Source organism: Magnolia sinica, chromosome 3, assembly GCF_029962835.1.
Source record: "Magnolia sinica isolate HGM2019 chromosome 3, MsV1, whole genome shotgun sequence".
Lineage (NCBI taxonomy): Eukaryota > Viridiplantae > Streptophyta > Magnoliopsida > Magnoliales > Magnoliaceae > Magnolia > Magnolia sinica.
The window spans coordinates 88127413-88199501 of record NC_080575.1 but is presented as its reverse complement, the minus strand read 5'-3'; the positions used below and the strand labels follow the sequence as shown (position 1 = coordinate 88199501).

General features: G+C 39.8%; 2 protein-coding genes, 1 long non-coding RNA gene and 1 pseudogene across 5 annotated transcripts; 3 read left to right on the top strand and 1 right to left on the bottom strand.

Moving 5' to 3' along the window:
- The first annotated feature begins 22674 nt into the window (after window positions 1–22674).
- LOC131238618 (glutathione S-transferase U7-like) lies at window positions 22675–23055 on the top strand (annotated as a pseudogene).
- Window positions 23056–26522: 3467 nt separating this feature from the next.
- LOC131238617 (uncharacterized) lies at window positions 26523–28626 on the top strand. The gene is made up of 2 exons (XM_058236261.1): window positions 26523–27000; window positions 27865–28626. Exons 1-2 carry the CDS (start codon window positions 26639–26641, stop codon window positions 27989–27991), a joined length of 489 nt encoding a protein of 162 aa, XP_058092244.1. The 5' UTR covers window positions 26523–26638; the 3' UTR covers window positions 27992–28626.
- Window positions 28627–30756: 2130 nt separating this feature from the next.
- Window positions 30757–69285, bottom strand: LOC131240158 (uncharacterized GPI-anchored protein At1g61900-like). 3 transcript variants are annotated; one of them, XR_009168641.1, is made up of 10 exons: window positions 69136–69285; window positions 60786–60911; window positions 59177–60031; window positions 56940–57185; window positions 56797–56811; window positions 56531–56671; window positions 56277–56324; window positions 42745–42837; window positions 39339–40451; window positions 30757–31113 (listed from the first exon to the last, which is right to left on the bottom strand). XR_009168641.1 is itself a non-coding variant. In XM_058238233.1 (9 exons), exons 2-8 carry the CDS (start codon window positions 60817–60819, stop codon window positions 42767–42769), a joined length of 1410 nt encoding a protein of 469 aa, XP_058094216.1. In that variant the 5' UTR covers window positions 60820–60911; window positions 69136–69285; the 3' UTR covers window positions 30757–31113; window positions 42745–42766. The 3 variants fall into 3 exon arrangements, 2 of the variants coding, with proteins under 2 accessions (XP_058094216.1, XP_058094215.1); XM_058238233.1 differs by lacking the exon at window positions 39339–40451; XM_058238232.1 differs by lacking the exons at window positions 30757–31113; window positions 39339–40451 and having other exon boundaries at window positions 42607–42837.
- On the top strand, window positions 41702–42065 carry LOC131240160 (uncharacterized). Its single transcript, XR_009168642.1, has 2 exons — window positions 41702–41840; window positions 41874–42065. It is a non-coding gene; the product is annotated as an uncharacterized LOC131240160 (long non-coding RNA).
- Window positions 69286–72089: the final 2804 nt, after the last annotated feature.

Sequence of the window (72089 nt, the reverse complement as noted above, 5' to 3'; positions counted from 1 at the left end):
GAGTCGCCAACCTAACTAATGCGATGCGATGCGGTCGTGTTAGCCAAGTTATTAGTTAGGTTCATTCATTCAGCAGATTGGAAAATCTGGTACACCCCATCTATTAATGCCCTAAACTGATTGCGAGACCAAGACCCCCCAATGCGTGAAGCCGAGGCCCCGCGGTCCGTGATCCCGTCGGGTTTCTCATCCCCGACTTCAAGCACATGAGGAGTGCCAAGAGAAAGGGATCGCTCGCGGTCACTACGGGGAGGCGCGGTACCCCAGCGTAGGCCGACAGCTCGGACACAGTGTCCCATTCCACCATGCCCGGCTCACGAGGCTGTGGACCGATTTCAAGTGGGTTGTTGTTGGGCTACAATGGTTGTGGGGAATCCCAGGTTCCATACAAATGTGAGCAAACAGGGTTAATAATCGTGGTTGGCCAGACAGTAGACTAGTCCGCACGAGTCTAGGCAAGCGTATGGCGGAACGACATCGGGTGCAAGCAACCCACGTAGTCTAACTATAGTCGCCCACACACACTCGCCCAAATCCGTGGGTTTAGCCTCAAGGCAGTCCTACCAACGAGACCACCTTAGCTTTCCTTATTTCCTTGGCCAACCCCAGGGTTTGAATGGTGGTCCATAACATGTCAACAGACAGGGGTATCAACAGGCAAGATCGTCATGTTCTCATACCTCAATCATATAATCCAGATTCACCTAATAAGCAAGCTAACAATTTATGAGCAATGGTGCATGTGTGTTGGGTGTGTTGGTGGGGAAGTTGCTCACTTCCTACAACTCATGGAAACAAATTACACATGTGGTAAATAGGGCATACATACTATAGGGCATCAATCATATAAGCAATCCAACAAGTCATCAACAAGCGGTCATCAAATTTCAACAAGTCATGTAAGAAGCACGAATAGCATCATGTGAGGAAATCAAATAAAACATACAATTCCATACCATTAAAATAGGCATAAATCCCTAGGTTTTCTCTACACTCTCTAAATGCATCATCCAAACAATCATAATCATTAAACTCATATTGAAATTGGTGCTAGGCCACCTAGGAGTAATAGTCCGCACCTATGGCTCGTTGGAGACTCGGAAAACGCCCTAGTAAAGAGGGCTTTCAGGTAGATCGGTCGGAATCCCTAAATCAAGCTATTGCATGTTAGCATTTCAACCCAAATCCACATTACTACATGAATTTCAAGAAGGATGGGTGGAAAACTCACCTAGGCAACCCACGGATGGTTGTTGAGGCTAAGGAAAGGAGTTTTCTCCTTGCAAGAGTGGTAAAGAGTTGGAAGGGTTGGCTTTCTTGGGGCCCACCTTGATCTAGGGTCCACCTTGGATCTCCTCCTTCTCTCTCTCTTCTCCTCTTTACTCTCCCTTACTCCCTTTCTCTCTTGGTAGTTGTAGCAAATGGAAGAGGGAGTTATGAGGGATAGGGTTTATTCCCTAGACTTGGGCCCTTTGGCCTTAAGTTCCCTCATATTCCCAAAATAGCCTACATGGTTTCTTTGTTTGAGTTGGAGCGACCCTGACACTCCTTTGGCCACCAAATTTGGTGGGTAGGTGCCCTGCGGCCCGGTTAGGGCCCGCGTAAAATTTGGGAACAAACGGATGGACGGTTGAGGAGTTTGAGTCAACGGCTTTGATCTTTAAACGGCCCTGTAGGGTCCATTTTAGTGATTTGAGTAATTCTGGTGGTCCTCAGGCTATGAAATTTCTAGGATGGGTGCTTCATGGCCCGATGAAGGGCCACGCAAAATTTAGGGACGATCGGACCAGGGGTTTGATTGCACGGGTCCGATTTGCGATCGACGGTGACCGGCCCACGATCGGGTCCCAGAGTTGGTGGACAGGTGTAGGAAATTCCACTAGGCCTCCACGGTAAATATGGAAGAGATCCGATAGTCGGATAACCTGAATTCTTGGTTCCATGTGCAAGCGCCAGATTCGGTCCTGGCATGGTGGGGTGCATTTAGTCAGTGCCAGATCCCACTTCTAGGTGTCTGCCGGGTCCGCAGTCCGCGATGGACCACAAGCCCAGTGAGCTCTATGGTTCCCTAAATTATTAGATTTTTCTGACCTTTCGGCGTCGCGGTATAGCCCGTACGGGCTGTTGCTCAGTGTAAATGGTCATCCAGCTTGGCGGCCCGTACTTGACCTTGGCAAGGCCCGTCTGGTTTATTCAAACGGGCTAATTCTAGGTTAATTAGTTTATGGTATCCCTGCCACGAGTGTTTTAATCGTTCGGTCCCGCGGAAAATCCTACGTGGGCGCCTCAGGACACTGTACCAATTGGACGGGACGTTACACGAGCTGAGGCCAGCTCGACTTGGTTCGAGTCGATGTACACCCCTATTCCTACTATACTTCATGGTTTTTCCAATGTCGTTGTTCTCCTAACCTTTCGAAGCCCTTTTCATGTTGGGTACAACTCTTACAACTCAAAGGATCAAAAGTTATATGTCAATTACATCTTACTATTTATAATAAAAATGAAAATAAAAATGATTTTTTACCATTGATTCGATGGAATCTCTCAAATTGGCAACCAGAAATATTCCAACTATAATAGTAAGTATGAAACTTGTTTCTGGTATCCAAAAATCATCTAATAATATGTCCAAAATCCCATCCTAGTTTTTGAGATACCATTATTTTAAGGTTTTGATGGTCTAAATCATCCATCTTTACCATGAAAGTGTGTGCAACCGACTCTACATCACGTTAAATGCAGTATGTAATGATATGGCCCAATCCGAACAAGTAGGATTTTTCGGCTTGGGGTGAGCAGAGGATCCAGATTCAAGTGGATTAGGTCTTGCCTAGGTAACAACTAAGGTATTCCTTCCGATGTGGTGGCATGCATACCATTGGATTGACGATGCCTTTTATAGAAGGTTCGATTAGGTCCTTGAGTTATAAAGCTTGATAAGCAACTCTGACAGCATTTGTACGTAACGAAAGAGTGCCACATTCTATGTAAGTTGTAACATGTCATCCGCTTCCGTTTCAAACGTACCTTGCTTGGGCCTTTCTCTAACAGGAGCATGTCGCAATCAAATCAGCCTGGAATGCATGGCGACCCTGCCACCATGGTGTCTGAAGTGGCAGGAGTCTGTACGGCCCAATGTGATTTACATGTTTTTTCATTAAGTGAATTTCTGACAAAGCATTTGGCGGGAAGTTAGTGCGTTCGGAGCGTAGCTGGGGTCCACCGAAATGTTTACGAGAAATCTACCCTGTTCATCCGTTTTTCAGGATATAAACCCAAAGCTGAGCTAGATTCAATACTCGTGAGGATGGAACGTGTGAGGATTGAACGTGTGGAGTTGAAATATTCATGAGGCAGGGAAGTTTTGAATCAGACTAACATTTATGTTTTCTGTGTTAGAATATATGGTGAATTAAATAGATTATATAAAAAATAAAAAATAAAAAATTGACAACCAAAAAAGAAAATAAAATTTGAGAAAGAAGACTTATTAAACTGAGTCGAGGCGTGATGTGAGTCACTCGGCTTAAAATCGAATTTGCTCCCCTTGGACAGCGTCTCAAGTGCAATAGGTTTCCAGAACAATCGACCTCCAGAATATAAGTGAAAGTACCCTAATTTGTCAATTAGCGTGAGCATTGAGTCAGCAAGACAAAAGAGTCCCATAGGAAGATCATTTAAGCATCTGCCTCAAAAGGATGTGTGTCTGAACTCGCCAAGGTAAACCTTAACCTCACATCCCATGTCCCAAAACACTAGGTATATAAAAACCCTTAAAATTGAATAGAACATTCTAAGGTTTTAGGTAAGAAAACTAATTTGCAAAATTAGAAAATCTTTAAGTTTTCTACCTTTGTCAATTTATCGATACATGGCTCGATGAAATCGAACCCTATTATCGATGGCCTCGAAGCTCACTCGATATTATCGAATTGAGGACTTTGGATGTCCAGCAACCACAAACAACTCTGGACTGAATTATCGATAAATCGATGGACTGTTCGATATCATCGAATTTTGAATCTCGAGTTGACTCGATAAAATTGACATTTGGTCAGTGTCCAAAATACTACTAAGGCAAATCATGTAATTCTCGATATATCGAAAGGCTCCTTGATATCCTCGAAATTCAAATCTCGATGATATCGGTAGACCTTCGATGATATCAGATTGAGACACAAATCTATCCAACAAGTTTTCAAGTTAATCTTTCTTAGATCGAGGATCACTCGATAAAATCGATATTCAAATATCGATCATATTGAGACTAGGTCGATGTCATCGAAATAGGATATAAACTGTCAAACAAGCTTATAAGAAAATTCCTTGGAATTATCGATGAATCAACACTGTCATCGATATCATCGACATTCAAATTCTGATGATATCGAGTGATGCTCGATCATATCTTATCCTTGTTAAGCTTCAAAGGCAGTGCTCTCACATTTTCAAATGTCGAGGAATCGAACCCAGTGTTGATGAAATCGATGAGTGTTCGATTTCCTCGACCAGATGGTAAAAAGTTTCAAAAACGTTTGACAGGTTGAGTTCGTACCATCGAGCGGACAGTCGATGCTATCGAGAGTATATGCTCGATGATATCGACCCTGCTCGATGATATCAAACTCTATCAAAAATATGACCATTTTATATCCGTTGAAACCTTTTGCCTATTTAATGAGAGCTTGCCTTTGGTTGTTGGTAGAGAAAACAGAGAGTGCTTTTGAGTGTTTAAACCCATATCATATACCCTAAGCCTTTTCTCTCATGGAAGTTCATCCTTCAATCCACCCTCACCATTGACATGCAATAGAGTGGATTGGGGAATGAACTTCCACATTCAAGGATCCTACAGCTACCATCTTAATGGCAAATCATTAAGCTGGGATGCGTTGAATGCATAGATGATTGGAATCGCTCTGTATCCTTTATAAGAAAACATTTAATAGAGTAGGATTTCATCATAACCTTGACCCAACCCGTTGCCTTACATTGGTACATCATCTGAGTTGCAGTTCAAGGGAGCTGAAGATTCTTCGTCATCAAAGGAGGAGATCTTCATCAACGTGCTTAATAGGGCTCATCTACTTATCTGTAAGTCATTAGAATCCAGAGAACCCTTGTGATCATTCCTTTTGTAGGATTGGTTCTAAGGTGCTTCTCACCGCTTTCAAGTCCTCATAGGAGACCTCCGACGAGAGTGTACGTGGTGGGTGCTTTGTGTTGACCCTTGCTCTGTGAAGAGCATAAACTTAGGTCCTTGTGTAGGTCCTTGACCTGTGTGGTCTAAAACCTGGGTGTTGTGTGTTAACCCTTGCTCATGGGAGCATAAACTGGTAAATTCCGTGTGTGGATCCTTGGCCTATGTAGCCTAAAAGTTAGGTGTTGTGTGTTGACCCTTGCTTCTATGTGGGGGCATAAACTTGTGTCATGTAGACACGTTATAGTCAACCTAGAGTAGGTTGTACTGGTTTGAGGTGAACCTAATTTGAAACCTCCGATTTGAGGTGAACCTGATGTGAAACCTCCGTTAGTGAGATCCAGTATACTCAAGGGTTGAGTGCGTCCGCTGGGAGTGGACTAGACAAGTAGTCGAACCACTATAAAAACAACTGTGTTTGAGATTTCCATTTACTTCTACTGCATGTGTGATTTCTCTGAATGTTCTCATATCCCCTGCATACATGATTATTTGGAACTGAGTAGAATCACATCTCACACACAGTCACATCTATCATGAACTATGTTGTGCATCTTGTTTATCTTTTGAATAGTTTTGTGATTGGATCCTCTATTTGTCTTGGTAGAGTCATTTTGAAGAAATCCTGATACTTGCATATTTACTCAGGATTAGGTTGACAGGTTTAAAATTCATCATAAAAACTTAAAAAGTCCTATTCACCCCCCTCTAGGACATCTTGGCATATTCTCACTTCAATTAAAGCGGTCATTACTGCAATTTCAATTGGTATCAAAGAAGGTCTCTCTTAAGGGCTTCACTGCCTAGAGAGTGATCTTGACTGAAGTTGGAATCATGTCCAAAAGTGTATTAGAGGGTGAGAAATATCTGAACAATTGCCTAGTGATCCATACTGCTGTGAAAGTGGGCAATAGTTCAAAATGGTATCTTGAAAGTGGGTGCTCCAGACACATGACTGGTGACCACACTCACTTTTGTGAGTACTCGGACTTTGATGGTGGATCAGTCAGATTTGGGGATGGTAGCTCCGCCAGAATTATCGAATAAGGAATGATAGTTGTACCAGGTCTTCTAAAAATCAAAAATGTTCTCTGTGTAGAAGGTCTAAAACATAATCTCCTTAGTATCTCCCAAATCTGTGAAAAAGAACATTTGGTCACCTTTTTAAAGGATGTATTTAGAATCTTAGATCATACAGAAAAATCTATCATAAAAGGTTTACACACAAGTGATAATTGCTATGTTATCAAAAGTACGAATGAGAGTATATTATCCACAAAATGTAATATGACTGTAAAGAGTGAATCCAAATTGTGGCACTAAAGGTTGGGACATGTTCACTACCGAAATTTAGCCAAGTTAAGTTCAAAAAATTTAGTTAAAGGACTTCCCAAGATTAGAAAAGAAGAAAAAGTTGTATGTGGTGATTGTCTAAAAGGTAAACAGATAAAAGTCGGTAATAAAAAGACAACCCCCATAACAACAACAAAACCTTTGGATCTATTACATATGGACCTAGTCAGTCCCACTAAAGTAGAAAGTCATGGCAAGAAAAGATACTTCCTGGTAGTAGTAGATGATTACACCAAATTTACTTGGGTCATATTTCTTCGGAAAAAATCTGATGCGTTTGATGAATTTATAATTTTGGCAAAGTAACTTCAAAATGAAAGAGGATATTGTATAAATCGCATCAGGAGTGATCATGGTGGCAAATTTGAAAATGAGCGATTTGAAAGGTACTGTGATGAGAAAGGAATCTGTCATGAATTCTCAGTGCCAAAAACCCCACAGCAAAATGGAGTTATTGATAGGAAAAATCGAGTATTGTAGGAAATGGGGTTAGTTATGTTAAATGGAAAAGATATGGCGAAAAGTTTCTGGGCTAAAGCTGTCAACACCGCCTGCTACATCATAAATATAGTATATCTTAAAGCAGGTTTGAACAAAACTCCATACGAACTATGGTATCGAAAGCAACCCAGTATGAAATACTTTCGTGTATTTGGAAGTAAATGTTATATCTTGAGAGACAGAGATCTCCTAGGGAAATTTGAGTCTAAAAGTGACGATGGTATCTTTCTAGGGTATGCCTCGAATAGTCGTGCTTATAAAGTGTACAATCTAAGGACCCTCACTATTCAAGAATCAGTCAATGTGGTGATCGATGACCAGTCCCATGAAGAAGACAGCCCCTTGAATGAATTAGAAGAAAATGTAGATTCATGCATTCTAGATAAATCAGATAATAAATCTCCATCATCTAATGAATCACAACCGTCATCCAACATACCCATCATTAAGGATCACCCTCGAGAGCAAATCATTGGAGATCCTAATTATGGTATAAGAACTCGACGGCAGATAGAAAATATCTATAGTCATTTCTGCTTTACCTCAAAGATTCAACCCAAGAATATTGTGGAAGCTCTTCAAGATGAACATTGGCTAAATGTTATGCAAGAAGAACTTCAACAATTCCAAAGAAATGAGGTATGGCAATTGGTTTCCAAACCACTCAATACAAATGTCATTGGAACCAAATGGGTCTTCAAGAACAAATCCGATGAATCTGGTGATGTGATCAAAAATAAAGCAAGGCTATTAGCTCAAGGGTATTCACAGATAGAAGGCATTGATCTTGATGAAACATTTGCTCCTGTAGCTCGTCTAAAGTCTATCTGCGTTGAAATTTAAACTATTTCAAATGGATGTAAAAAGTGCATTTCTTAATGGGGATGTTGATGAAGAAGTTTATGTAGAACAACCTAAGGGATTTTTAGATCCTAAGTATCTTCATCATGTCTATCGCCCGAACAAAGCATTTTATGGTCTCAAACAAGAACCACGTGCTTAGTATGAACGATTGACGAAATTCCTTTTGGATCATAAATTCTGCAGGGGAAGTGTAGATAGAACACTTTTCACTCAAAAGACAAAGGATTCATTGCTCATTGCACAGATCTATGTGGATGATGTAGTCTTTGGTTCAACATGTGAAGATACTGCATACAAATTTGCCGATCTCATGAAATCAGAATTTGAAATGAGTATGGTTGGCGAATTGAACTTCTTTTTAGGCTTATAAGTGAAGCAATTAAATGATGGAATCTTCATATGTCAGACCAAATATGCAAATGACTTGGTGAAAAGATTTGGGCTCAAATCTGGTCGTACTTATCATACTCCTATGAGCACCACACTCAAACTCTCCAAAGATGTTAATGGTAAAAGTATGGATCAACATCTCTATCGAAGTATGATAGGAAGCCTACTATATCTCACAGCCAGTCGTCCAGATATATCTTTCAGTGTGGGAGTGTGTGCTCGGTATTAGGCAGATCCTAAGGAATCCCACCTAACGGCTGTTAAGAGAATCATCAAATACAATTTAGGGTGTTGTCTAGAAGATGTTCTAGGGTGTTTTGTCACGTAATTGACAAAGGGGGAGATTGAAAGTACCCTAGTTTATCAATTAGCGTGAGCGTTGAGTCAGCAAGACAAATGAGCCCCATAGGAAGATCGTTCAAGCGTCTGCCTCAACAGGATGTGTGCTCGAACTCGCCACTGGTAAACCTTAGCATCATATCCCATGTTCCAAAACACCAGGTATATAAAAACCCATAAAATTGAATAGAACATCCTAGGGTTTTAGGTGAGAAAACTAATTTGCAAAATTGAAAAATCTTTAAGTTTTCTACCTTTGTTGATTTATCGATACATGGCTCGATGAAATCGAACCCTGTTATCGATGTCCTCGAAGCTCACTCGACATTATCGAATTAAGGACTTCAGATGTCTAGCAACCACAAAGAACTCTGGACTGAATTATCGATGAATCGATGGATTGTTCGATATCATCGAATTTTGAATCTTGAGTCCATCGAGTCGACTCGATAAAATCGACATCTGGTCAGTGTTTCCAAAATACTACTAAGGCAAATCATGTAATTCTCGATATATTGAAGGGCTCCTCGATATCCTCGAAATTCAAATCTCGATGATATCGATAGACCTTCGATGATATCGAATTGAGACACAAATCTATCCAGCAAGGTTTCAGGTTAATCTTTCTCGGATTGAGGATCACTCGATAAAATCGATATTCAAATATTGATCATATCGAGACTAGGTCGATGTCATCGAAATAGGATATAAACTATCCAGCAAGCTTATAGAAAAATTTCTTGGAATTATCGATAAATCGACACTATTATCGACATTCAAATTCTGATGATATCGAGTGATGCTTGATCATATCTTTTACCTATTAAGTTTCAAAGGCAGTGCTCTCACATTTTCAAATGTCAAGGAATCGAACCCAGTGTCGATGAAATCGGAGTTCGAAATCCGATGACATCGATGAGTGTTCGATTTCCTCGACCAGTTGGCAAAAAGTTTCAAAAGTGTTTAACAGGTTGAGTTCGTACCATCGAGCGGACAGTCGATGCTATCGAGAGTATACACTCGATGATATCGACCCTGCTCAATGATATCAGTGTTAAAAATATGACCGTTTTATATCCGTTGAAAAATTTTTCCTATTTAATGAGAGCTTGCCTTTGATTGTTGGTAGAGAAAACAAAGAGTGCTTTTAAGTGTTTAAACCCAAATCATATACCTTAAGCCTTTTCTATCATGGGAGTTCATCCTCCAATCCACCCTCACCATTGACATTCAATAGAGTGGATTGGGGAATGAACTTCCGCATTCAAGGATCCTACAACTACCATCTTAATGGCAAATCATTAAGTTAAGATGCCTTGAATGCATAGATAATTGGAATCGCTCTGTCTCCTTTATAGGAAAATATTTAATAGAGTAGGATTCCATCATAACCTTGACCCAACCTGTTGTCTTACATTGGTATATCATCTGAGTTGCGGTTCAAGGGAGCTGAAGATTCTTCGTTATTAAAGGAGGAGATCTTCATCAACGTGCTTAATGGGGCTCATCTACTTATCTGTAAGTTATTAGAATTCAGAGAACCCTTGTGATCATTCCTTTTGTAGGATTAGGTTTAAGGTGCTTCTCACTGCTTTTAAGTCCTCATAGGAAGCCTCTGACGGGAGTATACGTGGTGGGTGCTTTGTGTTGACCCTTACTCTGTGAAGAGCATAAACTTAGGTCCTTGACCTTTGTAGTCTAAAACCTGGGTGCTGTGTGTTGACCCTTGCTCATGGGAGCATAAACTGGTACATTCCGTGTGTGGATCCTTGGCCTGTGTGGCCTAAAAGTCAGGTGCTGTGTGTTGACCCTTGCTCCTGTGTGGGACATAAACTTATGTCGTGTAGATACGTTAGAGTCAGCTTAGAGTAGGTTGTACTGGTTTGAGGTGAACCTGATTTGAAACCTCCGGTTTGAGGTGAACCTGATGTGAAACCTCCGTTAGTGAGATCCGATACACTCAAGGGTTGAGTGCATCCGCCGGAAGTGGAGTAGACAAGTAGTTGAACCACTATAAAAACAACTATGCATGAGATTACCATTTACTTCTACTGCATGTGTGATTTCTCTGAATGTTCTCATATCCCTTACATACATGATTATTTGGAACTGAGTAGAATCACATCTCACACATAGTCACATCGATCATGAACTATGTTGTGCATCTTGTTTATCTTTTGAATAGTTTTGTGATTGAATCCTCTATTTGGCTTGGAAGCCATTAAAGTCATTTTGAAGAAATCCTGATACTTGCATATTTACTCAGGAGTAGGTTGACAGGTTTAAAATTCATCATAAAAACTTAAAAAGTCTGATTCACCTCCCTCTAGGACATCTTGGCATACTCCCACTTCAACTAAAGCAGTCATTACCGCAATTTCAACAAGGACTATGACCCAGTTCCAACAGTGCACTCACTGAACCACTTGCAGTTTAACTCGAAAGTGTTGAGTTAACTTAACGATGAACTCAACAAAATTTCTTAAACCAAAACCAGAATAAAAAAGAGAGTTTTTAGAAGAGGAGAATAAAATGATTTTCGTACTTTGAAAACTAGAACAGAAGTCCTTATATAGACTCCGAATTGGTGCATAAGCACCCTTTAGAAAGGGTTAGGTCCGTTAGGTTTAAACCCAACAGGTGCGGCCAACCGGAATAGACACATCTCTCTGGTTTAAAACGAAAAGGTACAAGTGTGAGTACACTCTCGCAAATAAAGTCCCGCAAGTACCCATACACACACACCCATGCGAGTGTACTCGCATCGCACCCGCACCGGCGCCTATGCCCAGCCCAGCCCGTCCTGTTACGTCACAGACAAGGACACAGACTCGGCACGGCTCGACTCGGCTCAGCTCAGCGGCGCGTGTGTGGTTAATAGTATAGCCCCCCACATGACTAAATTCATATGCCTCCTAAATGAGATTCAAGACCTAAGAGAAAAAGCCTATCTTATATACAAGAAGATTTTCTTTGAAAAATTCGATGTGAGACAAAACCCACAACCTAAAAGCACTAAAATTTTAAATGTGGAGGGAAACCGAAAAAATTGAAAATCAAATTTTAATATTTATTTTAAAACAAAATGCAACAATCCCCCACATGTTTCAAAATAAAAAATCTTTCGAGTTAAAGTGGAATAGTTGTGCAATAATGCTAGTGTCATCATAGATTTGAACCGACATTAGAGTGAGCAAGACAGGTTTACAGGAATCAGGTGACACCATAGTCTTGAACCTGAATCCTTTTAATATAAATCGCAAGTACATGCCACTCACACAACTCTTCCTTTGCAAGTGATTCTATGGTTCGGTGCGTTTCAGCCATACACCATTACTTGAATTTCATGAGTACTTTAGAAAATTCACCTAGATTCTCATAGGAAGCAGCTTCCACCTCCACACCCATATAGGTGAATTTCATCAAGTGTATGCATCAACTGTATACACCACCAAATATATGGTTATGGATCCATTAAAAGTTTTACTGCTCGCACTGTACACCATATAAGGGGCCTATATAACTTAGTGCAATCGTATACCTCGTGTCTTGTTATGTACCCATTGAACCTAACTCATGGGATCTCCACTTATATAGGTTGGATTGCCGACATTGTCGGCTCATATATTAGGCTCAGCCTCATTCCCTTCGATATATCACTAACTAATCTTTTAGATACTCCTTTGGTTAGAGGATCTGCTAAATTCTTTTCTGACCTCACATAGTCAATAAATATGACTCCGTCATGCAACATGTGTTTCACTATGTTGTGTCTGAGTCTAATATGTCTGCTCTTTCCATTATATATTTTACTCTTTGTTTTTGTTATACCTGCTTAATAATCAGAATGAATAGACACGGTCGATATAGGCTTTGGCCACAATAGTATATCAGCTAAGATATTTTTAAGTCATTCAACTTTTGATCCAGTCTTTTCTAAGGTAATAAACTCAGATTCCATAATTGATCGAGCGATATATGTCTGCTTGATAGGCTTCCAAGAGATTGCTCCTCCACTCAAAGTGAAAACATATCCGCTAGTGGATTTTGTCTCATCTGAATCACTAATCCAGTTAGCATCACTGTATCCTTTTAATACAGTGGGATAACCATTATAATGTAAACCATAGGCCATATTGTCTTTTAGGTATTTCAAAATCCTATACAAAGCATTCCAATGCTCTTTTCTAGGGTTATGTATGTATCTACTTAACTTTCCTACTGTAAAAGCTATATCTGGTCTAGTGTAGTTTGTTAGATACATGAGGCTACCAATTATTCTGAAATACTTTAATTGAGACATACTACTTCTTGTACTCTTCATGAGAGTCACACTGTAATTATAAGGAGTAGTAACAGGTAAACAGTTAAAATAATTAAACTTTCTCAGTAACTTTTCAACGTAATGAAATTGTGATAATACAATAATATCATCTTCCCTGATTATTTCAATACCTAAAATTACACCAGCTACTCTTAAGTCTTTCATGTCAAATTTAGACGACAAGAATTTCTTAGTTACAATAACTAATTTAATATTAGTTTAAAAAATAAGCATGTTATCAACATAAAAGCATATAATAACATAATTATTTTTAGAAATTTTACTATATATACATCTATTTACATCATTTATAAGATAACCATTTAATTTTAAAACACCATCAAATTTTTCATGCCATTGTTTAAGAGCCCGTTTTAAACCATATAATGATTTAATTAATATACATACTTTATTTTCTTTACCTGATATCTTATAACCCTCAAGTTGTTGCATATATATTTCTTCTTCTAAATTTCCATTTAGGAAAGTTATCTTAACGTCCATCTGGTGTACCACCAATTTATATATGAAGGTTATCGCTATTAAGACCCTAATAATTGTAATCCTAGTCATAAGAGAATATGCATCAAAATAATCTATTTCTTCATTTTGCTTAAAGCCTTTCGCTACCAACTTAGCCTTAAACTTATCAATAGTTTCATCTAATTTTAGTTTTTTTCTAAACACCCATTTACAGCCTATTGGTTTGTTTTCAAATGGTAGGTTTACAAATTCCTAAGTGTTATTAGATATAATAGATTCCAACTCATCATTTATTACTTCCTTCTAAAAGGTTACATCTTGAGAGTTAATTACTTCCGTATAAGTTGTAGGATCATCTTCAATTAAGAAGATGAAAAAACCATCTCCTATGTTAGTTTCTCTTCTAACCCTAGTATTTTTTCTTAGTTGTATATCTCTTCTACTACTTTCTTGTAAGCACTTTACATCCTCTATAATTGTATTAGGATCTAGAATATTATCTTTAATCTTTAAAAGTAGAAACTTGTAGGCTGCGCTGTTTTGTGAGTAACTTATAAATACACAGTCGGTCATTTTAGGGCCTAACTTTCTTTTCTTAATTTCAGATAATCCTACTTTAAAAAGATACCCCCACACTTTAATGTATTTATAACTAGGAATATGATTTTTCCAAAGTTCATAAGATATTTATTCAGAAGATTTAGAAGGAATTCTATTTAGGATATAACAAACAGATAAAATTGCTTCTCCCCACATATTTGAAGGTAAGCCTGAATATTTAATATATTATTCATCATCTCTTTAATAGTTCTATTTTTACGTTCTATTATTTCATTCTATTTTAGTGTATAAGGAGCTGTAGTTTCATGAATTATTCCACTCTTTTCACATAATTCTCTAAATTGAGAAGATTCATATTCACTTCCTTTATCTGTTCTAAGGCTTTTAATTTTTATATTTAAGTAATTTTCAACTTCAATTTTATACTTAGAAAAAGCATCTAAAGCTTCATCTTTGTTCCTTAATAGATAGACTTTAGTGAACCTATAGTAGTCATCTACAAAAGTTATATAATATCTTTTTCACCTATAAACATGTGATTTCTAAAATCACCTAAGCCACTATATATCAACTCTAATTGAACAGAGGATCATTCTATTCGTTTAAAGGGTTTTCTAATGAATTTTGATTCTGCGCATGTTTCACATTTATCGAATTCTTCATTAAATATACTAGGTAATAAACCTACTCTTTTCATTTTCTTCAAATATATTACATTCATATGACCTAATCTACTATGCCATAGATAAAAGGGTTCAACAATATAAACAGAACCAGATGTCTTCTTATTATTATCATTGGATACATTTACAATGAATAGACCATCACTACAGTATCCCTTACCAACAACAGTTTCATTCTTAGTCATTACAAGTTTATCTGAATCAAATACTAACTTGACTCCAGCCTTATTAAGGAGCGAACCAGAGACCAAGTTTCTTCTAATGTCAGGCATATGTAGGATATCATTTAATAGCAGAGTCTTTCTAAAAGTAAGTTTTAGAAGTACTTTCCCTTTTCCTACAACTAGAGATGTTCTAGCATTACCCATGAACACCTGTTCATCATCTCCTGATACTTGGTAGGAGGTGAACATACTACAATCTTTACACACGTACCTAGTTGCACCAGTGTCTAGTACCCACTCTAAGTTGTTTATATAGAAGACTTTTAACACCACAGCTACTACCACATCAGATTCATTGCATGTTTCTTTAAGATTAACATGCAGCTTATCTTTGTTTTTCTTAAGCCTGCAAGTTTTAATGTAATGCCCAGGCTTTTAACAGTTATAGCAATTTCCTTTTTTCTTTAATTAATTGTTTGCATTCTTCTTTTTAGGCCTGTATTCATTTGGATAATGTCCAGGCTTGCCACAGTTATGACATTTGCCATTTTTCTTATTATTTTTCTGACTTGATTTCACAAGATTCGCCTTTGAATCTATCTGATTTCCATTTTCTTTTTGGTCCCTGATTTTATTGGTCCCCTCTATTCATATGTGTCCGATAATAGTTTCTAAAGAAACACCGTTCTTTTTATGTTTCATTCTATTCTTCTATTCTTTCCAAGAGGGCGGTAGCTTTTCTACCAGCGCTCCTAATAGAAACGCTTCATCCAACTTAATTCCTTCAGTCGACAGTTCACAAACTAGATTTTAAAAATCATGAATCTGATTAGTGACAGGTTTATCATCTGTCATTTCATAATGAAGAAAATTAGTGATTACATGTTTCTTAGTGCCTACATCTTCTAAAATGTACTTCTTTTCCAAAGCAGTCTATATGTCTTTAGCAGACTCGTAAGAATCATACACGTCATATAGTTCATTGTACAAAGAGTTTAGAATATAATTTTTATAATTATTTCATCTGCTACTTCAATTTGATTTGCAGGATCTATAGTAAATGATTCAGACAGAATGTATGAAACTTAAGGGTAGTCAGTGCGAATATCAGTTTCTGTTTCCACCATTTAAAGCATTGTCCAGTGAATGATTCGATTTTAGCTAACTCAGCAGAAGCATTTACTGTTACGGTAGCCATAGTCTATGTAATTCAACAATTTCGATTTCAAGATTGTTTGAATATATATTAAATTAAATAGACTATATAAAAACAATCGAGAACCAAACAAGAAGATAAAATTTGAAAATGAAGGCTTATTGAATTGAGTCGAGGTGTGACGTGAGTCACTCGGCTTGAAATCGAATTTGCTTCCCTTGGATAGCATCCCAAGTGCAATAGGTTTCTAGAGCAATCAACCTCTAGGATACAACAACTATGACCAAGTCCCAGCAGTGCACTCACTATACGCGGGCTGAACCACTTGCAGTTTAACCCAAAAGTGCTGAATTAACTCGACGATAAACTCAGCAAAATTTCTTAAACCGGAACCAGAATAACAAAGAGAGTTTTTAGAAAAGGAGAATAAAATAATTTTCGTACTTTAGAAACTAGAACAAGAGTCCTTATATAGACTCCGAAGTGGTGCATAAGCACCCTTTAAAAAGGTTTAAGTCCGTTGGGGTTTAAACACAACAAGTGCGACCAACCGGAACGGACACATCTCTCCAGTTTAAAATGAAAAGGTGCAAGTGCGAGTACACTCCCGCAAATAAAGTCCCGCGAGTACCCATACACATACACCCATGCGAGTACACTCACACCGCACCCGCACCCGCGCCCATGCCTAGCCCAGCCCGTCCTGTCCCGTCCCATCGCGTCGCACACGCGCACACGCACACAGACTCGGACTTGGACTCAGCTCAATGCATGCGCACGCGTTTGTGGTCAATGGCATAGATTAAAGCTATTAGCATAGAACCAACCCCCCCCCCCCCCAAACAGGACTATTCAGGGCTCAAGCCTTAAGGTAAAAAGTGTATTTTATATACAAGAAGATTTTCTTTGGAAAATTTAATATGAGACAAAACCCACAACCTAAAAGCACCAAAATTTCAAATGTGGAGGGAAACCGAAAAATTTAAAAATCAAATTTTAATGTTTATTTTGAAACAAAATACAACATTCAATTCCTCCAAGTAGGAATAAAGTTATGAATGGTATATATGGCATGTAAACATCACCATCAACCCTAAGGAGGTTTCAATGGTAGGAATTTCCATACCCACCTTTTCCTTTAGTACAACCCACTTGAGTCTTGGATCCAGCTCACTTTTGGTCTCATGCCCTAAAATGATCACATAAAATGGATGAAAGGGGTGGATTTCTTACAAATATCACAGTAAGCCCCACCTAAGATTACAGCAGCAAGGAATCCACACCGTCCACCCAATTGCCAACTCATTTTATGTTGTGAACCCAAAATTGAAGATCAAGGACCCGCAATGATGTTTATCTGTGATCCAACATATTTATAAGGTCACGCAGACCTGAATGAAGGGAAAAACAAATATCAACAGATACATGAATGAAGGGAGAAACAAATAGCCTTGTCTAAAACTTTTGTTGTCCCAAGACTCTTTCTTGTGGTGTGGTCCACTTGAGCTTTAGATATGCTTTAATTTCGAGCTCATGGCCTAAAATGAGCAAGCAAAAAATGAGAGGGGAAAATGGTGGACAGCAGTGATAAATCACATGTATCATAGTAGGCCCCACAAAGTCCTACCACCAAGGGGTGATAGGGTTATCATGCAATTCCGTCCGATTAAATTCCAACACATTTTCAACACCACCGAGTTGTGGTGTTGGGTTCACCATGCAATCCTAAAGTCCCACGGATCAGGAGTAGAGGTGGGCATTGAGTCGAGTCGGACCGGATTGGGTCCAACTCGACTTGATCCAAATTTTTCAAATGACTAACCCGAACTAGATCCGATCCAGGACTGAGTCGAGGTTAGCTAACTTGATCTGATCCGATGCCCTGCTAGTCTGACATGAACCGAGTCTGACTCGGTCAGGGAAACCAAGTTGGATCAGGTTGGGTGCGATTCGGATATGTGATGGTTCAGATCATAATAAAATAATCCTGTGGGCTTCTAGTGGGCAGTGGCACACGATTAAATCTTTAACTCACGACAGACAAAAAAGAAACTCAGAATGGAGTGGTGGCAGAAAACTAAATGACCCTTTTAACCCCTGATAAGGCGAACAGTCACAGTACAAGGGTACAGTAGTCATTTAAAGGAGAAATACGGAAGGTTAAGAGATGTAAAAGAGTCAAGGGAGATAAAGCCAGATTTCAAGAGAAAATTACGAAGGAAGTGATAAGGTGAGCAACGTGTGAAGAAAAGTTATCTTTGGATGACTCTAAATAAGGAGAGAGAGAGAAAGAGAGAGAGAGGAGAAGCAGGTGTTTTTGTTGCAAGGTCAATGTCATAAGTTTTTGGATTTGTACAATTTCTTATTTCAGTTAATAACATGAACCGATAGTTAATAAGGAGAGATAGAGAGAGAGAGAGAGAGAGAGAGGAGAAGCAGGCATTTCTGAGTGATGTCAGTTTATCTTGGAAGTCGGACTGGAATCCTCTGCCACAACCAATTTCTAGCCCAGCATGTTGTGTTTGTTACATCCAATCCGTCCATCAGGTGAGATCTTGGACACTTGGCCATGGAACAAAAAATCAGCCAGATATTCTTATAGGTACCCGACCGGATCAAATCAGATCAGTACAGATCAAATCCAATCGGATCGGTCCGGATTGACCACTGATCCAAACTCGATCCCATGTACGGTCAGATCTAAGTGGGCCTACTCGATCTGACCCAATCCTGGCCTTCAGTTCAAATCGGATCGGGTCGAATCCGTTGGATCTAGTCGAATTCTGCCCAATTCTAATCAGAACCTAGCTAAAAACTGATAGTCCGGTAAGGGGCCGGCTTTGTCGAGCCCAACATGATGTATGTGCTTTATCCACGCTATTCATCCATCTTGAAAAATAATTTTAGATGATGAACCTAAAAAAAAAAAAAATTAGATTGAATGCTTAAGTGGACCATACCATAGGAAACAAGAAACAATGAGGATTGAGTCACAACCGCTCTCTTGAAGGCCACACAAGTTTTAAATCAAACTGATATTTATGTTTTCTCTTTATGTAAGACTATGTGACCTTATGAACATGTTGGATGGCAAATAAACATCATAGTAAGCCCTAGGAAGGTTTTAACAGTGTTGGTCATTGTCACCATTGCTTCCTATGGTGCAGGCCACTCAGGCCTTCAATCTACCCCCTTTCTGGGTTCATGTCCTAAAATTATTTTTCAAAATTGATAGACAGCTTGGATAAAACACATGTAACATGGTGACCCCAAGAGTCCTTGAAACGACCGTCAATCCAATTCTCAAGTCGACCACACTAAATTATATGTAGTATCATTTGATAGGTCACACTGTCTTCTGGCTCAGATGATTATTTCCACATCAATAGGCTACAAAAATCTCTCTCCGATAACCGTCCTAAAATTCTATAAATAGGAGAAAGATCAAAGAGCTTCAAGTCATCTCCAACCCAACACATATCAAATCAAATTTATAGTACTGCAACATTACTTATCTTTTTTATCTTATCTTAGCATAGTTTATCCTATACTAGGAAAACATATTTACGCTACCATGCTAGACTGATTTTTAGCATAAGAATAGCATAATCTTATCTGTCTATGCTGTTATGCTAAATTTGATAGTGTAATTCCCTTCATCTATGTCTAAGTCACTAGTAGGGCTGTACACGAGTCAAGCTAGCTCGGAAAGCTCGCTCGACTCAGCTCGATTCAGCTCGGATTGACTCGGCTTCAAAGGCCGACTCAAGGCGCGTGTCAAGCTTGTTTACTAAAGCTTGAGTTGAGTTCAAGCCAAGTTCGACCATGGTGTATTTCAACTCGACTTGAACTCGAACTCGACTCAACTCGAAGCTCGAGCTCGACTCAGCTCGAGTAATATATTTTAATAATATATTTTATATATATATATATATATATATATATATATATATATATATATATATATAAGTTTTTTTTAAAAAAAGAAGTTAAAACTTAAAAGTTTTTACTAAAAAACTCTACCCGACCCTACCCATCCCCATTCTATCTTTTTCTTTCCCTTACCCTACTGAGGTAAACTCGACTCGACTCGAACCACTAGCTTGACTTGAACTCGACTCGAAAGCTTTGGCAAACAAGCCAAGCTTCAATGTTGAGCTCAAGGGTGAGCTCGAGTTCGAGCTCAAACTCGAGTATACCATGGACGAGTCAAGCCGAGCTTGGCTCACCTCGACTCAACTCGCCTCGATGTACAGCCCTAGTCACTAGATTAAGGAAGACTATATTTAGGGCCTCTTCATCTACGCTTCAGACATTGGATCATGAAGGGATATTACTGTAAGTTATTATTTTCATTTCAATTTGATATAATTGAGTTCCTTATACAAAATTGCACAAATCAGGTTATCTTTGCTATCATGGTGACTAAAAAAAAAAATCCTTTCAACCGAAAGTTAAAAAAAAAACTCATTAGAAGGATGAACCCTCCTCTTTACGAATCCTCTGATTTCATTTATTGGTGGCTGAATAGACGATCGAACTGCCTCACTTCTCGGTCGTAGATGACCACTCGCGGTTTCTCTGCCTATCTCGACACTTGGGGTCATTGGCATTTATTTTGAATCAAGCTATAAAAAGCTCTGGCATGCTCAACACCATACACTCATGGGTTTTGCCCAAAAGCTAGCTAGATGAGCATTCCCAGGCTAACGTGCATTCACACATCCATGCATTTAAATAAGATTGCATCGTGTATTGTTTTATATGTTTTCTTGTTTAAAACTATGCTTAACTAATGCGTTGGTCTGTAATTTTGAGAAAAATTCACACTGAGCTGACCATTCATGCTTTGAATATACAACCGTATATATCATGTAGGAATAACATTAGATAATGGAGTGTACAAAGCAAACCCTGATCCCGACCCCACTACCGAGGGAGATGAGCTTTTCGAGGAGAAGCCCCATCGAGATGTGACTGAGATCTATGAGCTCAACCATTAGTTTATTAGTATATTTCCCTTCAGTAGTTGTTATGACATTTGATATTTTGGATTTGTACCAAGTCTCGAGCTAAGTAGACTAGTATTTTTGGGTGTTTTGATACTTGATGATATATCATGACTAGCTTTATCTCTCGTATTTTTTATGGCCACTGACTCGTATTAAACGTACAATTCATTTCCCCATGTTAATGCTCAGGTTTTCGTAAACAGAATGCTATACCTGGGCTACGAAAATCGGGTGTTACATTGATAACCACCCATTTCTGCACGTGGCCGTCGTAAGCATTGTCGAGCTCAACCTTCTGAAGCTTAGCATCCCGAGGTTGAAGGTCAATCACGCGATGTCCTTGTACTAGTAGTTTGCAAGTTGAACCACGACTGCCAATCAATGAGGTGGAAGTCGAAACTCGACAACCACTAAGGAATCAAGGCCGCCCCACGACATAAAGGGGGCAAATTGATGGAATCTCAGAGTCTATAACCAGGAGACCACACCGAGTTCTATTCAACCAATGCAACCGCAAGGTTGATTTGAGTCACCAACATCGTAAACCAAATCTAACGGCTGAACGCCAAAGACCATATGGCTGGATAACTCGCCAACAATTATATCAGCTATCATGAACGATGCCACATGCTCGACAATTTGGTAATTAATATAGAGTCAGAGCACAAGTCCTGAGGGATCGGCCTAGTGACTGTCTTAGAATGGTCAAACCGATCAACGCATGGAAAAACAAATGGACTAGAGTGGTCCACCCAAAGTTTCTCATGCAATCCTTTAGAATAACTCACTCTAAAAAAATGTTGTTAGCAACAACAACAAGCAACTTCCAGCCTTCAAAGCTCATGTGATGATAATAATAATAATAATGATAATAATAACTCGAAAGAGATTGTGACCTGCTATGAGTACAACATCATCCAAACCTACGGTGAAACAACATCTAACAAAAGTCACGACCAAGCTTCAAACGTAAGGACAAGTTTAGAAGACTTATGACAGAAATTAAGGACGATCCCGCATCCGAAGATTTCTCAAGCAATGAAGAGCTCTTGGAATACAAAGTTCTCTTAATCAAAGAACTAATGGCAAGTGATATGCTCTTGGCTGATAACACAGACAATGAATGGAGGTTGACAAGGCTCAAACCTATTGATTCAACAATAAATAAGAAGCAAAACGATGAAAAATTTGCTACTTCTAAGTCAAAGAAGACCATCATAACCTTTGGCACCTTATCACCAATTACGGTTGATTGCAATATGGTGTTCACGCTTCCCTTATTCTTCCAAGCCAAACCTAACCAGCCTAATAGCATATAGGAAAATGTGGAAGAATATGGAGCTAGAGTAGGTAGGTAGAATGATACACCACTGAAAACTATTAAGAACAAACATGTTCCTCTCATTGTAGTGGAGCCGGATAAAGATTTGGAAAGAGTGGTTTTAACGAAGCTCACTCATAAAATGACTCAGCATTTGAAGAAATGGGCTGGACGAGATAGAGCCTTGCTTGTGTAACTTAAGATCCTCTGAGAACACTAGAGCCTTGTTCGTATCTAATTCCTCTATAAATTGCACCATCTTCTAGGGGGGAAAGAGCACACTAAAATTACATCATTTTTTGAGTTAGTGCAAAAGAGCAATGGCTAAGGGAGCACCGAAGGTATTTGCTAACTGGGTGAGCCGTTTTAGTCTAAGAGTAGAGCTAGCTCTCAAGCTCAAAGGCATTGAGTACGAGTACACTGAAGAAGATCTCTCCAACAAGAGCCCATTGCTTCTACAATACAACCCTGTGCACAAGAAGGTTCCGGTGCTCTTGCACAGCGGAAAACCGATCGCTGAGTCAGTTGTGATCCTTGAATACATTGATGTAATATGGAAGGAGAATCCAATATCTCTGGAAACCCTTACGAGAGAGCGACGGCACGGTTTTGGGCCAAGTTCATCGATGAGAAGGTAAGCAGGATTCAACACCAATACCGGTAGTTTGTTGCTGGTGAATGTTGGCAGCGTCAGATCATTTCTAGACACTCATAAGGTTCTCCAACAACCAAGCTTCCCTGCTAGTGTCCTGAGTATTTCTGATTTTTGTTTTCAGAGAAATGATCACTTACAATGTTGTATGTGAACTTTCTTGTGCAAGACTAATTTATTTCCAACTTATGTGGTAATTTGTGAAATGTTGAACACACCTTAAAAATCACTTGAAGAATCGGATCAATACAATCATTATGTGGACAGTACCAGTGAAATAAATCAGACCATTGGCTATGTGTTGATTTGGACGGTGGGTTTTTAAACCCACCTCACACATACTCACGCACTCACACCACAATAGGATTTCACCACTATGGGTATTGGAACTCATAACCTCGTGTTGAAACTTTTGTAAGTCTACCACAGAGGCATGAGTAAGGACCCAAGAATCCATGATCTAAAAATAAGTTATATATATATATATATATATATAATGTATAATATATATATATATATATATATATATATATATATATATATATATATAATGTATAGTATATAATTGGTGAGTCTTAACCCCATGGCCGCATATTTGCCGCCTCAATATTCAAACACTCAACCTAATGCTATATGATACCATATCAACTAATTACTTGCTCTAAAAGCTCGAGCCAAATCTTTATGTTGGAGACAAACTGTTGCATGGCTTGGGTGTTCTATAGTAGTAAGTAGACGTGAAAGTTCACATACAATGTCCAATGTTAATAACTTTTTATATCTAGGTTTTGTTTGAATTAGATTATGGATTTGATAAATTGGCCAGCTTGTCACTGATTTTGCATTGAATTTAGATTTGGCAAATTTCAAATTCCGTTGTCCAGGAACTAAGCTACAAATGCTGCCTGGATTTCGAAGCCTTTCTGGTATGTCACGATATTCATTGTAATGGAATAACTTTTCTTCTTACTTTTAAGATTCTCCGTGTATTTTCAAAGTCTTAGTTATTTGGGGAATTTAGATTTGCCCCAAATCCATGATTCTAAGGGTTGTGGATTTGGGATTTGTGAAATCCACATATTTGACAAACACTTAAAAAAGAAAAAGAAAGAGACAAAAAAAAAAAAAGAAGAAGAAGAAGAAGAAGAAGATTAAATCTATGGATTTCACAGATCCCTGCCTCAAATCCTACCTCAAACAACCCCTTGGAAGTTAGGAAAACAAACAGAGGATAATGATTCAATGTTTGAATGCACCTTATTATGCAACAACTTAGAATAATGGTACGTTAACAGAGTTCTTGATTGAAATATTCCATCTCATCCAGCCCAATCTTCGGTTAACACCTTACCCAAATCACATAATGGATCAATTTTATCATGCACTTATAAGCCATTTCTTCTATAGAGTGATTTGGTTACGTATAAGCTATCAAACTTCGTCCAAAGTTCTGTGGTGGACTTTTGATCAAGGACATTATAAAGAACATCATCCATCAAACATAATTGGACTGAGGTTTTCACCATCTTATCCAATTCTTCCAACTTTTCGTCGTTCATATAAGTGAGACGTTTCGCTACACCAAGGAGTGCATGTTGCAGCACTTGTTGAACTAAAAGGCATCTCATCTTCACTTTTCATAATTTAAAGTTGTTTTTTCTGATAAACTTCTTTGTTTAATACTTCACATTTAATCTTTTAATTATATTTCCAATCCAAACTCAAATCTCAACGTATAACTCTAATACCACTTGTTGAAGGACTGCGGAAGCAAATCTCGAATTTAGATCACACGATAATAACCGAATGCAAATAAAGCAGGCATAAGTACACGTGATTTTTATACGTAGAAAAATTCTTGCAGAAAAAAAAAAAAAAAAATCAAAACACAAGGTAACGAGCAATCACTATGAAAACAAAAAAGTACAAGAGACTGATGCACTTACAATTCTGAAAACCTTCATTTTCTCCTCTTCAAAATTTAAAAATAACTTAGCCCCAATTAAAATATCCTAATCCCGCATTACACCCATATATATAGTATTACACTTGAAATAAGAAACAAAATTCACGCAATTACATAAAACTACCCGCGACGTCGATATAAGCGTTGATAGATTGAACTTCCATGTTCAATCAATCAAACATGCTCAAATTAAACTATCAAAAGAGTAAAGTGTACAAAAAAGAAGCTTCTCAACCGAGTCAAGAGTTCGGTCAATCAAACTCTCCCCTGTAGAAAGATTGAAGATATTCTAACAACATGTCGTAGCCTTTGCATCTACGAAATTGACTGGGGGCCACTCACTGTTTCAAACAAAACAACTACATCCTTCCCTCGTCCCCACGGCTGCTGCTATATTCAATATTGGTCATTCTAATCAAACGCAGAGTTCCAATGGCTCACTATTCAATTATTTTCCTTGCCTCAGATTAAATTAATTTCAACACCAAAAGAGGCCAACCTCCAATGATTTACAACCATTCATTCCGTGTCACGGCCAACCAGCAGCTTTTTTTCACATGAAATGTAACGGCTTTTTTTCTTCTTTTTTTTTTGTTTCGATTATCAGTTTGGCTTAAGATGGTTCGATCCGTGCGATATTGGCACTGCCGTCCATCCTACAGGGCCCATCAAGTGAATGGTCCTGATCACATAGGAGCCCAAATGGAACTCAGAGCCCGACACAAATTAGGTGGCCCGCAAGGACAGCAGCCACTCAGTTTGGCTTTGGATTGGTAGTCGTGCACGCATTTGGACTGTTTGTTGGAGATTGCAAAACCTACACGTCCATTCCACGACTGATACTGATGCAAGTTTACCACCGTTTAGCAAACAGTGACAACCCTCCATAAATATGGCACACGTGTACGTCAATCCAGACTCTCCAAATTATAGTCCGACTGTGGATGGAGCACAGCCCAAAATATTACTCTGATAAAATAATCCCAACCGTACAAGTGGACGGACCATATTCAGCACCAAAAGTGTGAAAGCAGATAATGGGGCTGTATCAATTTGATATTTTAAGAATGTTTCATCTATGAGTCGACGGTTTGGATGGTCTGGATCGATGCGGATGTGTGCCAAGTGTACGGTGGTGGACAACTACCATTTGAATACCAGTGCCCGCCCAACACCTAGTCATCCCCAGTAACAATGAGAAAGACGAGTGCATATCCGGTGCACGTAAATGCTGACGCCCTATAAGTGCTAAAAATGGAATTTTTTTTTAATTTTTTTTTTTAAGGATCAATCTCGACCGACCAATTGGAACACACATGGTGGATAAGCCAAAGATCAAACTTTCAAGTAATGGTGTGTTTTTAACCATTTATATTCAAGATCTTTCTTGGAGCCGTTAATCAATGTCTTTCCTAACCGTTCAGAAAAAAAGCTAATGGATCAGATACTTGTAAACCTCCAATATTGCAATTTTCAACGATCAATTAATGAACGGTCTGGATCAATTTCCATAAGCAACAGACATAAGATCTGCAATCATCCTAAAAGTCAGGCACGTGGAAATTGAAAGAGAGGGTTATCAGTTGACCGTTAGGGATGTGAACGTTAGGTACCGCCAAAACAAAAACCCGTAGGTAATTTCAAAAAAAGGAAAAGAAAAGAAAAAATGCTCTCCAAATTACCAAAAAAACAACCTTCCCAAGAGAAAATTTCTCTTCATTTCAATGGATCTTCATGTTTTGACTTTCAAATTCTTAGTGCAGAGATGGATTTTGCATCTCCTTCATCTTCTCCCCCAACTCCTCCATCTCCACTGCCCATTAGTGTGGGCCCAGACCATCAGAAGTACTTCTTCTCATCGTCGCCGTCCCCGTCTCCGCCCTTCTCACCACAAACCACGCATACATCGCCGGAAAGCACCGCTCTTTTATCTAGAGAGTTGATTAGACGGCCGAGAGATCCATCGTCGTTTTCTCTTGAGAAGTTCTCTGATGAATCTGGGCCGCAGAGCTCCTGCCTAGAAGCTTGGTGAGTTGGGGGATTGATTTGGGATCATGGGGTTTTTCTAATGAGGTTTATTTAATGTTTGGCTAAGGTAAATGGCTCTCCTATTGGATCGATCATTGTATAGGTGGGCCCACCTTCGATGATCGAGATCATTGATTGGACGGTCGATGGCGCTTGTCTCTAAACTTCCCACATCAGATGATCCTCAAATTTTTTGTCTTGGTAATTTGAAAATGGACTTATAAAAGATGGATGATTTGATTGAGGTTTTTGGAGATGACCCACCATGGTGGGACCCATTAGATAAACTGGATATACAATGGGGGATTACCAAACATTCTTCCTAATTGGAAGTCCCTAATAACCGATCTCCACCTTTGGGCTTTGTCCAGGACCAAACATTCGATCCGGATGAAGGTGGGGGCATATCAGTTTAGTGTAAACTATATATAGAATTGAAATGGACCGAGCTATGCATGAGTATGGATTGAGAAACCATATCTGTAGAAGATGGCTAGAATCTTCCTCACCTTACACCTTTAGAGAAGCACCGCGGATGAAAAGCTTAAGCTTAAGTCCCACGTGAAACTCATCTCCATAAGGCTCAGACAATTTTGGTGATCCTAGTCCAACTAGAACACTGTGTATGACACAGTTGTAATACACCACCCACCCTTTACATGATTTTAGATGAACCCCAACTAAGTGGGGTCCACTGGTATTCCCAGTCACACTATCCAACCCTTATGGCAATCCAAACCGTTGATCAATAAGGCCCACCTTATAGAATTCTTACATTTAGAAGTCTTAATCAACGGACCAGGGCGCTTAAAATCTGTAAATTGCCCATTTCATTAATGCTGATAAGTGGATGTTTGTGTGCAGTTTGGAATGGTTGTTCCTAAGATGTTGCTGTTGGTGGTCTCTACTAAATCATTCTACTCCAGGAGAAGGGAAGAAAAGCAATTCCCACTGCCTACCGGACCCAAGCAGGGATGGTTGTATGATCTGAATCGTCCATGTTTTGGGTGCTACAGAAGTTGGGACGGAGTAAGAAGTTGGCGTTGGATAGATCATTCTGACCACTGATAAATGCAGCTGGATGTAGAACCATTGAAAAGAATTACTCACATTCAGCTCGATAAATCAACGCTCAGGATCATTTTTCAGCTCGATTAAAAGACTTCACAGGATGAAGGTTTCCTGTTGCCTGACCAACCTTTGGAGTTTCTTCTTTTTTTTTTCTTTGTTTTAGATATCAATTGAAATTGGGAAATTTGGATTAAAAGCACCATAGGAACAGAGGAGGGAAGAATTACATGATAGATGGTCGGCATCTTTGCACCGTACACGTGGGTTTTGAATTCAAAGAGGTGGGGCCCATGGTTTGGAAATGTAGGCCATTGGTCCTGTTGGGACCCAGTTTGATGGAGCATGACCCACTTTGGAAGATATCAAGTTTTATGCATTCTTGTTCTCAGTGTAAGGGGAGCGATCTAGTGGTACCCTTTAAGTTTACGGTGATGCCAGGCAAATGTGGGGCCGAGTGATGTGTCCGCGGAATCCAACCCGTCCATAACATGCATCAACTCAGAAAAACCGTACATCCAAAAAAATATCAACCCAATCCAAAACTTCGATGGGCCACAGCCATTGATTGAGGTGGTGGGGCCACCCTGTTGTGTATATATAATCTAGGCCGTTCAGACCCTTCATCCAGTCCAGATGAAGGGTCAGGCTAAAATTCAGGCTATTTTGTTTTGCAACTCAGGTGGGCCACTGTAATTCAAGGGTGAGTGTTCCCTGCCAGCTCGTTCCCTTTTCGTGGCCCACATCAGTTTTGGATAAGTCTGAATTCTAGGTTTCAGAGGTTATCTGAGGTGAAACATATGATAGACAGGTTGGATCATGTAAATATACGTGGGCCCCACATTTGCCATTGGAGCACACCCATAATACGAAACACGAAGCCTCTTTACCTGTTTGTATTCATGGGAGAAAAAAAAATGGTGTTTTTCGGGAAATTACATTTCTATGAAACAGTAAGAAATGAAAAGAGATTTATCTTTACAGCTTTCAATAATATTTTTATAAAAAAAATCTTCATTTCCAAATGTGTTTGAAAAGAAAAAATTATATATAGTGTGCAACACATTGTCACACGTGACTCGTTGGCAAATATTGTTGGATAAACCCTGCAGATTTTAGGATGTATGCTATCATTGATTGATCCAGCGGATTCGAAAGTGTTTAAAAAGCGTACCTTGATCAGCCATGTCGCATATTGTTAGGGTTTGTACTTCGATCTTCCACTTCTACCACACTTACATTAGGTTGCACACACTAAAGGGAATAAATGTGTATGTAATGTGTGTCAATCAGACTGAACACTTTATATAAAAACAGGCCATGAGAAAATCCCATGCATAGTAGGACTCTCCCAAGCCCACAACTCCTCAATCACGGGGAGAGAAGCCTTCCCCTAACGCAACTCCATAAATAGTTGTTAATTGTACTTCATACCTATAATAAATTGTGTTCACCTATCAACTCCATGGGTCTCCCCCTGATGGTCATGTGATTGATCCAATCCGATCATTACAATGCCAGATGAAAATATGTTATTCATTACCCATAATTCTAACATTCTCTCACTTGAGACATTCATGGCATTCTTTAGTATTCAATGTATTATTTAGTATTTCCACAATAAGCTCAAAGCTTTACTAGATATTTTAATAAATCATGTGAAGTACTCTGAAATATCCGATCCATTAGAATTATTGATATTGAAATACGATAGTCATCACTTCAATTATCGAAGCGGGACTAGGCGTAATTACAATGCCACCATTCTCGACGACATGGTTACTGAAAGAATATGAAAATCTCATGTCAGGTGAAACTCGCATGCAGACTTCTAAACGGATCAATAATTTCCATCAAGAGATCCATGGCCTCAATCATAGCCAATTTTATTTGTTCATTTCATTGTATGCATACACAATAAGAACAGATGACAAAACTTGAATTGTCAATTAATCTTAATTTATTGAAATGTGTACATAACCTTAACATGTGTCCTCCCACTAACCCTGAGCACCTTATGATGCAATTATCAGGTAGAGTTTACAAGCATTTGATGATTATAGATCCTCATCCTTTCAAGGAACCATAGCGTGAGTTCCTTTGTTCCTATCTTAATTCAAAGAACTACAATACCGCAACGTCTAATGCCTACCTTCGTGATAGATATTAAAATTTTGTTCCAATGCATGATGTTGTAAGCACAACCATTGCACCCTATCGAGGTATAACACTCATGCCATGAAACAAAACCTAAAACTTGAACTCCCACTGATGAAGTATTCAATGTAGACCAAACTTATTCATCTTATCAGTTCCACCTGACCGGTGTTATCGTTCATGAGCTGAAAATATGTATCACATTTCCTTATTTATAGATCCTATACATACCCACAATTTCTCCCACAAGGATCACCAAGGCGTCTTTTCGGTCAAGAGTAGGCGCTTAAACTATCACAACACCGAGACTGACTCTTATTGTTCCTTCACTAGTCAAACAATTAGAGGGCATATATGATTTTGAGAGAAGATCTCATATTACGTATATCATTATTCTCTGAAATTTAATACAGATGTCTCCTCTCATTTTCAGGTCAAACTTTTCTCATGGACTCTCGGCTCAGTGTCCCGAATATCATTACAAGTACATCCACCTCAAAATGATAACATTACTTGTTCGGATTAGAAAACTAGGAATCAAACCTATTTATGATCATCACTTTTATTGTTGTCTGTAAATGAGGTTGCCATCATTCACGTCCATATGACATACACGATTAGAGTATCGAGGCCCTCAATCTAACATTAAATTTAGAAGAAATCCAAATGAATTATTTTATTTCAAATCACCATAAAATAAATGGAAGGGTTTCAAAAATTCAAATGCATCCTATTATATATATTTAAAAGAAATACAAAATCATTCGAATCGATTCTCCTACTTGAAAGCCACCCATTGATAACGTAGCGCTCCATATCACTGGGTCTCTGGCTCCTGAGGTACCACTCCATGAGATACATGATGTGAGTCTACGATCCAGAATCAATCTACATCATGACAAATGTGTGTCAATTAAATCATCAGAAACTGTCAGACACGAATCTTTACACTTACTTTTATTCCTATTCTTCTTGACTCAAGCTTTGTACCCATGACATTATTTCTTTAAGTGACCCTTCTGATCACAAAAGTAGCAGGGTCTGACTACTTTCCTTTCTTTAGATTATTGTTATGAGACGAGTACGCGAGATAAGCACTTTCTTGTCGCTCTCACCTAAGCCTATCTTCCTCTTACACATAGTGTGATATCAACTCAATAAAGGTCAATTTTTCTTTCTGAGTATTATAATTGACCTTGAAAGTGTTGAAGCTGGAAGGAAGAGAGATCAATACTAAATAGACTACCAGGCCTTCCAGAATATTCAACTGAAGTGCCCTTAACTTAGCCGCGAGATCAACCATCTTTAAAATGTGCTCTCTAATTCCATCTCCACTATAGTTCATAAATATGAGTTCAAAGAGAATCGTTATAGCCTCTACCTTATTGGATTTAGTAAACCTCTTTTCAATTTCTTCGATGAATTCTTTCACGTTCTCCTTCTCGGGTATACCCCACGAAAAGACTTAGGAGACTTAGGAATAGAATGTCTAATAATCTTTATACTTAGCTTGTTAATCTGTTTCCACCTGTTATATTTGGCAATATCACAGGCAGGGTTGGATACAGTTGGTTTTGGAGGTTAATCCCTATTAAGGGCCAAGTCTAATTTCATACATCCAAGATTTATCTCTAATGCATCTTTCCATTCTAAAAAGTTAGTGCCATTAAGGTATGGAAGCCTTTAATTTTGGAGAAAATGAATAAAAAATTCATTACTGCAATACATAAGACATGCAACAACTAACATAAGATAAAATGTCACATTTCAAACTTTAAACATCAAATAAAAGACACTTATTGAACTAAACTTTATCTAACAACCGGGCAGTCGACTAGATTATCCATGATGACAGGCCTAATTATCAAATCATGGTGTGAAACTCAATGCATCATTGTGACCCCTTCCTTTGGGCCGATATCACAATACGTGAGTGTTCTTCACAATATGAGGTTGGCTGAATATCAACAACGCAAGCCTAAACAGTCCAACACCTTTGATGTAAGATGGACCATCTGATTCTTCACTATTAATACCATGCACCCCACCATGTTTGACTCCAGCTAGTCAACAAACTCCTTTGAGTTAAACACTGCCTATTTGGATACAAACGACACCTCATGGGTCCTTAATACATGATGGTTGCACCATGCCCTTAAATCTAAGATACAATGGGTATCCTTATTGGAAGTGCAAACCAAAGCCCTACATTTACTGTGACTATTCATCTTCCAAAGCACAGCAACACTTCCCATGAAGATGCTCTTGGAAGATGAAAATGCTTGTGTATTTTCTAGGAACATTTAAGTGTTAGAAGCTCCTAGCAGGGGCAATTTTGTCTTTTCACCTTACATTCAAATGCCTATAAATTGGCATCTTGTGTATCCGGTTGAGGCAAGCAAAGCAAGCAAGTCAATAGCAAGTGTGAGAAGTTTGCAGCAGCAAAACAGTTTAAAAGAATAAAAATTCTGTTTTTCTTCTCTCTTTCTTCCTTCTGCATCAGATTTCTGAGTTGTGCCAAGGCTTTGTAAAGCCAAGAAAAGCTCTGGCTTATACAGCCAACAAACTGGTATCAGAGCCTAGTTGTTTTTCCAGAAGAAGTTTCCAACAGGTTTTTCAGCTAAGTACAAATTTTTTCTGAATAAAAAAATAAAAATAAAAAAATAAAAATAAAAACAAAATAAAATCTGTTCAAAAATCATATTGCAAAGCCAAGTTTTGTTCTCCAGGTTGAAGTTGCCAGCAATTTTTTCAGCCAAAAAAAATCAGATTTCAAGAAAAAATTTGTCCAAATATATATATATATATATATATATATATATATATATATATATATATATATATATATATATATATATATATATAAGTTCAAAAGTTTTTTTTCAGCTAAAAAATCTGTTTTTTAAATAAATAAAAAAAATCAGATTTCAAAAGTTTTTCTAGCTAAGAAAAAAAATATGTTTTCTATTGCATCTCTCTCTCCCTTCATTTAACAAAAATATATATATATATATCAGTCATTCCTTCTTTAAAAAAATAAAAAAAAGATGGTCAGCTCAATCCAGCCACAGGTTCCTAAGTTGTCTAAGAACAACTATGAAAAGTGGTGCATCCAAATGAAAGCGTTACTCGGGTCGCAAGAACCATAGGAGATCGTCACTGATGGGTATGTAGAACCCACTATGGAGGAAGAAGCCGCCTTCCCCAACGAAGAAAAGACCGCTCTCAAAAATCAAAGGAAGAAAGACAACTAGGCTTTGTTCCTCCTCTATCAAGGGTTGGATGAATCAACCTTTGAAAAGATTACCGAAGCGATATTAAGCAAGCAAGCTTGAGATACCCTTGGCACCACCTTCAAAGGTGTTGATCGAGTGAAGCGGGTTCGCCTTCAAACACTAAGAGCCGAGTTCGAAGCGACGCACATAAAGGAAGGTCAAAGTATCTTTGACTACTTCTCACATCTAATTGTTATTATTAACAATTTAAAAAGAAATGGTGAAAAAGTTGAAGACATACGTGTCAAGGAAAAGGCATTGCGATTTCTCACAACCAAGTTTGAGCATGTGGTTGTGGCAATCGAAGAATCAAAGGACTTGGAAAAACTATCCATTGAAGAACTGATGGGATCGTTGCAAGTGCATGAGCAACGAATGCAAAAGAATGCTGGTTCAACGATTGAACATACCTTAGAGTCTAAGTTGACTCTAAATGAACAAAAGAATGACCATACACAACGAGGCGGCCGTGGCACTAGCAATCGTGCAAGAGGCAGAGGGCCTGGATATCATCCAAGCCATCAACAAAATCAACAAAAGTTTACCAGTTTCCTTGGAAAAGGAAATGGTAGAGGCCAGTTCATACATAGTCGGGAAAACACAAAGAACGTTCAATGCCACAATTGCAAGAAATTCGGCCATTATGCCTCCAAGTGTTGGAGCAAAGTGGATCAAGATGAACGATCCAACTATGCCGAAGCATCACAACATGAACAAGAAAACTCTACACTCCTCGCATAAGAAAAGGCATGTGAAAGGCCAGATGTGTGGTATCTCGACACGGGTGGAAGTAACCACATAAGTGGTAACAAAGAACTGTTCGTGAAACTCACAGAAGGAGTTCGTGGCAACGTGAGTTTTAGTGACTCATCAAAGGTACCCGTGATAGGCAAAGGAAAAGTTAAAATTTATCAAAAAAATGGTGAGCCAAATTACATCTCTAATGTGTATTACGTACCAAACATGAAAAATAACATCCTCAGTATCAGCCAACAGTATCGGCCAACTCCTTGAGGAGGGGTATGTCATACACATGGAGAGTTATTCTCTCTCTATAAGAAATGCTCACAGAAGACTTGTGGCTCAAGTCCAAATGGCGAAGAATCGCATGTTTCCACTTCATATTAACACAGGCTGAGAAGTGTTTCTATGGAATCGTGAAGAATGATTCATGGAGATGGCATCTTCGCTTTGGGCATCTCCATTTCAGTGGCCTTAAACTCTTATCCACATCAAGCATTGTGTATGGCTTGCTGGCTATTGAAGCTCCAGAACATGTGTGTGAGGCGTGCATACTCGGCAAGCAACAAAGGAATTCCTTCCCAAGTGGAGTGTCCAGAAGAGCAAAGGAACCACTTCAATTGGTTCACACTGATATTTGCAAACCACTTGAAACACCCTCTCTTGGAGGTAATAAATATTTTATTATCTTCATTGATGATTTCAGCAGAAGACTTTGGGTGTATTGCATCAAAGAAAAATCTTTCGCTTTCACTATCTTTAAAATTTTCAAAGCTCGTGTTGAAGTTGAATGTGGTCAAAAAATTAAAGCACTCAGATCTGACAGAGGTGGAGAGTACAACTCAAATGCATTTCGAGATTTTTGCAAAAAACAAGGCATCAAGCAACAACACACTGCAACCTACACGCCACAACAGAATGGCATTGCGGAACGGAAGAACTGCACTATCCTCGACATGACGAGGACCATGCTAAAGGAGAAAGGCCTGTCAAAGAACTTTTAGGCAGATGCAATTGCATGTACTGCCTACTTGCTCAATCGGTGTCCAACCAATAGCATCAGAAACATAACACCACAGGAGGCATGGAGTGGCTACAAACCAAGCGTGGCACGCCTAAGGATCTTTGAGTGTGTTGCCTACGCTCAAGTTCTAGAAGCAAGAAGAAGGAAGCTTGATAATCGGGACGAAAAATGCATTTTCATCGACTACAGTGAAGAATCTAAAGCTTACAAGCTCTACAATCCACTAACCAATAAAGTAGTGGTGAGTAGAGATGTGATCTTTAGTAAGGAAAAAGCTTGGAAATGGAACGATGAAGAATCGACCAAGGATATTCTAGTCGAAACAGAAGAACATGAAAAAAGGCATGACCGTCAAGAGCAAACGTCCGCAACACCTTCTTCGGCTGTATCATCAGTACACAGAAGTCCAGGAGTACATTCCATCACTCCTGAAAGCACTCTATGAAGTCAAAATTCGGTCAGCTCGTCCTCACCCATGGCACCTATAAAAATGAATAGCCTAAGCGACATCTATGAGCAAACTGAAGAGGTCAATCTTTTCTGCCTATATGCAGATCATGAGCCCCTGACATTTCAAGAGGCCATAAAAAAAGAATGTTGGAGAATTGCTATGAAAGAAGAAATTCATGTCATTGAGAAAAATGACACATGGGAGTTGATTACGCTTCCTAATGGTCAAAAAACTATTGGCGTCCAATGGGTGTACAAGATCAAGCGAAATGTTGATAGTGAAATCGATCGCTACAAGGCAAGGCTCGTAGCAAATGGCTATAAACAGAAGTACGGGGTGGACTATGAAGAAGTCTCCGCTCCTGTTGCTCACCTTAACACTGCGAGGATGATTATCTCCCTTACAGCCCATCACAGTTGGATGATCTATCAACTGGATGTGAAATCTATATTTCTGAATGAAATTCTAGAAGAAGAGGTATATGTTGACTAGCCTGAAGGCTTTGTTATGCAAGGGGAGGAACACAAGATGTATCGACTGAAGAAAGCCCTCTATGGGTTGAAGCAAGCTCCACATGCTTGGAATGCACGCATCGACAACTATCTTCAAGAGAACGGCTTCACCCAATATCCATATGAGCATGTAGTTTATATCAAGAAGAATGCTCATGGTGATATGCTTATAGCATGCCTATATGTTGATGATTTGTTGTTTACAGGAAACAGCAGACCGATGTTTAACGAATTCAAGAAGGCTTAAGGAGTTTGAGATGACTGACAAAAGTCTGATGTCCTTTTTCCTAGGCATTGAAGTGAAGCAACAACATGGTGGCATCTATATATCTCAGAAGAAGTATGCCAAGGAATTGCTTGAAAAGTTCAATATGGCCAATTGCAATGCCATAAATACGCATATCGCAACGGGCTTAAAACTAACAAAGGACAGAGAAGGAAGAAGCGTTGACTCAACTATGTTCAAGAGTCTGATTGGAAGCCTAAGGTACCTCACAATCACAAGGCCGGATATCATATACGGTGTTGGGCTTCTAAGTAGGTACATGGAAGCACCAAAAGAATCACACTGGCTAACCGCAAAAAGAATCCTCAAGTACGTCAAAGGAACAATGGAATTCAGTCTTTTCTATCCATACGATGATGAAGCAATGTTGTATGGATACTCAGACGGTGATTCGGGAGGTGACCAAGATGAAAGAAAGAGCACCACTGGCTATGTATTCTATCTCGGAACGACTGCTTTCACATAGAATTCGAAGAAGCGGAGTGTGGTCGCCTTGTCCACATGTGAAGCAGAGTACATGGCAGCATCATCCACTGTCTGTGAGGGAATTTGGTTGAGAAACCTAATAAAGGAGTTGAAGCATCCGCAGGAAGAATCCACAGTCATATATGTGGATAACAAGTTGGCAATCAAGCTAGCTAAAAATCCAGTGCAACATAGAAGAAAAAACACATTGATATCCGATACCATTTTCTGAGAGATCATGTGAAGCAGAAAACGATGAAATTAGAGTATTGTCATACTACGGAACAAGTGGCGGATATTTTCACAAAGGCATTGCCGACAGATGCATTCAAACGACTAAGAACGATGCTCGGAATCAAGCCAGTTTTGGTTTGAAGGGGAGTGTTGGAAGTGCAAACCAAAGCCCTGCATTTACTATGATTGTTCATCTTCCAAAGCACAGCAACACTTCCCATGAAGATGCTCTTGGAAGATGAAAATGCTTGTGTATTTTCTAGGAACATTTAAGTGTTAGAAGCTCCTAGCAGGGGTAGTTTTGTCTTTTCACCTTACATTCAAATGCCTATAAATTGGCATCTTGTGTATCCAGTTGAAGCAAGCAAAGCAAGCAAGTCAATAGCAAGTGTGAGAAGTTTGCAGCAGCAAAACAGTTTAAAAGAATAAAAATTCTATTTTTCTTCTCTTTCTTCCTTCTGCATCAGATTTCTGAGTTGTGCTAAGGCTTTGTAAGGCCAAGAAAAGCTCTGGCTTACACAACCAACAATCCTTAGTCATGGCCACTTTAATGGAACACGTAATCAAGAGTATCTACCTAGCCCCGTAAACTAAGAGTCCACTCGTTCCAATTGCCCCTAATGGATATTCTCAATGCCCCTTAGACAAAGAGACGAGTGAACTCAGCCATATGGATCATTGTCATCCATCTAGAACCAGTCGTTCACAGGAATCACCACAGTGAAGGGAGGTTCCCTCTATGGAAGCTGCATGCACTGCCCCTACCTATCACCTCCTTTGACGTCGACAACGGATGATAGCCAACGTCAATGTCGAACCTCACAGCCGCATAGATTATAGGGGAAAGAAGAGGGAAGGAGGTAGATTCCGCCATTAATGGCAGACGGCGTGCATCACCCTTGAAAATGAAGAAGAGGGAAGGTTAATGCTACTCTTTCAAGGCGATTAGGGTGTGGCTGCGAAACGCATCTCTCATGGCTGCCTTAGCAATCATCCAAGGTCGCTGCCCAAAAGGCAAAACCCACCACCATTGCCTCTATTTCTCAATTATAGGTGTCATTCGAACATGTCATCAGCCTAAAATGAAATCGTGATCAACGGGCACTAACAATCCGAATCCGATAGCCGCTATGTGGATGGATTCCGGGTCGCGGCTTCTCCTGCCAATACTTTGAGAAGATGGCGACATCCTCAATCTGGCTTCCAAAGAACAACCACTAATCTTTGTATATAAACCCCAATTTTGGCACAGTAGGTTGGTTGTTCCTTTTTCTGTCTGAAGAAGAGTAATCAGTGTCCATGACTGCTTTGATCGGCAGTAAGAATGACACACGCTGAGGCCGTCGTCGAAAACGGAGCCGACACCTTGCTTCAAAACTGCTATGAAAACCAGCAGCAGCTCGCAGCTGCCTCAGTCGGGATTTCCAAAACCCTTCACCTGTGATTATGGTATGGAGATATGACGGTAGTTAGAGATCTGTTGCGTGAAATACCCAATCACCTTCAACAGCAAGGCTGGGATTTCATATATCCGAAATCAAATGTTGTCCAGAGATGGTGCTTGTTGGATTCCGATGGCGGCATTAGATTTCAGTCCGAATTCCCTATTTGTCGTCAGGATTTGACAACCTCCGATCAAATCCAGAAACAAAGCCCAAAATTGATGCTTAGTTTGCCCTAATACCACATGTTAGATAAACCCCGCAGTGGATTGCAAAATCTATACTAGCATCAATCCAAGGGATCCGAATGTGTTTAGAAAGCATACCTTGGTCGGTCATCTCACAGATTGTTAGCGTTTGTGCGTCAATCTTCCGCCTCTACCACACTTACATCAAGTTGCACGCTCTAAAGGGGAGAAACGTGTGTCGATTAGAGGACCGAACATATAGAAACGAGTCATGAGAAAATCCCACCCATCGTAGGACTCTCCCAAGCCTACAGCTCCTCAATCACGGAGAGAGAAGCCTTCTCCCAACGCAACTTCATAAAGAGTTATCAATAGTGCTTCATGGCCATAATATATTATATACACTCATCAATTACATAAACCCCACCCTTTTGATCACCAGATAAAACTATAACATTCATGTCCATAAGTCCAACGGATATAAAACATAAGTACCTGTGGAATGCTTGAAGATAGTTGATCACAATGTTCCACAATGTGGCATGTTGAGACGTGGCACAAGTGGAGCGCTTGAAGTCAAATGACTGCTCATGTGGCACATCTGCAAACGTGGGGTGCTAGAAGATGTGGTAGCCGGTGTTGCAACAATGGCGCGTTGGGGGTGTATGGTACATTATAATGGGTGATTATACATGTCGCACATGTAGTACATTGGCACCTGCACGATGCTTTAAGATGGACTGTGGAACATGTGGGGGCACATACATGCCCCTAAATGTGAGGCAATTGAAGGAGTTGGCAGCGCATGTTACATATCCCACACATTGGGGCATGCCGCACATGAGGTTCTTCGAGATCAGTGGCCATGTGGCACATATGACTCAATTGCACATTGCACACGGCACATTAGGTTGCGTCGCACATTAAAATATGACTACCCTAAAAGATGGGTGATGGAACGTGTGATGCTGCTTTATGATGGAGGCATATGCTGCATATGTAGGGAACTTGAAGATAGCTGTTTGCATGCCAGGGGTACTTAGAAGTTGGGCAGTAGCACATATGACAACCGTGTGGGGGCACTTTACGAAAATAGAACCTCTTAAGGTGGGCCACACCTCCGGCCAATGGTAGAGGGATGGCCATAATCTTCTCTGACTGAATGTATTTGGGTAACATATTTCCAGATGCTAGGAATTGTTAAGTGGCTGGTGTCGAGATAGTTTTAATAAATGAGAGAAGCAAGCAAGCATAGGGCTTCGCCCTATCTGTTCACCACTTCTGCCCCATCACATGATGATCTAGGCCATTCATTTTATGGGACAAGAAAAGTTTTATCACTCATTAGAGATCTAACCATGCATTAAAATAAGTTACGAACAATGGTCTAAGAAAGCAGCTACTAGCTCACCTTCCTACGTACGGTGAGGATCTCTGATCAGGGAGAATTCTACCATATGGGCTCAATAGAGTGGGCCCCAGATGAATCATCTGATCAACACCGGGTGAGGCATAAGCCAGATTGGACTAGCGTTGCCATTTATGCTCTTTAATAGCTGTTATAATGGGTGGGAGAAGCTTGTAATGGGAAAATTCTCACTTCATATCCTGCAAAACAAACCATCAGCAGCAACGGGTAAAACGAGATCATACGCTGGAGCCTGCAAGACTAGGATGCCGTATAGTAAGATCTCCAGAGCACAAGTCGCACATCTGAGACTGTTCATTTTGTTGCCTTACTGTAGATGGCCATTTTCTTGGATGATCCAAGATATCTAATCAGTCACCTTCAAAGAAAGGTTGGAATGCCAAATCATAAACAGTCAAACACTTAGAAGTATTTTTTTTTTAATTTTAAATCAAGTGATCCACTAGAGGGCTCACCATATGAACATCCCTGATTGACACATTACCCTGACAAGCACGGAATGGAGAAAAAGCTAGACCATGTCATCTCCCCCCAGAAACAACACCTTCAACGCTGGTGAATTATCCATTACAAGCAGCTTTTGATGTAATGTATGAAACCAGTTATGTATCACCCCATGTACCGGAACCGGCATCACACAAGTGATACCAGCCCAATATAGAGGCATTGGTGGTGTGACCCATATGGTACCGAACCAATTTCCAAACTTAGTTTGCAGAGGGTGAAATCCATCTTCCATCACTTTCTTGAGAATGGAAACTGCAGCCTTAAATATGACAAAACTCCAATGAAAGGGCCCCTTTTATGAGGATGGATTGTGGCTCACCAACCCAGATTGTGTGACTTTCGAATCATCTATGACCATATGCGATGAATCAAAGGATGTATGCAGGCAATAAAAGCTAGCCAAATAAAGATTAGGAACATCTAACAACTTAATTGGTTTTGGATCAGATCAACGGTCTGATGACAGGTATGGACCCTAATCTGTGGTTCGGTTAGACTGTGTGGTTCCACAAACACATGGCTTTATTATTTAGTTGGTTGTTCGAATTAGAGCAGGTATAACTTGCAGAACAACTCTCCTACATATTTTCATCACTTTGTGGACCATCTTTTGAGGCATCAAACAATGTCTGAATGACAAAAATATTGGTGGCAGGAGTCCAACGATGTACAACAACAACAAAAAATGCCCTTAAAAAGCTTCCAAAGTTATCTTTGGAGGGAGTCCAAGATTATGCAATTCTAATATCGTTGGCAAGGTGTTCCATAACGGTAATGGTGGCCGCAACGGCCACCACTGTTACCTTTACGTTACGGGGCATAATGGCTGTTACGGCCTTTACGGTCTCTCTTTTTTTATTTTTTTATTTATTGAAAAAACACCCGAAAAACCTGTATTTGCCCCGTAATGTTGATTAAAAGTATGAAAAACATGTATATGTCTCGTAATAGACCATTATGGGGCTATTATGGCCTTTATAGGAGACGTAACGTGCCGTTAATGGCAATTACAGGTCATTTTTTCCATAACGGCTGTTACAGCCTTTACAACCCCGTAACGCGTAACGGTTGCCACCGTTACCCTTACGTAACAGCCTTTACGGCACACCATGATCGTTGGAGATATTATTGATTTTCAAAAGATATGGGGGAGGAATTAAAAGATATTTTGGTCATTGATAATATGTCTTAAAATACACAGTTAGGATTAGAGGATATGTATGGTTAGAATTATATTAAAGTGTCCCTTGCTTAAGAAATAAGTATACCATGCAAAAATAAATAAACGATTTCATTGGCTTAGCAGGTGTTGCCTCTTTTTCTTACCATTTTTCTTTTTCTTATCTCTTTTTTTTTTTTTGGTTTGTTTTTTGCATGGGAAACATTGTAATTAGTTGCATGACAGGTGGTTTGATTTTCAAGAAAAAGGCATGTACCTGCATCCAAATCAAAGTTCTCCTTTGTTTTAGATTTGAATCATTTGATTGCTTCAAACTTTACATATCAAATTCTCTCACCTTCTCTGATTTGGTTCTGTTAACTTTTTAGTGAAGAGAACCACTCAACAGATAGGACCCACCATCAGTTGGCCTTGGGCCAAAACCAAGTGTGACAATTTATCAGCTCAACTAGTTGCTTGAAATTGGAAGATTAGAACAAAAAATCGCTTCGGATGGGAAGAGTCTATCATGACAAGTTCTTTTTCAATTCTTGGCCCATAGCCTATGCACTTGGGGCCATCGTTTGATTGGTTCATACCACCATATTAAGGGTATTTTCGATCATTTTATTTGGATATCGGCAATTTCCCAAAATTGAAATCCTAAATTGCAAGAAAAGCAAATGAATCATAAATAAAGGCCCAAAAAGCAGTAGCTATACATGAAAATGGATACTCAATTTACATGTAAATGGGCCTGGGGTAGAAATCCCTGGCCCCTGTGGATTTTTGCCTGTAGGACTCACCGAGACCGTCAAAGCATGCTCTTCAAAACAGTATGCTGAAAATGCAAAATGAAAATATGGGCACAACATATCCAACTCCACCACGGCGTTCACCTACATGGCACCATGAAAATGTTTGATTATTGGCTGAAAACAAACTGCATTTACAATTTTAAAATCACTTGAGCTTGTAAATAAGCACAGTATCAGACGAGCACATCCAACTCAGAAGTGAATGCAAACACCTATCAGTTTAGAGTCGAGTAGTATTCGACACCCATATTAGCTACTCCCAAGTTCTAACAAAGACCCCGTACAGCCAAGCACATGATTGGCTATCTGTGGCATGGTTTAATGGTGCATTCGGATATACTACAGATCGCAGACAGGGCCATGATTAGCAATCTTGCATGGTCTAACAGTAAATTTGGATGTACAGTGAATTGCAGGAAGGGCTGTGCATTTGACTTTTGAGACAGTGCAGAAATAGGAGCCTCACTGTACAAGGCAACATTTTCCACCTCTGCCCCATTAAAAAGGGACATGTTTTAACTGTGCATTTGGATGTACAACAGATCGCAGGCAGAGCCACGATTAGCTATCTTGCATGGTCTAACAGTAATTTTGGATGTGCAGCAAGTCGCAGGAAGGGCTGTGCATTTGATTTTTGAGGCAGCACAGAAATAGGAGCCTCACTGGTAATATTTTCCACCTCTGCCCCATTAAAAACGGAGATGTTTAGGGTTTGCCCTGAAACTTTCCAAATATTGATTTGGATGCCAGACTATTTATTTCAGCCTTTCTTTTTTACACTTTTTGAATAAGTCTGGCTTGTCCTTTCACCTCCATTAGGGATGCCATTGGAGGTGATCGAAGCCTGTTTTTGTTGTGCAATTCATTTTTTGGGTTTTTTTAGATGACCAACTTGTCCTTTGTCTCCACTTGGGGAAATTCAAAGGTCACGATGGAAGTCAGTTTTTATTAGAAAGATAACTCTTTTTGGGTTTTTTGAAAAAGTCCCCACTGGCAGAACGGGGTTCCATAGGGTTTTTATCGCAAATATATTCTAGAATAGGTCCAGCTCGCTCTATTGTCTCTATAGGGGATTTCCAATGGTTACAATCAGATCCAGTTTTTATTGAAACAAATTTGGATGATTTTTTAAAAAAATAAGATCTGATCTGTTGTGTTGCAATCTGATGGTTGTGATCAGGATTGGTTTTTTTAAAAAATTAAAATTTAAAATTTAAAAAAATAACAGTTTCCTTCCAACTTTTCTCTTTTCTTTTCCTCACCAATTTCTCCCTCTCTTCTCTACACCTTCTCTTTTACTTCCTTTTCATCCCTCATCTCATTTCTTTCGTCATCTCACCTTCTTCTCTCATCTATCTCTTTCATTCCACTTTTATATCATCCCGTCTTGTGTTTTAAGTATCGACAATATCAGCCGATATATCCCACGATATATCTTGTATCCCACATGTGCGATTCAAAACACACAAGTGGTGGAATATATCATTTTCGATCTTCTTCTTTTTTTTTTTCTACAAATCATGTTAAATCAGTGTCAAATTGTTAGAAATCCATGATTTTTCATGTTTTGCATGAAAAATGATGGATTGGGAGCTTCGATTTTGAGATTTAGAGGAGATGGGCCGAGTTGCAGAAAAAAAAAAAAAATCAAAATTTCCAAATTTCTCACAAATAGGTAGCGATTTTTGTGTCCAATCATAAAATCAAACATGTACATAACCTGATTTAGTGATTATTCTATTGCTTTTGAATGTATTGCTTGTGTTTCCACACATCTTCTTACATTTATAAATTATATGAATATACTTGCATCAATTCAGTTAGACATCACATAGATTAGGCCCCCATAAAAATAAAACCTATCATGTGCACTTGTTTTTTGTAATATTTTGATTCACAAGTATGTATTGATATCTTTTTTAACAATTACTTAAGTTTCATTGAAAAATTCAACCAATTTCCCAATGTTTCCCCATGTTTCAAACAACAACTATACAGTACGCGATACAACCGATGTATCCCATGTGATAACTGATACATATCCGTATCCCAAGAGAGCGATACGTAACGCGATACCAATATTTCGAACACTAATCCCGTCTTCTCCTTTTCATTTCATTTTCTCCTCCCCACTTTCCTCTCACTCTCATTTTCTCTCTTCTCACCTCTCATTTTCTCTCCTCACTCCCCCTCATTGCCTTTCTCATTCTCTCATACCCTTACTTTTCCCTATTTTTCTCATAATCATGTACTTCTCATTTTTCTCATTCACCCTTATCCCATATTCGCATCGCTCTCATTTTCTCATTCCCTTTTCATTTCTCATTTATTTTGGCCTATTTTATCATTTATCTATCTTCATCTCGTCGCTTCAAGCAACCTTCACTATCGCTAATTGATGGAGAATCTCTTCCACACATCACATATATGCAAAAGTGAGGGGGGGTGGCGCATAACATGTCCCCCTGATTTTAGCACGGTCGGGTCCCAAACCTCCAATTCTTTCTCCTATTTGTATTCCCCCTTCATTTCGTCCAGCAACACCTCTCTCTCTCTCTCTCTCTCTCCCTCTCTCTCTCTCTCTCTCTCTCTCATCCCTTTGTACCATTCTTCCCTCTCCTTTTTTTTTTCATCCTTATTTCTTATTCTCTCTTTTTAACCTTATCAGCCTACACCATGGCAAAGCTCCTCTTTTTTTCTTTTTTCTTTTTTTGTTTTTGGATGTAGACAATCCTCTTTTTAGGCTTTGGAGGTGGGCGATGGCTTTCCCATGCCATTGGCCCCCACGTATCCCTTTTATGCGGTGGCATTCTCACCCACTTTTCCCACATGTTGGTTTCCAGAAAAGAAATGGGCCCAATTTGTGCGAGGCCCGCAAGACACGATAGCTTTTCTCCAAGGGGAGGTGCCCACTTCTTGGACTCATTCAGGTCCATGGCGTAGGCCAAACTTATTTTTAGGTTCCCATGATGCATCTTGGAACCATTCCCTTCCTTGGGACTCACTTCTTCTTGAATGGGTCCATTTCTCCTAACTTGTTGGATGCTCTTGGGCTTTCCAAATATATGCCCACTTGAACTCTTTCTTTCCTTCCTTGGGATGAGCATGGGCTTTCTCTTGAAATTTTGGGTTTTCCAAACCCCAATGGACCCACTTGCAATGTGGTGTGTCCATTCCTTGGGTTTTCTTGGACCCTTGAAATGGACACATACATGCTTGGCCCTTTTCTTTCCTTTTTTCGCCATGATGGTTTTCTCATTTGTGCATGATTTTGTGTGGGAAACTTCACATGGGCACACTCGTCCAAGCATAGGACAATTTATGGTTGGGATTTTGAATCCCCTTTTGAATGCTTTAAGGTCCAGCTATAAATCAGCTTCTTATTTGATTGTAAGAAAGAATTTTGGGCTTTTCTTGATACTTGGATGGCTCACTAGTGATTAGAACTTTTCAATGATGGATGTGAGCAATTTAGGCCTATTCTTGGCGTATTAAGCCCAAAAGTTTTTTTTTTTTCACTTGAATACATGCATGGACTATTGGGCCTTTTAGAAAATGAACGCACGTGATAATACAAGGCCCTACTTTGGAGCGATGGTTCACCATTTTGTAAAGTTGATCCCCATCTCCTTTTGCGTTGGGGCCCATTCATCGGTAGGCCCAACCATGTTAGGGGTAACTTGTCACACTTGAAACAAATGGAGAAGCATTGGAGTTGGACTCACAAGACCTCTTTGGATGGGCCTACGTGCTTTTCGGATCAAGCTTCTTTTGAATGGGAGCTCATGTTAGTCTCTTGATGGACTTTGCTTTGAGAACTAGCACCCACTGCTAGGCCATTAGTTGGGCTAGAGGTACACTTGAGTCACCTAATGGGCTTCCTTGGAAGACTTAGAGCCCTCGAATTTCCTTTAGGTCCTTTCCCCGCCTAGAAGGCATGTGGATCACTTACACAGGCCCCACTTAGGAAATTGCGGAGTCCTAAAGCCCTCTAAGCACTCCCTTAGAATGAACACTTGAGGGCAAGCCTATTGATGATTCAAGTAAGCCCAAACTCCCACCCATGTGGCCAAGAGGGCCGTGTGGGAATGAAGTGGGCCCATTCTAGCCCATACAAGCATTCAAGAAGAAAGAATACCACCCATGTGGCCAAGAAGGCCATGTAAGAATGAAGTGGGCCTATACTAGCCCAACTGAGCATTCAAGTAGAAAGAATTCCACCCATGTGGCCAAGAGCGCCATGTGAAAATGAAGTGGGTCCATTCTAGCCCGTCCATGATTGAAAGGAGGAAACTTCTCACACTTGGGTTTGCATTGGTCTACCCATGAGAGAAAGGGCACGTCTTATGCCCATGAAAGTCAATACAAGAACATTGAGGCAAGAAGGCAAAAATTTAGGCATTACAGTCAATAGTGGAGCTCGCCACTTCGATTTTCAACACATTCAAATGAAGTGGGTCCTGCTCTTGACCATCATTCTCAACTTGCCTTTGCCCAAAATGCATAAAAGGAATCAATAGAGTGCTTACCTAGTCCCAAGATGATTCTTTAGAGATGTTGTGCCATGGTAGGAATGGCGTTGGACCTTCCTTTGACCGATTTGATGATCCGACTTTCATTCCTCGAGAGGGCCAACACCTTTCAAATTTTGCAAGGAACCGACAGGCGCCTCCCGTTTTGAAGGGTGAGGCATCCGAAAGGGATAGAATGCTTGGTTCGAAGGAAACCAGCCGCACTATGATAGGGTGCTCAAACAAACACCCTTAAATGGCCTCTTCCAGATAAGCCTTGGATAGCCAAACATGGACCTCTTGACTGCTTCGATGAAACAGTGGGAATTTGAGACTCACACATCCCAACTCCCTTTTGGCGAGTGGGGCATAATCCCACTAGATGTATATATCCAAACGGGGTTGCGGTATGAGTTGTTCCCTTCCCTTTGAAGGTGAACTACCTCTCCCACCAGAGGAGCAATGGGTTGAGCTACTTCAGTTGGACCCTCTGTCGGAGATCCAAGGTGTATGCTTCAAGTTGCGCTGGCTTTCAAGTAACTATGCAAGCCAGACTCCTCAGACGAAAGGGGCAAGCAATGCAAAAAAGCTAGGACCCTGATCCATGATACCTTGGGGACTCTAATCTTCGGTCACAAAAATGAGCACATGAGCCTGTGCCTTTTGAATCTAGAGACCGAAGTTACCTTTTCGGACCCCTGTAACTAGAACACAACCTTGCTCGCACATCTTTATGATGGTCTAGATAAGGATAGCTATCGCGAGAGCAAGTAGCTCATCAGCTTCCTCCCATCGTCGAGGTATACTCAAACCCCCTTTCGTCCTTTTTCAGCATTTTCTTCTGATGTAAGCTCATTTTGCTTGCTTCTTTGATTACTTTGCCGTTCTAATGTTGCCATTGAAAAATAAATCCCATCCTGCTAGTCGGATGATGTTGTGGCACTCTACCAATCATAAACGCACTCTCCATTATCCAGAAGCAGCTTGGCGGTCTTACATTGACAACCTCGTGCACACATGTGTGCAATTTTGCCTTCCCCTTTCTCTCATGTAACCTCTTTGAAAGATTGTTCCTTATGCTTTGCTCCTTTCACTTTTGTAGCTCACCCCACAGCCCTATCTTCACTCATCCATATATGGCAGCGCTACTGCTGTGGCCACCCATCGAGCTTTGCGTTGACGTTGTATCCTCACAAATCCTAGGGCACTCAGCACAAGCTTTGCAAAAGGAAGTTGTCTCGCGCCGCATTTGGGGAAGAACAGAGAGGAGGAAGACGAGCCATTTGATTTTGAGGAATGATGGCCTCGCTCTCTTCCATCATGGCTAATATGCCCCTTTTTTTCTCTTGTCTGAAGGTCATACCCTATAATCCTTTGAATAAATAAAGCTTTCATTTTTTTTTTACTTCCTTTGATTGCCCCTCCAAATATACTTCTAATTTTTCCTTTTGCAAGATAACTGAATTTTCATAATCCAGGCACTAGCTCTTAGGTACACTGGTTCAACGGGCCCATCAGACAGGGCAAGAGATGTCCTTTTTCATCAAATACTTTAAGGACAGCTTTTGACAGTTTTGAGAGTGTTCTAACAAAATTTCAGAACGTGTAGGCACCTGGGTGGCACATCACGTGCCACCGGCCATGTCAACTGACACCTCCCATCTACTCAGGTGTCTCCCAACCAACGAGAGCAAAGCAACACAACGTTCGAGGCTAGGTGGCACTTGATGTGATGTGCCGCCCAGACCTTCATCTTAAGCCAATTTCAATTGTTCATTGGTTCCACATGCAAACATTCCCTCTGCATTTTGTCCTTCATTGTTGCTTTGAAGGTTCACCTTGTCTCCCTTTTCTCAACATTCTTCCCTTTCTCTCTTTCTTCGTCTTCTTGTCTTTCCTTCATTATTTGTTTCTTTATCCCATTCTCTATGGTTGAAAATGGTGGGGATACTTCTGCAAGGGGAGAAGAAAATGATGGGGCATTTGCAATAAGGGCCTGTTTGGTTTTCCAATTACAACGGTAAATGGTTATTATAATGTTTAGAAGCAGATTACAGTCATGGACCCTCTTTCTCGGGAGCAGATTATTATAATGTTCGGAAGCAAATTATAATCATGAACCCTCTTCCTCCTCTAACAACTATTTATGCTGTGTCAGAGGGTTGATACCTCATCCACCTCTGCATTTGTTCCACCCGATCGCCTGCATGTGCTACTGGGGACCGACCTTCCTTTACCCATAGTTCTATTAGAGCTCCAACGTGGAGTGTGCAAGGAGCCAAGGACGTGTATGTGATAACAAATCAACTAGCCAAGGCAGAGGGTGTGACTCTAATCATGGCAGTCACGTTAGTCATGGTCGTGATGGACATGGACAAGGATGTGCCGAACCTCGTACATGTACACATTGTGGGGGCACAAATCACTCCATTAAGAGATGTTGGGACCTTGTTGGCCATCCATCTTGGGCTGGTGTATGTTACAAGTAGTACCTCCCCACTAGCTCCAAGAAGACTCCACAATCGACTGCAATAGAGGCCTTCCACGAGTGAGTCGATTTTTTTTTTCGTCCCAGGAGGCTTATAATGCATTGGTGCGACTTCATGTTCGAGAAGTTCCTGACACTTCTAGAGCCACTATAGGCCAGTCAAGTACTGCTCTTTGTGTGTCTCCTTCCTCTCCTTGTGTCATTGACTCTGAAGCCATTTCCCATATGACTGGTAAGTCTCATTTGTTTAGCTCTTATCTCCCCTCCAGTCAGTCACATTTTATCACTATTATTGATGGAAATCAAATTCCTATATCTAAAGACTGATTCCATCAAGCTCTCTCTTTCCATGCATTTGTTCATCTGTTTTACATGTTCCTTTTTTTCCCATTAATCTATTATCTATTAGTTCTCTTACAAAAGCCTTGAATTGTTCAGTAACATTCTTTACCTCTCATTGTGAGTTTCAAGACCTTCAAACAAAACAAATGATTAGCGGGGGCCATGAGCGTGAAGGAAGTTACTTCTTAGAAGACGCAACTATGATAGATTCTATTACCTTGTCCTTAGATAGGGAGTTAGTGTCTTAATAGCATTGCCGCCTAGGGCACCCATCCTTGTCAAGGTTAAAACTTTTGTTTCCTTCAATTTCTACATCTCAACCTTTATGTTGTGACACTTGTGAGATCTCCAAACATCATTGATCCGTCTTTCCTCCTAGTTCACCTGAGAGGAGACCCAGACCGTTCCAACGAGCCCACTCTAATGTTTGGGGTCCCGCTCCTGTTATCTCTACTTTTGGATAAAAATATTTTGTTACCTTTATTGATGATTACACTCGGATGACATTGGTTTATCTTTTAAAATTCAAGCACGGAGTGTTTGATATGTTTAAGGTATTTTATAATGAGGTGGTTATGCGGATTCAATATCCCCTTAAAATTTTACACTCTGACGATGGGGGAAAGTATATGTTGCATGCCTTTCTATCCTTTTTGTAGGACCATAGGATTTTCTCCCGTACTTCATGTTCACAAACCCGTCAATAAAACGGTGTGAACCATGTGGCTAATCTCACCTTCTTGAAGCTAATACTTGGTATGAACCTTCCTAAACAGTTTTGGAATGATGCTTTGCTTACTGTTGTATTTCTAATTAATCATATTCCCTCTCAAATATTATCAGACAAGTCTTCATTCAAAATTGTGCATCCACATGATAAATCCCTACCTTTACCCCTTGAGATTTTTTTTATGTACATGTTTTGTTCAGATTCTTGATGGTAGTAATGACAAGTTGAGTCCTCAGGCCATTAAGTGTGTCTTCTTAGGTTACTCTCGATCACAAAGTAATATGTCCACCAATGTGACCTTCTTTGAAAGCATTCCATACTTTTCTAATAAAGGAAAATATTTACATAATCCTCTTACTCGCCAAGGGGCGCCTAAGCAGACTAACTCGAAACCCCTTCCAATCTCGTTCAGATTCTTGATGGTAGTAATGACAAGTTGAGTCCTCAGGCCATTAAGTGTGTCTTCTTAGGTTACTCTCGATCACAAAGTAATATGTCCACCAATATGACCTTCTTTGAAAGCATTCCATACTTTTCTAATAAAGGAAAATATTTACATAATCCTCTTACTCGCCAAGGGGCGCCTAAGCAGACTAACTCGAAACCCCTTCCAATCTCGTCTAGATGATACTCCCACTTTTTGTCTCAAAGCCTATCATTGTGTATCATCGACGAACTAAATCCTCCACTGATCAACAACCCATCATTTCATTTGCTCCTACTGGCAGTTTAGGTATAAACTCTCTCGATGATCTTCTCATTACCTTATGCAAACCTCTCCATTCATGCACAAGGCATCCCATTAGCAATTTTGTTTCATATCACCATCTTTCACCTTCCTTCCAGTCTTTTGCAGCTTCTTTATTCTCTTTAGTTACCCATTGTAATTTGAAGGAAGCTATGAGTAGTCTTGACTGGTCTAAGGCTATGATAGAAGAGATGCAGGCACTAGAGAAGAACAATACTTGGGAGTTGGTTTCCTTACCTACAGGCAAACAGACAATTAGAAGTCGATTGGTTTATACCATCAAGATTAGGAGTGCACACGATTCAGTTCGGTCTAGTTTTGGGGTGAAACCGGAACCGAACCGTTCCCTACGGTTCTAGGATTTTTGGAACCGGAGCCGGACCATTAGCACCCTAGAACCGAACCGTGAAAACTGGTTCGGTTCCACGGTTCCGGTGATTGGGATGACGAGAGAGAGAGAGAGAGAGAGAGAGAGAGAGAGAGAGAGAGAGGACAGTGCTTTGCTCCAGCGATGCTACTGTTCATGGGCTGAGCAGAGGAAAAGAACACCATGAAGGATACAATGAGGATGGTGAGAATCCAAATGGGCTGACCGCAAGCATGGAATTTTCCGTGCATTTCCTTGGCTCTGAAGAGAAAAGGAGTTGTAACTATGGAGGCATTCTGTCAGACTCCGATTGCAGGTCATGTTCCAGCGGTAGCAGCGATGGAGGTGATGGAGGAAGATCAAGAGGCGGTGGTGCAACACGCCCAAGACGGTGTCCGGCACTGAATTGGGGTGCGCCTGTTAGCTTCTGAACAAGCTGGCGAGAGGGCAGGGGGCGCTAAAGCGTAAAGGAGTTAGGGTTTTTAATTTTTTGTTTTAAACTAAAGCTCAGATCATTGGATCCACGGTTTGCGTCACGATTCGGATCTACAGTTCGGATCAATGGTTCGGTTCACGGTTCGGTTCGGTTCTACAGGACCCTAAACTGGAACCGATCCGTAATCAACAGTTCTGGAAATTTTGGAACCGGAACCGGAACCGGAACGTTAGCACCCTAGAACCAGACCAAACCGGATCGATCCAACGGTTCCGGTCCGGTTACACGGTTCCAACGGTTCGATGTGCACCCCTAATCAAGATCCTCTGAATGGTTCGATTGATCGCTATAGAGCACAGTTAGTTGGAACGAGATATACCCAAACATATGGCGTGGACTACTTTGAGACATTCTCTCCTGTGGCCAAGCTCGACTCTGTTCGTGTGGTCATCTCTTTGGTGGTAAACTGGTCTTAGTCCTTGTTTCAACTAGATGTGAAGAATGCATTTTTACATGATAATCTTGCTAATAAGGTTTATATGGATCAACCCCCAAGTTTTTTAATGCCTTCTAACTCTCCTCGTGTGCCGCATTAAGAAATCTATTTACAGTCCACACACATTGGTTTGACAAATTCAATCAAGCTCTTCTAGATTTTGGATTTGTTCGCAACCAAGCTAATCATTCCCTATTCATCTATTGTCGGTCCACGGGGATCATGGTGATGATTGTCTATTTAGATGACATTGTGTTGTCGAGCAATGATACTAAGGGAATTGTGGTCATTAAATATTTTCTCAAGATCGATTTAAGATCAAAGATCTTGGGGCCTTTCACTATTTTTTGGGCATTAAAGTTACTCAATCTAAGTCCGAAGTTGTGCTTTCTCAATGGAAATATGCCCTTGATCTTCTCTTAGAGACCGGGATGCTAGGATGTAAACTGGCTACCACGCCTACGGATGGTACTTACAAAATCAGTCCTGATGACGGTGAGCTCCTATCTAAACATGGGATGTATAGCTGGTTAGTTGGACAACTTGCTTACCTAATAATTACTCGGCCAGATCTTTAGTATGTTGTGGGTGTTGTCGGCAATGTTTTCGATGCACATATACAATCGCATATGTGACCGCATTATTTTTTCAAAAAATTTAAAATATATATATTTGAAGCAAGGGAAAATTCAATATATATATATATAAAATATACTAAGGGGAACTTTCTTAAGTTAATAAATAACTAATTTTACATATTTAAAATACATTTGAAAGAAATAAAATCAATTTAAATGAATTAAACATCAAGTCATCAACATTCGGTAATATAGTTAACAAGTAAGAAGAAACAACAAAATCAACAAGCTATTTATTTATTATTGTAGAAAATCAACAAGTTATCTTCCTTGAAACTTGATCTTCCAACTTCCAAGAGAGAGGGAATGTAGGAGAGAGAGAGAGAGAGAGAGAGAGAGAGAGAGAGAGAGAGAGAGATTATGACCACTTCGAAGTAGGAAATGTAAGTGAGAGAGATAGATCAAGACCAGTTGGAATTAAGAAATGTAAGAGAAGAAGAGTAAGAGTTTTGGGGTGAGAATATTGCAAATGGAGGAGGTTTGGGAGCACTTTTATAGGCAAAAAGTTGTTTTTTGCAAAAATAAAAATAAAAAATTTAATGTGCCATGGCCAATATGCAATCGCATATGCTGTATACAATCACATACATCGCATATGTTGTATACAATCGCATACATTGCATATGCGATCACATATTTTCGCATATGGATATGCACATATGCAGTTGCACATGACAACACTGGATGTCAGTCAATTCATGCATGCCCCCCGTACCGCACATCTGACAATGGTATATCGTATTCTTCGGTATCTCAAATCTTCCCCAAGCAAGGGTTTACTATTTCAACAACATGGCCACCTTCATCTATCCGGTTACTCTGACGCTAATTGTGCTAGAAGCCTACATGATCGATGATCTACAACTGGATATTCTACATTTGTAGGTGGCAACCTTGTCACCCGGAATAGTAAGAAACAGCCAGTTGCGACGCGATCTTCTATTGAGGCTAAGCATCAGGCGATGGCTCATCCGACATGCTAACTTATTTGACTCCAAACCCTCTTACAGGAACTCGATTATACTCCCTCAAGTCATTTGCATTGCGATAATCAATCCGATGTTCCATGAGAGCACAAAGCACATTGAGATTGATTGTCATTTCATTCAGGAAAAAGTTGCTAACAAGGAAATTGCGACTTCTTTTGTTCGCATTGGGGCCTAGTTGGCCGATGTTCTTACCAAGTCTCTTAGTTAGGATGCTCTTCTTCGTATCACCAGCAAGTTGAGCATGATCAATATCTATGCTCCAACTAGAGGGGGAGTATAGAGATAATTGTGTGTATATTTGTCCCTTTTCATGTGTGTGTGTGTTTGTGTAGTGTTGTACACTCCAACAGAGCATGTTTCTGTATTTTTATGGCCTTATAATAAAAGGTGTGAGGGGATTGTTGCCCTACACACCAAAATCTTGTCTCTCCATGCTCCATCTTCTCTCTCACCTTTCTATTTTGCTCCTCCTTTTCTTCTTCATTTCTCTTCCTAAATCCTCTCAAACCAACTAGGACAAGTTGGACATATTTCAGAGAATCCAAAAAAATGCATTGCCCAACAAAATCTGGCTTTGATCACCCCCAATGGCACCCCCAACAGAGGCAGAAGAACAAGTCAGACTTATTCAAAAAGTCCAAAAAAGAAAGGCCAAAATAAAAACAAGAGGACAACACCTCCCCGCGAGATTGGACAGATCTTTCGGATGGCCTAGAAACTCTCCAAAAACCACTGCAGCCCTATCAGTTTCAACTTTCATCTTCTGCAGAAGTTGCTCTATATAATTAACAAATGAGTCATCATTTACTAGTCCTCGGCTCCTTGCAGATTGTAGTCATTGAAGAGTGGGACCTCTCATTAGCTGCTAATATAGGGGCACCTAGACACATCATTTTTCAAGGTTCAGGCCCTTGTTTCCTACAAATGGAGGACTGTCTCCTCAAGCATCAGAAATTGCAGGCTCTGCTGACATTTCCCCCACGAAACTAGTTGCAGGAATCTTCTACCCATAGGCCTGCCAGGCTTCAGGCAGCTTCGGCCTCAATTTTGAACTAATCGAGATGGGTATGTGGGCTGGGTCAGTGAGCCTATTAAAATTTTGATTTTGCTTGGCCCTGGCCCTGCCCACTGACAGAGGTATCTACTACAGTTATACATCCCTAACATAGGCTGGGCCAACAAAAATCAGAATTTTTTAGTAGGACTAGCCCAACATGGCCAGCATGACCAGTTCAAATCCAGGCCCAAACCAACCCCAGCCCCAGCCTGCTGACTGCCCTACTAATATATTTGTGAAAGTGGACAGTTGAGAACTAGAATAAAATACGAGACCTTGTTTTATTTTAATAAGAGTGATCCTCTAGTGCTGCACCAGACTTTCCATTCAGGTATATTTTACAAAATGATGCTAACGAATTAGCTTATCATGTATATAACAAACAGTTTAAAATCCAAGTAATAAACCTTGTACAGAAGCACCTTGTACAGAAGCAATTAGGAAATACAAGGCCTTCCAAAAACATGAACATATGAGATACACCAACCAAATACATGAACACGTTAACTCTGCTGGATTGTTTAAACACAATAATAGAATCAAGATGCTTTGGAAAACCAAAAATATAAAAACGAAAATGAGAGCATGCAATTTTTTAAAAAAAATGCATGTAGCAGATTGTAAACATAAATAGCAGGTGCATCAGGAAAAACTTCAACGAAAGAGAAGAAAATATAAAGGAAAAAAAAGAAAACAAAAGGAAACAGAAACACCATACCAGGATTTCCAGATTTGTGAGATGTTGGCAATGCAGGCAATGACATCTCTGCATATTCAAGGAACCACCATCAGAACATAAATTTTGAAGATATTTTCACAAAGTAGATTTCTTATGACCATGCAAGTCATGAGCCTCTGCTTCTTCTCTTTATCATGTAAATAGGGTCTGCTGCCTCTAGGTGATCATTTCATATCAATTATCACCACTAAACAATAAAACAATAAGCAAAAGTTATTTGCAATTTCACCCACCAGGAGCACAGAGGGACATGGATGAAAGTGAGGATGAAGAAGGCCATGGTGCAGCAATATTGTCACTAAGGTCACATGTAAAGCTAAAGCCTGAAGAATTGTCAAATATGACATCCGCAGGCAAACTTCGAAGCAAACAACCTACATTCAGATAACAGAAAATTTTATTTCTACATTCCCTATAAAACCAGGAAGAATGAAATTCTTCACATAGTAACAGCAAAAGAATATAATTGCAACAAAAGAAAGGTGAAATATAACTGGACCTTGTTGTCCATATGCTGCTCCAGTTGCAAAGGCAACGTCCAGAAGCAAAAAAGACAATGTCAGATCAGAGAATGCACGGACAAACAAAAACAATTGGAAGTGTAAAGGGAAAATGTGCAGATCAGAGAATAAAAAAATGTACCCTGAAGGCTGAAGTCTTTCAAGTCAACATCACAAAGCTCATAGACATTTGTCATAACACCACCCTTCTGAAGCATGGATCCAAACAACGTCGCGCAGTTTATGGCTTGCCTGTTTGTAATTAGCATCTGCTTCTGTATTGCCGCAATGTAAGTATTTAATGAGCTACAACAAGAAGGATTTGGAGAATCTAAATCACGGCATGCTTTAACTACTGCTAAAGGCTCTTTGAATTCCAAAGGACAATCTGCAAGTGGATAGAGAAAAAGATCACTTATGAGCAAGACAATAAGTAGATCATAAAGCATTACCATTCAGGGTTTACTTTTTCTTTGAACAGTACTAATTTGGTGTTTGCATAAAAATCACAAATAAGCTATTATATGCATTGGGAAAATTGGATTAGGAAATCTGCGAACCTTTGTTATTGCCAAATATAGGGAAATGATGAGAAGCAGCAATTATTTAAAAAAGCACTAACCCAAGATGAGAAGCAGCAATTATTTAAAAGAGAACTAACCCAAGATGATCCACTCTAACTACCACTTATAACATATTAACTCTACAAACTCATAACTGGGAGTTGTCTTCATAAAACAAAGCATAACAGATACAGCTACTCCCGAACATGTGCCGAGACTGGAGATGGTATCCTAAGGTCAAGTTAGGCTGAGCCGTGAATGGCAGCTTTTGAGTCAGGCATACATGTCAGATGTGTTCTCAGCCTATTTATTAATTTGACCTTCAAATTCAGGCATGGCCTGACCCATATTGGCCATAAACGGGCCTGTAACTGGTCAGGCCGAGCCTCAGTAGGAAGCATTATCAAACCTGGGCCCAAGCTTGCTAGTTCACTGATCAGACCTGAAGAACAGGTGTGAAGGTCCAACCTACTAGTCTAACCATCAGGCAAAAGACCGGTCCTTAGTGATCCGAGAAATGGAAAATCAGTCAAGATAGTTCAAAAGGTTGCCAAGTAAATACCAGAAACAAAACTTGTGTGCTACTCCCAAGTAAATACCAGAAACAAAACTTGTGTGCTAGCAAAGTAAGTTTTTCCCTTCTTTTATTTTTTGATTTTTTTCTTTTTTCGAATGGCAAACCTTATTCACAAAATCGAGCAAGGAATCGCAAGAGGTAGAAAAGACAAACTATCCATGTGCAACCATGATCATCTGTCTGCAACGAAATACATCATGTTGGATCCAGTAGGATGTATTGATTAAAGAAAAGATCAAATAGGATGTACATTACAATTTTTCCAATTAACCATATTCCAACATTTAATCATAGAATATACTAAATGAAAGCTTATTTCTTCATGATAGTTGGACAGCCTGGTTTCGCCTATTCTATCGTCTCACCAATTAACCAGTTCAACCTAACAAGAGAATCAAGGGAATGCTCCCCAATAATGAGGCGCCAAATATAAAAGATAAAGGGTTCAATAGTGAATATGAAGAGGTGTCCTATTACGAGCCAGCGACAAACTAGCTAAAGAAAAACTTTGGTTACAAAGGATATAAAGAACAAAATATGAAAACCTAGATGAGAAGATTGCCAGTCATCATCACCTTCACCACCTATGTCATAATCATCATCATTATAGCCTTGTCAGTTGTCACAACTACTAAGTGTCAGCTTTATGGACCCTGTTTCCGACCATTCCCATCCATCCATCCAAATGATGGATGGCGTGCAAGATTGTCGGAGCAGATGTCATCAACACATCATGGTGGGGCCCATCGAACTATTTGCACTATAATATCACACAGACACACACAATAAACAAATAAACAATTAAATAAAATGTTACTCGTACCTTAAAAATTGTGGTTTTACATGTCAGAAGAGAAAACAACATGCCAGTGCACATAGATACAAAATCGAAATTGCAACATAAGATCAGTAGAGTTCAAGATGTAGAATACAAGTATCACTTTTAGTTCATAGCATATCATGCGGTTAGTGCATAAAATCAAATTAAAGAATATTTTGGTAGCTTTTTAACTCAAAATATCAACGCAACGTAAATCAAATGCTGCATTCAGTTTCCACTAAGTGCAGTTCTGTATAACTTGAAGAATAAAACATTTCAAGGGAAATATCTACCAATTTCACAAAGCTTGTCGAATAATTGCAGCCAAGGCAAAATGCATATCAAACAATCCTAAGAGAGAAAATTGAAGAAAGATGATCAACATGCAAGCATATGGAGTAACAAGCTAAAGACCATACCTTTGTTAACCTTGCAGCTCGATAGTATCCTGAATGCAGTGTTGGCAGCTTCTAATGGGAGGTTCCTAGAAAGCCATGCATACACCACCCCTTTGCAGTCGTTCAAAACATCCATCTCAGTAGGCTTCCCAATTATATTAGCATTCTCCACAAGACTTGATTCTCTTAATGAGATACGAAATGAGGCCTCAATAATTGCAGGCTGACAAACAGGTCTGCAACACTCTTTAAGTGGATCAACAGTGCTGCAGGCGTCCAGCAATTTGCTCGTGTTTACTATTTTCTCAAATTTAGTTATATCCTTCACCGGACAAGATCCACCGGTGAGATTTGATGATTTGATGGAGCAAAGTGTAGGGATAGTACTGTTTGCCCCTTTACTGGCTAATATCCTAATGATATCTGTGAAACAATCATCCGCAGCTGCTTTTTGCAAAACAAGTGTATCTGAGCCGCTGCTGTGGTCACCTTGGAAAATGTGAAGTAGACTTCTAACCTGGGGACAACATATCACGTTCCCAACGAGTGCCGCTAAAGGTGCAGAACAATCTGATGCTGTTTTTCCCATAATACTTGAGATGGTGGAAAAATTTACTGGGCATTTTCCAGTCAAGACTGGCTCATACGTGCTGGGAAAGGAAGGATACATTGGTGACAATGGTTCCCCAGGATATGGATAACGAGGAACCACCGCAGGTGAAATTTCAATGGGATCAAAAAGTCCAAGAGGTGGGTCGGAAAGAACAAACGTGTTAGGAGTATCAGAATTGGGCGGAGGTGGCTTCTCTGTTGCCACCACATCTTGCAAACCAGATAACCAAATTGTGAATAATAAAAGCTGGTGAAACAGAGAACCTGCAACAAGACACACACCTGGGTAACATGTTCAACATACTAACACTATTCAGGGAAGTGAAAGTCAAAACTCATAGAAATGGGCATTATTGGTCCCACTGAACTTAATATAGCATTGATTCCAGTCTCCTGCTTGTTAGATGAGCTGGTAGAGACAGTGTAGTTGTGTGTGAGCGATCCAGGGTTCAATCCCTGATAATGTTACCTTCAGGTGAGCATGACTCTCTCTCTCTCTCTCTCTCTCTCTCTCTCTCTCTCTCTCTCTCTATATATATATATATAAAGAGAGAGAGAGAGAGAGAATCATGCTCACCTACGCTCCTTCTTACGTGAGCACCCGTGTGTACCTTTGCACGTGTGTCATGGGTACAAAATCCAAACGGTCCATGTGATGCGGCACCCCATGAAACCACTAGGGCCTAACTTTCAGCCTAATCCAAAACTTTGGTGAGCCATAGAAAAGAGAGAGGCTAATCAAGGGAGGTAACTGTTTCCTTTTTCCATGACCCACCAAAGTTTTAGATCAGGTTGAAAGTTGGATCAGGTTGAAAGTTGGGCCTTGGGACTTTTATGGAGTGCTGCATCACGTGGACGGTTCAGATTTTGCGTTCACATCACGTATCAAAAAGTGCTCACAAGTTCTGGTGAGAACTAGTGCGTAGCTGAGCATTTCACCATATATATATAAATAGCATTGATTCCACGAACAGTCACCATGAAAACTTGAAATCAAAATCCTTTTATAAGAACTCACATTTTAAACGAGTAATGCCCCTGAAACACTCCATGGCTCCACTAACACTTTGGGAACATCGACATCCACGGCACACAGTGATCCGTGGATGAACAACTCAGCCTCAAATCTCAGCCACTGTTTTAGCTTCGGCATCAAGACAGAAAGGAAAGGTCCTCAGCACAAAAGGTAAAATAGATAAACAAGAAAAATAAATTCTTCTGTTTGAACAAAATAATAAGACTCTAAAGCATGCTTTATTTAAGCCAACGAGACACGAAAACATGTCTCATACTAACAAAACCCATAAGTGCAACCCTATTATAAAACATGACACATACCTATTATAAAACATGACCTATATATATGAGTGGTGTCCGCGCGCACAGTTCTTTTAATTTATTTTGCTAAGAGAGTTCCACCAATGGAAAAAGCAAGGGATGTGGTAATCTTTCTTCTTAGCAGGGGAAAAAAAAAAAAAACTCTTGATGAAAATGGGATAACAGTTTTCATCAAGAAAAACCAGACAGGGGAGCTACAGAAACAGACAGTACCCCAGTGGGACCCTGAAGAAAAACCAGAAACAACAAAGGAGCAAACACGACTACAAAGAAAAAACAGCAGGCCAGACCTGCACGCAAAACCAAAACAAAACTTATCTCCTGTCGCAAATGAGAAGATCATCCACAGTCACTCCAGATTTCTCTAAAAATTAATCGCATCTATTATGAGTGAAAATGAGGCAATGGCTTGGATTGATTATATGAATGCCCTGAATTGCAAAAATTATAAGCAAGAGCTGCGATGGGTTGGGTCTGGTAGTGATAGAGCAATTTCTCAAGATGCCAGAAAGTTTGAATGGCTAAGAAGCTGAAGTGGTAAGAGAAAACACCTTTGGTATAAGGTCTCATGCAAGGGAGAGCCCCATCTGGGATGGCAAAACTAGCTATCCTTCTTCTTTCATTTAAAGGGTTCGTTTGGAATTTGGATGCATGGCTAGAGGTGTGCAAGGGAAGTACATATCCATGGATCTTTAGATCCTAGACATGGGCTCCAATGTATGTTTAGATTTGTTTGTGGATGGGTAGATGGGGAGCCTGGATGTTAAGATTGTGCATATGATACCTTCTGGGAGTCCTTTTCCTAAAGAGTGTACCCTGGGAGCATATATTGAAGGGGTGAGCTACAGCATATGCGCAATTGTGGCACACATGCATGACAACCTAGCTTGCTAGTTTTGCAGTCAGTCCCAAAATGTGAACAGATTGTCTCCCAAAATCTTGTCCATGTAACTTCTGGTTGCATTTGCCAAAGTACACTTGCAGTAGGGATGTGGAAGGGAGCACCTTTTTAGGAAGCCTTCGTCCATGAACAGATCATTCTAACCTCCAAGATGGAGACCAAAATATCTTCTTCTTTTTCTTTTTCTTTTTTTTTCTTTTTTTTTCTTTTTTTTTTTTGTGGAGAGCCCTGTCAAGTGAACACCTGTCTCCCTGTCAAGTGAACACCTGTCTTAGGAGACAGCTGCCTCCAAAAGTTGGAGAGCTCCCTTGGGCATGGATATCTAAGTTTTATGTTGAGTTTTCCACTCATCTAAACAACCACTTAATGGATACATCAAACTTCAGTTGATGGTTGCAATACAGAACTCCAAGACTTGCTAGTTTCTAGAATACTTCACCTTTTTAAAGGTCGGGATTGTTTGGTAGCTATCAAACTCCTATCTCAGACAGCCATGTAAAAGATACGCAGTCATTGGGGACCTATTCCATGCTTGTTAGTTTCTAGAAGACTTCACCTTTTTAAAGGTCGGGATTGTTTGGTAGCTATCAAACTCCTATCTCGGACAGCCATGTAAAATATACGCAGTCATTGGGGACCTATTCCATGCTTGTCTATCGCCCAGATCTCGAGGAATCCAAAAAAGTTGATGACACAGCCTTCCTCAAAAAATGACTGTTGAGAAGAAACTTGTCTGCAAAAAGAGATGTTATTATTACTGTGTTCAGTATAGTATCCAGTGCACTAGCAGATATGATATTTGGTACAAATGCACATTGCCACTACACGTGGGATACAGCTAAATTGACCAGACAGAGTATCTTGGACAGGCATGTAAAATGCCATGTATGCAGCTCATCAAACACCCAGGAATAGGAAACATGAGTGAGATTGGGGTTTTCCATCAAGTGGGCTCCTTGGTTCAAAAATCAGGCTTGTTTTGTCAACGGCTCAGCCATAGATGTATGAATGTGGGCAATTTGTTATATAAGCATCTGTTCCTTTCATACAATGCGACCCAAATAATTAGTGGAGCAGCGTGATTTTTTAGCAACAAAACAAACCTGGTAGTATCCACAAGATGAATGGCCAAGATCTCGCATACACAAACTCCATTAACATGAGAGGGGAATTTAGAATTTGGATGGCTGCCTTAGCCACAATGCTCCAATTTTATAGGCCAACTAACGGATGGGCCAACCACCAGAAGTTCTAGTGAAATTGTTGGTAAGTCGTTGCTTCTAAGCATTTTATCTAGCCAGATAGACCAGCCATTGTTGTTCTTGCATTCATAGGTTACTATACTTTTCAGATGAGTAAGTATCTAAGCTTAAATGCATGATTAAGCTGTCAGCGCTATGTTTTGAAACATGGAGCAAGCATGTATAAGATATAAACCACTCATCCTCTGGGTCTACTGCAGGTGTCCTTTCAGTAATCAACCACTATTTTTGTACACATGGCACACGCGTATGAGATCCTGACCATTCGTCTTGCCATGGGTGTCCCGCATCCAAGAAAGATGAACATTCTTGGATACTGCTGATCCAGGGATTTCTCCAATCAACAGGTCCAGGATCACCCCACAACTTTCAGGGTATAACCCGTCCACAGTAGTGCCCTGCAAATGATTGATCTGGATCACTTACATGTGTACCAAAACAAATGCTTAACACAGGATCCTTCCTCTTTCCAAATACATGTCAGCAGCTATAAAATAATAATAATAACGACAACGACAACGAAAACAACGGTGACAACGGTAATAGAGAACGTTCCAATGCTCTCAAGTCTAAAGCACATTAGATATGGTGCTCACAGTTGCATTGGGACAGTTGCACAGTCCAATAAATCAATCCAAACTGCCGCTAGGTGCAGCATATATTTCATGGGTTACCGTGTGTGTGTGTGTGTGTGTGTGTGTGTGTGTATAACTAATCAAAAAATCCAAGGCATCCAATCAATAATGGACAGTCAAGATCTGAACTGATCTTTTCCTGACTGATGTACTGTAAAACAAAGGCCAAAAAACAATAAAGAAATAAAGAAAAGAGAAAGACAAGAAGAGGAAGAGAGATTGTTTACTACAAGGGAGATTATCAAAATGATAAGTTTGAATTTTATTGATAATCCCCTTTCACCACACTCATTGAAACCCACGTATGCTTCCATCTCCAAAATTCCCCCTACGTAACTCATAAAATCCTAACACTTCTTTCCCACACAATAACAGCTAAGATCCAAAGAGATTCCTCCCCAACTAAGACTCCCAAATCATGCAATTAACAAAGACTCTTATAACATGTAACTCATAAAATTCTCCAAGGAAAGATCCTATGTGTCCTACGTGTCATTAACCACGATAGGGTCATAGCATTCCCCTCACCTTCCTCTTGGTTTCAAGCTTGTCGTCAAGGTTGTTTTTGTCTATAATCCATATCCCGTGCAACAATAGGTCCATCCTCTTTGTTGTGGAGTCAAGCGGCTATAAGAAGTTTTCAAGGAGAGAATTTAAGAGAGAGAGAGCATGTTGGGCTAGAATGTCCAGTCCAGTCTTATTGAACAATATAAGATAAGGTAAAATTACATATATGCCCTTATATGAAGGAACAACTAAAAGAAAGCTAATGGGCAAATAAGGGAAGCATGAAACAAAGATAAAAGGCTAAAAAATTAAAGACAAAGGCCCATAACATATAAGACCTAAGTGTATGTACCTATGAGCCCAGTCATAGCCCACATGCACATATACCCACTCCCCCTCAAGCTAAGGTGTAGATATCAATCATGCTTATGTTTCGACGAACACATCGTTCAACTTCCATTGTGGGAGCATTTGTGAAGGCATCCGCCAATTGCTTGGAAGATAAAACAAATGAAATAAAAATAACACCTATAAAAACCTTCTCACGAAGAAAGAAACAATCAGCTTCAAATTTGTTTGTGCGCTAGTGAAAAACTGGATTAGAAGTTACGTGAATGGCAGCTTGATTGTCACAATACATAGGCATAGGAGACTTCACAAGAGATTCCAATTCAGAAGCAAAGCTTTTCAACCACATAATTTCTCATATCGCATTCGCCATAGCACGATACTCAACTTAGGCATTGGGTCGTGCCATAATCGTCTAATTCTTAGTCTTCAAGAGACTAAATTGCCACCGGAAAAAAGTGCAATAGCCTAACGTAGAGCAACGATCATCTGAAGAACTTGCCCAATCCACATTAGAGTATCCTTCAATATCAAGTTTATCATGGCCATGACAGCTAAATAAGAGGCCATGTCTAGGAGATGATTTGAAGTAGCGTAAGATACGATGAACTGCCTCACACTTTAAGTTTTTTACATCATAAGACTCGATTGACGTGAGTAATAAAGACTTGTAAGACTAGACCCAAGGGATAACCAAACCTATAATACCAGATGTACAGGTCTTCCTTCTTGACACTAAGACACTCACTAATATGACTAGAAGTATTTAAACAATATATATATATAAACCACCCTTCCCATCCACCACCAAGCAGCTTCTTCGTATTCAGATCATTGAAAACAACAATCAGGCTAAAAAGTTACCCTACAATTCAGGTCCTTTGTAACTTTACTAATTGATAGCAAATTAAACATGATATTAGGAACCAATAAGGCAGATGATAAGGAGAACGAGGGAAAAACAAATACAATACCCTCATCACCAATAAGTGTTAGGGTACCGTCTACTAATTTCACACGTCCTAAATCTAACTTTATATTAGGAGTAAATGAAGAAAAAGAAGAAAAAAAACTCAGGAGCACTAGGGCTCTGATACCATATTTAGAAGAATGAGAGAATTTGAGAGAAAGAGAGCATATGGGGCTTGAATGTCCGAGCCACTCTTATATATAATAATAGAATAAGAGATAAATTTACATATATGCCCATATATGAAGGAAAAACTAAAGGAAGACTAAGGTGCAAATAAGGAAAGCATGAAACAAAGTTAAAAGGCTGAAAAATTAAAGACAGATGTCCATAACATATAAGACCCAAGTAGAGTTGTACACGAACAGAGTTAGCTCGGTTATCTCACTCGACTCGACTCGAAAAATCTCAATCCGACTCAGTTTGAAACTGAGTTCAAGCTTTTTTTTTTATCTCGAAAAAATTTCGAGCTGAGTTAGAGCTTGCCCGAGCTCGACTCAACTCGGATTGAACCCCAACTCGAATCAAACTCGGAACGAACCAGTTCGGTGACTCGGTTATTTTGATATTGATTTTGCTCAACAAGTGTTTGATGAAATGACTCAACAAAGTGTCAACTGGTGGCGAGGAAGGTACGCATATGAAACAAATACCCTTGTATCTTGATTTTTTATGTTGCCTACTGAGTGTTTGATGAAATACCTGTAAACTAATGTTGTTGTTTTACATTCCGTGAGAAATTGAAGGTGCACTCCATGTGTTTGAGAAAATGCCACAGAGGATCAAACTCAGATCGAACTGGCCCGAGCTGTTGATTGAACCGAGCCGACCTGGCCAGTCAGGCTCGAGGACCGAGCCAAGCCGAGCCGAGTTTGAGCTGGGGTCAGGTAGTGGCCAAACCGAGCAAGTTGTGCCAAGCTCAACTCAATTCAACTCGTGTACGGCTCTAGACCCAAGTATACGTACTTGTGGGCCCAGTCATAGGCCCTCACGCACATACACCCACGAGACAGAAAAGTTATGCTTTACAACAATGACAAAGGGAGAAATACATTTATCACAATTGTATCATAGTCCTTTGTCACATTGATCCTTCATTTGTGGATGTGAGTCTACTGATGACAACAGCAGTTGGCTCATCTTCTCCCACAACATTCAAATCATCGACGTTGCAATAGAATCCTCACCTAATACTCCAACAGAGTATGCTTGCCTTGAAGCATAAGCAATTCCATCATCATGGATGGTAACACCGGCCTAAATAATTGAACACTTGAGCAAATCTCTTAAGCTGCTTATCAAGAACAACTCCATTAGCCCAGTGCATCATCTTTTAATCTGCACATAAAGGCAACTTATCAAGAACAACTCCGTTAAGCCCAATTCTTCAATTTTCGCCAATCTTTCATACTCATTTTGGAATTCTTTGATTGTAGTGGTTTGATGGAATTTTGCAAGAAATACCACAAAGCCTTCAAACTTGGTGGGCCTAAATCATGCACATAGCACATTTGTGAAACCTTTCCATGTTGTCGTTCCCATCGTTCTTCACGTCACTGATACGATTGGATTGCTTCTTTCTCCAAATGCAAGGGAACCTTCTCGTCCCCAAGGTTCTGATTGAGATTGAAATATTGTTCCACCCGATAGATCCAACTCGTCAGATCTTCCCACCAAAGTGTAGAAATTCAATTCAAGCAAACCAGATTTGGTTACTCAAGGTCCCCAGACTCAATGTAATCAAAAGTTATCGGTTACTCGACTCCTCGCCTTGTGTTGATTCATTGATCCCAACATCTACTCATTTTGTGACTCGATCATTATGAATTTACCATAAGATTTCCTTTAAGGCTTCACCCTGCCATTCCAAACCTTCTATGACTTGCTCGGTCTAACAGCCTGTAATTTCTTTGAATTGCTTGACCGTGTGCACCATCCAACATTGGCTCTAATACCATTAGATTTCCTCCATGGCTTCACCCTGCCTTTCTGAACCTTGTATGAGTTGTTAGGACTGACATCCTATACTTTCCTTGATTTGCTTGATCACATGCACCATCAGCCGTTGGCTTTGATACCAGATGATATTATCTTTTCTCGACTGACATGCCCATGCAAATAAATCAGCAAAAAAGAAAGGAGAAAAGAAGATGAAGACAAAATGTCAACTTTGATGGAGACGACCTCCTAATTCTCTAGAAGAAAACAATAAGTTAGAATTGTATTGATTGTCCCCTTTCAAAAGGTACACCAAACATATATACCCATGTATGCTTCCATCCACTAACGCATTCAAGGGAACTTGAGAGTAGCACCAACAGATAACAAGATGAGGGAAAGTAAACTTCGATGGTTTGGTCATGTGCAGCAGAGACCAAGAACTGCTCTGGTTAGGGATAAGTTGATGCAAGTTGAAGTCTCTAAATGGGTAAGGGGAAGGCCCAAAAGTGCATGGATGGAGGTAGGAAGAAAAGACTTGATGACCTCTGGTCTAACTGAAGTTATGGCCCTTGATAGAGTGGAATGGCAGAACAAGATTCATGTGCCCAACCCCAATTAGTTCGGATAAGTCTTAGATGATGATGATGCTTCTATGTATTAAAATCCTCTCGGTAACAGCTCATAAAATCCTACCATAACTTTCCACACAATGGCAACAAAAAGCCATAAGGTCAAAGACATTCCACCCAACTAAGATTCCCAAATCATGCAATCAACAAAGACTTCCTCCTAACCTACAAACCAAAAAACCAAAAAACAAAAAAAAAAAACAAAAAAAAAAAAAATCTCCAAAGATCATATGCATCCCACGAGGCATGCATCCTACATGGCATTAGCCAAGCAAGGTTCCTATCAAGATCACAAACAAAAAAGTAGGTCCAAGAGTAATCTGAACCATCTATTTGTTGGGGCTCATTAAGGATTAGTTATGGTTCCAAGAATCACTTCTATCAGACTAATTTAAACATCCCATCCATTCCCTGAAAATGAATGGCTGCAAAGAAAAAGGCCAGCTTACAGACGGATTAGATGTTACGGCTAGTGTTATGCTTGCTTGGTAGCCCATCTGTGATGCACCTACTGGACAGTCCAGATTGATCGATTGGACTGTAAGTGTTCCAATGCAACTAAGGAGCACTATAGCTCATAGCGCTCCGAAAGCACTGGATCATTTCTCACAACAACAACGGCAGCGGCAGCAGCAGCAGCAGATTCATCGAGCGTTTCTTCAAGACAAAGAAAACTTGGAAATGGAATGAAATAAAATAAAAATAAAAGCAGAGATTTCTTAGGAAGCTAGAAATGAAACCATACAAAAATCAGATTCCAGAATCAAATCAGATAGAAACGCATTTCTGCATTCGATCTACAGCTGCTGACGGGAATTTCTAGAAAAGAGAGAATACCTCTTTGGATCGAGCTTTTGGAAAAACGGATTTCGAATCTCATCTACATTTTCCAAAAACCCTTTTGCGCTCCTCTTTCCTCTCCAGCTCTCCCTTCTCTCTCTCTCCCTCTTCCTCTCTCCGCTTTTGCCTTTCTGAGCTGCTTTTTATCCCAGCGGATGCCAAACGGGAATTTATTTCGGTTATTTGAATGATTGTGTAAGCCTGCTTCCGTAAATGCCCTCTCTTTTACAGAAATTGTCGGATTGCCCTCCTAAAATAATATTCCAGGCTGAGGAATTAAAATTTAAAAGGGGCCCACAGACGTATATTCAAAGTGGACGTGGCTTCGCGGATCCACAGAGGTCGGTTGATCCTGATTTTGGGGCCACTGTGATTTATTTTCCTTTCATCCATGCCGTCCATACGTTTTAAAATTATGTTTTAGTGAATTTTATAAAAATTAAAAATATCTAAATATTAATTGGACCACACCACAATAAACAGTTTTGATTGAATACCCACCATTAAAAACTTCTTGGTGGCCACCGGAATTTTTATTTTACATCCAGACCGTTGATAAGGTCACACAGAACTGGATGAAGGGACCACACAAATATCAGATTGATCCAAAACTTTTGTGACCTGCAAAAAGTTTTTAATGGTTAATCACCATTGTTTCTGTGGTGTGGTCTACCTGAGATTTAGAACTGTTTCATCTCTGAGATCGTGCATGAAATGAGATATCGAAACCGATGGACGTCATGGATGTAAGTCACGTTCATCACAGTGGGCCCCACAGTTAGGGATCCACTCACTTTGGTGGAATCCACCGAAGCCGCGCGCCGCGGTCTCATGCATGCGACCCTTTAGTTGGGTGATCGAAACCGTTGATCCGATGGGCCTCACCGTGGATTTGAAATGTAGTCAAATTTCTGAGATGGGAGTGTTCTAGCTTTCCACATTTGGCATTGTTTACATCTGTTATTGGCCGTATACTGTATTTGGAAGGGACCCTCTAGGAGGTACGGTGGGGCCATGGTCGGTTAATTGAAACCGTAGACGACCGTAGCCTGACTGTGTTTAGGGGGAAGCGGATTGGCTGGTGCACCAGACACCACCAATGTGGCCGGTTTGTTGACGTCACCAAGTTACGTGGGTTCCATCATGAGGTATGTGTTATATCCGAACTGTCCATTCATTTGGTCAGCTCTTTGTAGGGCTAGAAATGGAAAATTAAGACAGATCCAAAAATCAAGTGGACCACACTTCAAAAAGAAGTGGGGGATTGAACATCTACCATTGAAACCCTTTTATGGTCACATAAGTTTTGGATGAATATGATATTTGTTTTCCCTCTTCATTCAAGTTTGTGTGACATTATAAATAGATTAGTTAGAAAATAATCTTCATACTGGGCCCTATCAGTGTTTTTTAACAATAAGAATCATTGATTGGGGCTTCCCTTCCCTGAACTTTGAATATGACTCATCTTGCTCGGACTTGTCAAATGGACATAAGTATTGATATAATAAATATATGATTGTGGGGCCATATGACTTTATCATCTTTGAACCGTTTGTACAACTCAGAGCTCGAAAAGTGTCATTGCTTGTCACGACACATGGTGTGTGGTACACCCATCAATTCACTCCCTATTTAGGGCGGCTAGTGGATCAGGTTCACATTAGATGATAGTAAAGTAGATCTAAAACTCAAGTGGACCACACCATGTAAAGTAGTGAGGATTGAACATCTACCATTAAAATCTTCTCCAAGGTTGAGAAAGATTTGGATCAATAATTTGATATCTATCCCTTTCCTTCATCTAGGTTTGCATGACCTATGACATGTTGGGTGGCAAAAACACTTCATGGTGAGCTTAGGAATGTCTCAGGGGTGGGAATCATAGTCCCGAGTGTGATCCACCCGAGATTTAAATCTACCTCATTTTTTAGCCTCATGTCCTAAAATAATCTCAAACAATGGATGGATGGCATGTATAAAACACCTATACATCATGGTGGGGTCCACTTAATTTCATGATATCAACACACCACCGAGGTCAATGGTGTGTGCCATACTACACAATCGGCTTCCGTTAGGCTTGAGTACAAGTTATGTTAAGCTGCCACGTCCAAGTTGCCGAGCAATCCGGCATGGATATTAGATCTTGGGTTATTGCTTTGTGTCAGTTTTGAGAGGGGTTCTCGATGGTTGAGTTGTGAGGAATAGGGTTTCACTGGTGCCCACAATAATTGTGCATCAGATCTACCTCATCCATTAAATATGTGTATCCATATTAAGTCATGGGGCCAAAAGTCATTCCGAAGGAAAGCTTGGGTGCACCCATAATTAGCAAAACAGCATGTGGCAAAAGTATGGTACAACAAATGCTGTGTTTGATTCGGTATCCTGAAAAAAGGAAAGATACAAGAAAGAGTTTTGTAAAAATTGGGAACCCATAAAAGTTCATTGAACAGAATGAGCAGGTTATATAGATTGGAGAGAGAGGGTGTCTGTGTATGCGTGTAAACAGTTATATTTATGTATATACTATATATAAATAAGGTTAGAATAAAAAAAGCTTTGATTAAAATAATTAAAAAATGTAGGCATGTGAGTGGTAATACATATAGACTATAAATTGCTGTTTTTTACCTCTCTTAAGTCTGTCTTTTCAACTAATATTTGTGTAAATCATTTCATCCCTAGTAAATCTAATACACCTATTTGGATCATGGGATTAAATAGGATTAGGTGGTATTGAATTGCAATTCATCTAATGTAAAATCCATTTGGTATTTGAAAATGATGGGAGCATTAGATTAATCCAAGTATCGTATCATCCAAGCTGATCAAGAGAAATGGCGGGATTTCTAGTGGATTCCAAAATCCACTACATATGTTGGCTCCATGTTGATGCGTATGTTTTTCCAGGTGATCGACATCAATTGTGAAATCTAGTCCATTGA

What these genes read in the sequence shown, in the direction of transcription:
- LOC131238617 (XM_058236261.1), top strand. Translation starts at nt 26,639, where the DNA reads ATGCTCTCCAAATTACCAAAAAAACAACCTTCCCAAGAGAAAATTTCT. An exon ending in AGCTCCTGCCTAGAAGCTTG is followed by an intron (nt 27,001 to 27,864) that starts GTGAGTTGGGGG and finishes GTTTGTGTGCAG; the next exon opens with TTTGGAATGGTTGTTCCTAA.
- LOC131240158 (XM_058238233.1), bottom strand. Translation starts at nt 60,819, where the DNA reads ATGGAGTGTTTCAGGGGCATTACTCGTTTAAAAT. An exon ending in GAGCTGCAAGGTTAACAAAG is followed by an intron (nt 57,186 to 59,176) that starts GTATGGTCTTTA and finishes ATCCACTTGCAG; the next exon opens with ATTGTCCTTTGGAATTCAAA. An exon ending in CATGTCCCTCTGTGCTCCTG is followed by an intron (nt 56,325 to 56,530) that starts GTGGGTGAAATT and finishes TTGAATATGCAG; the next exon opens with AGATGTCATTGCCTGCATTG.